Here is a 72089-nt window from a genome sequence, read left to right as displayed (position 1 = left end):
GTTATGTATTGGTTTAAAATGAACCTAGAAAGAAGTATATCTTCAGGTAAAGGTGTGCCTTGGCTTTTTGTTTAAGTATATTTGATTTAACACTAACTTTGAGTTATTTCTCATCCAGTCAGTAACCCTCATACTTGTAATACACCCTGAAGTACATTGTCAGACCTTTAATCATGATTTTATAATTCATGCTTGCTCATCATAATTCAGTCACTTGTCCACACCAACTACTGTCTGTTACAACATTCTGCTTCCCGTGTGATTGTGCAGAAAGGGCAGCCAATGTGTGTTATCAAGAGTTTGACGTACCAGAAGACTTTCCTCTGGAACTGCATCAGTATCTGCCCAACGTGAGCTACAGACATGACACCAAAAGGTCAGTATGTCACATTATCAACATGCGTTCATGACAGGCAACCTGGCTTCTGAAGCTTACAATCCAATACATGGGATTGCAGTAGTTACAGTTTGAAGCCGTTTACAGGGTTGTGGATATTTTTGGTATTTTTTTTTTACATTGGTTTCGGCCTCTTGTTTACACGTAAAATGCACATTTAAAAACTTTTTTTTTTTTAAATCCCATTTAGGGGGCTTAAACGCACCTGTAACAAGAAGAGGTTTTATTTGTATCCACATATTGTGTTTTAACATAAACAGATTTTAAAATATCTGCATTTTTAAATATCTGCATACTTGTTACCAGCACCTCAGTCAATAAATCCTCATCCGTATTAGAACGTCTTTCGCCAGGTACGGCAGTTAATTACACAGGTGTAACCAACTCCTCTGGGCTATGTGGTACTCGAATTTTAATCTTTTCAATATCTTTTCAATCCATCACTCCAGTCATGTTCTCTCATTTCAATTGCCTCTGTGACCTTTTTCTGCATGCATCTTTGGTTTGGCCAAAGACGATTGATGACAGACAGTATAGACCAGGGATGTCAAACTCAGGCCCGGGGGCCAAATTTGTCCCGCGGAGCCATTTTATTGGGCCCGCGAGATCATTTCAAATGTGTTTTACAGTTGGCCCACATACACCATTAATATATAGAAAAATATAGCAAAATTGTGTGCATCACAGGAATTATGAGTCAGTCCAGATTCGTGTGTAGGCCCTTAGTAGCACATAGCAGAATAGTTTGAGTACATATGATGGGAACGTGTTATTTGCCTAGTTTACTGTATTCACAATTTCAGTGTATTTTAAATATTGAATTCGGCCCGCGACTGCATTTCAGATTTTGATTTTGGCCCACTTTGAATTTCAGTTTCACACCCCTGGTATAAACAGTATAAAGAGTTTCACATTGAATGCAGCTCAATGGGCAAAATGTACACAATCGTCACTGGTCACGCCCATTTAGGATACCAATATTGATCCCACTTTGTTGCATTTGCAATGTGTAGTAGCATGCTTTAATTTGGTTTCCATATGTAAAATCTTTGAATTAGCCTCAACTTTTCATGTTTTGTCTCCTCCTAGGCCCCTGAGATGTGTGGTGCTCGTGTCTCTGAGAGACATCCACTGTGGGGAAGAGCTCTTCTCAAACTACTACACCATAGTGCATTAAGTCGCACGCAACTGGACTTTTCTGTCATGTACTGAAGTTAATACATTATTTTGTTGTATTGAAGTGAATATCATTGTTTTCTTTGCCTTTTTCGAGGCCTGGAAACATTTCACGTGTTATTTTGACCATTTGTTAATAAATGCTTTAAATGACTATTTTCTTTTGACGGTAGTTTATGTAATTAAATAAATATGTTTGTTTTACTCAAACACATACCTATCCATAGCAAAATCAAAAAAACTGAAAATGTCTAAGTGGTGTAATTTTTTTCTGTGGATGTATTCATGTGACCTGAAGACAGAAACTGTGAATAGATGAGATGTTATAAGTGTTTGTACTTGAGGTGAAAACACAAAAGAATGAAAAACGGGCCAATGTGAATTTACAATATCCAGAGCTTTTTATTTCTGGAACTGTACACCAGTTATTGAGGTACAACAGAAAATACAAAACAAAAAAATGTGGAAAAAAAGATTTTATGTACAAATATTAAGAATGAACAATGAAGTCTTCTGAATTAATATTTCTTGATATTTCTTGCCATTTGATTGTCTATTCAACACTATGTTTATTTCCCCGTAAAAGATGTCTTCAGAAATGCACTGTCAATCTACTCATGTTCATTACGCTCTACGCCCAAAAGTGGGCAAACAATTGGATCGTATTAGACGTAGGTAATGGTACAATAAGGGTCTAGGGAACGATAAGAATGTACATTATACCCCTGTACAGTCAGTGCGCAACCACCTCACTTTTATTTCTATACAAATTGTATGTTACTTTTGTCGCCTTTGAGCGAAAAAGAAACTTTGGATGAACAAATTACTACACTGACACGTGAGTTGGTGTTCTGGGAAAAAAAGTGTTTGGAGTCGAGTGGACCTCCAAGAAGACAGCTGACAATTTCACAATCCTACGAGGTCAGACTCTGCAATATTTATTATCATCAAAATTAAAATAATAATAATAATAATAATAATAATGGAAAATGGCATCAATATACATCTTTCAAGTACATACATTTGAAAAAAGAAAATAAAAAGGCCATCGATGTCTGAAAGTGACAAAGTTAGCCCCTCGCTACAAGCTGGGGGAAAGGATGGGGAGGAGGAAGAGACTATGCCTTTTGGACAGCGCACGTGTCTTTTCAAAACCACTTGCACACACACACAACTCACACCACCTCAGTCCATCTCAACCACGTCAACTGAACACCAGCAACAGAAGACCTCACCTGGGTCATAGAACCACAGAAGGGGGAAAAAGAGAACATTACGCAAATTCATGATAAATAAATGTGCCAATGCTCACTTTCTCCCTCTCTCCTTAACATATTAACATTCTCTTTACCTCCACAGTACAGTCCACTAGCAGAGTGAACTCTCTCTCTCTCACCCTCTCCAATGTCATAATACTGCCACATTCTACTTATCTCGCTACGCCTGCAATTAAGACACGCCTTCCCAGCATTCTCTCTGTTCGGCAGATCTCACATGCGCTGCCTTGCCACGTCGCCGTTTTAGGTGAGTGACGGCCTAGACTGCCTTTAGAAGAAGCAACAGCTATCGTCCCTGCCCGACACTTAACCCTAACCAGGGCGGTGTACATGGACAAAGTTGGTGAGAGAGAAAAAAGGGAATCAGGGCAAGGACAATTATAATTAATTAATTAATTACGCTCATCGCTCACTCACTCACTGTAAATGTTCCTGCAATTCAACTGAATAAATAAATAAATAAATAACATTCTCCATCATCACTCCAAAAGCAATAAAGAGGAAAATTAAAAAAGATAACCGCGAAAGCGAAACCACACATTTTTGGCCCAAAAAGTTAAAAAAGGGCCAAGTACTACAGATTCAACCCAAAGGAAAACAAAAAACAAAATTAAAATAGAGAATTTGTATTTTTTTACGGACGTCACATTAGACGAAAAGAGTCTATACACATTTATGTACATCTTTTTTACACATTATTGCCATAGAAGAAGTGTACATACAAACTACTGCACCAAATCTAATAGCTTTCCGAACAAAAATCAAGTCTATCCATGTGGATAAGTCCGGGGGAAAAACACGGGTGGAAGTTTGGGGGTTTGTGTGGGGGTAGGGCATTATGTTCAGTTTCCTAGCACACGCACACAGGCTTGTACCATGTCAGTGTATCTGCAGTTGCGGATTTAAACACAGCAACGTTCAACCTAGGGCAAATCTGTTTTGGGTGACCAACACGACGCACATCTGATGGGCCTTCTCATAAGAAAAAGCACAACTGCACCCGGTCAAACACACACGTGGTAATATGTCAGGGGAAAATGCTGATTATTCTGCCATAACCGAAATGCGTAAATTGTATGGTCCTGACAAGTAAAGTAAGGACAAGTGGCTCATCGTGAGGACTCGGGATGGGGGGGGGGGATCAACCCTATGTTCTGGAAAAGTCCAGGGAGTACAGAGAGAAAGAAGGTTCCGGAGTGTGGAGGTGGACTGCGGTGTCTCATCTGCACAGTTCTAGAACATGTGCATTTTAAGGACATGATGTCCCACTCACAGAGAAGTTGATTTTTAAAAAATGTCTTGATTGGAAACACCCGTCATATCCATCACACTATTCCAAGAATTCCCCATTCTGAAGCATTCCCCACTCTGAAGCATTAAATAAATTCACTTCCAGGAAAAATAAGCAAGAAATATTTGAATTGAATAATAAAATAATGCAGTCAGTTACTACGGCATTGATTTAAACTGTGTCAAACGGTGGCCATTGCTCTACAACTCAAACACAATCTCTGGGTTTGCCGGCAGTTAAGTCGACACAAAAAGGCTCAAATAACAGTATAAATATATCTCCTGATTGGAAAAAGATTCCTGAAAATGACTGACCACATAAATAAGAACCCAAAACTAAGTGATCCTTCTCTTTCAGTGCCCAGTGGGACTCCTCATAATTAGTCTGTATAGCGTGAAAGACAAACCACTTTAGTATTATGAAGTCTAGCCCCCTCCACACCCATTTCCTCTCTGGTATGAAAAAAGCTACATCAGGGAAAGAGGGCCTGGACCCAGGTACCTGTAAACATCATCTCATCAGTACCAAGTCAGTCTGGGGGGGGAAGAAGGGGGATTGGTGCCAACAGCAGCTCTGAGGCCTTGTCATTGGTTAGCTATAGAGAGCGGGTGGGGCAATTACCCAAAACAGAAACCCTATTGGTTGAGGGGGAGGAATAAAGTAGGGGGGAATAAAGTAGAGGAGTAGTCACCGTCCAGCCGCCAGCTGAGCTTAGTTCTCCCCCACAGCATACGGGACGTCAGACCATAATAATTTGACACTTCCGAGTCAAGCACTGAAAAATAAATGGCTATGATAAACTCTTGACAAATCAAGATTTTTCTCATTCCTTTCTATACAATAATAAAGACATCACTGATGTCATAGTAAAAAATGGATACTATGTACATATTTACATAATATATATATAAACAACTAGAGGTCTTAATATCTCCCAATGGACAATCAGTCTTATGTACACACACAGGAAGGAACAGGAAGTGGAGGGGGGGGGGGGGGGGGGCAGAGGCACGGTTACCAGAACAGCGCTCGACAAAGGGGGGTTGCCTGGCTAGCAACCCAGGGGTGCAGTCTCAGACACACACGCACGCACGCACGCAAACGACCAGTCAGTCAATCTCCTTCTCAGTCGGACTGTAGTGCTGCGTGTTGGTGTTGGTGCTGGTGCAGGTGGCTGGCGTGTGTTCCCATGTACCCACCCCCTGCGCCCTCACTGAAGTCAGTTACCGACACGGCCATCGTTGTACTAGTGATGTGGTGGTGCGTGGGCCTCGCCTCAAACTCAACCCCCACCCCAACCCCAACGTCGCTCAGATAGGACTCTGTGGCCAGCCCCATCTTCATACGCTTGGCCGGGGGCCTCTCCAGGTCATCCACAACCTCCCCTCCTACTACCCCGCCTCCGACCCCAACGCCCACCCCCACCACCCCCCCGGGACCGGGCCCCGCTGCGCAGACGGCCAGGGAGCCCAGCTCCGTGTGGTAGAAGCCGGCGTCCAGCAGGCTGAGGCAGTCGGCTGCCGTGCTGCTGTCCACCACCCCTGGCACCCCGCCCAGGGAGTCGTCGCCGTGGTGACCCAAGGCCCCGCGGTGGTGGTGGTGCAGGCCGTCCAGGGCTGTGGGGTAGCCGTACGAGTCCAGGCAGCCGCCTGCTCCGGGAACGCCAACGCCGTCCACCGGGTTACACACGGACGCCACGCTGCTGGTCAGGGCTAGGGGATAGAAAAAGTGGAGGTCAGTCAAATCACTATGTAATTCACAGAGAAGTTCGCGTGTATCATTTTAGTAGTTTATTACCAAAATGTAGGCTGCCCAGTTAACTAGACAAACCCAAACTAGCACCAAAAAATACTTTTGCCTAGTCTACCCTTGGTCCTTGTAAGATTACCATAACAGGCACCTGATGTCGGCACAGCCTTTGTCGAGTGTGCATGTCTGTTTTAATGTCTGTGTTAGAGCGGTGTAGCACCTGAGAGGTCGCTGGCGGTGATGGAGTTGAGCAGGTTGATGTGCTGGTCTGTGGGCGGCTCCATGCGGCCGCTGCTGGAGGAGCACACTGAGGCAGAGCCCTCCGCCACCAGCCCCTCCGCCTCATCCACCAGCCTATCCATCAGGTCCCTAGAGAGAGACAGAGAGAGAGAGAGAGCAAGAGAGAGAACGAGAGAGATGGTTGAAGCACTGTTCTTGCACCTTGACTTCAGATGAACACAGATCTTTTTATTTAAACATCAATGGTATTGATTTGATTGTTTACATTTATTGCCATTTCAGCAGCTATGGCTAAATCATGGCCAATACAGGTAGAAGAAAAACATCACATCGCATTTACAAAACCAACAACCATATAAATGAAGAGATTAAATACGATTTTATTTAAACATCAATGGTATTCCCTGTGGAGATTGTTTTTTGGAGATAATTTTCTAATCCTTTTCAACTCCCATATATACGTACATAATTTCCTCGTTTGACACTTACTGTTCTGTGTCATGTTTACACAAGAGAAGAAGTGTAGTAATGAATGAAAGATCACTTGGAAATATTACATTAAGTGCAGTGTTATCTGTTGATTAGGTAGTTCCCAATAACATTACATCAAAGTAACAAGTAACACCAAGCACTTACGTTACTCCTGGGTAGCTGCTGTATTTCTTCTTGCCAAATCTGTTCTGCTGGACAAAGAAGTCAAACCTCTCCGACTTCTTCCACATGTAGTAGAAAGCCACACACTCGGCCACCGTTCGTGTCGGGACCTTCAAAACAAAACACACATTCAGTTGACACCATGAAGACTCATGAAGCAGTCATCCACTGTTATGAATACATTTGTTACACATTACATATTGTTATACATTACACATGTTTCGAAAACGACTTTTTAAGTCACTTACTTTGTGTTTTTGTATGAGGTGAAAGTTCTTCTCGTATAAAAGTAGCGCATGCTCAAAATTCCGACATTCTTCCTCAGACCAGGGGACCATTTCACCTGAAAGGAGAAAAATGACAAGAGTGTCAAGAACTGCAATCCAAACATTTGTCTGCCAGTCTTATGCATCACAAAGTAGCTAGAGACATTTTCAGAAGATGGAGAGCACTGTAACTGGAAGAGTCCACTCACCCTTTGAAGAGCTGCCATTGCGGTGATAGTGTTCAAGTGCCTCGTGGACACTGAAGTTGCTCTTCATGAGTTCATACAGAGCCTGGAAGTTGAAGAAAATACAGCACACTAATTAACCATATGGAAATGAAAGAAAATCAACTGAAAATGGACCAAGTTTGTTGTTTTTTTTAAATCAAAAAACAATAGGTCATTTTCATCCAAAACTGAATTCACAGCCGTTTCCAGGGGTAGTATAGTGACTGCAATAACGGGCCCCTCACCTGCTCACTGTCTCTGACATGTCTGGTGTCCAGGCTGGCAGCCATCTTGCCCGCGTGGGGGTGCAGCAGCGCGGCCTCTCGCAGGAAGTCAGTCACCTTCCCCTCCGGCAGGCAGTCCGGTCGCCACAGACACTGATCTTCACCCTCATACGCTACGCAAACAAGGAGAAATGGTATTCAGTGTCATATGTCAATCATGTACATCCATAGCCACAAGTGACAATAACTACTTGTAAAGTAAAAAGTTTTCATAAATATTTCCAAGATAATGTGCAGTACTACTACAATGAATGTCTTTTATGATAAGACAGGCACATTTTTTAAATCAAAATTTGACTGCCCCAAGTCACAATACAGCCATCTCTATGAATCAAAGCAGTCCTCCTGTATCGCACCGTTACTCAGTAAACGTAAGCCTAACATACACAAAAAGACATTTTTGTCCTATGTTAATGGTAGCAGTCACCGACAGCTCACCTCCTTCATCGCCACAACACAGATCTGGGATTTCAGCTTGATACTCAGCCCCGATCATAATCTCCTGCGGAAGTCAAGTTCAACCATTAGTGCTTTTCCTTTTAGCCATAAAACAAATAAGCATTTACCACTATAGACACCAACCACAAATTAAAATTCTTTATGATCGTACATTGAAATATGGCAATTGTGATGGTCAATGTTGTCAAGAAAAAGTTGTACATCTTAACAAAACAGGAACACACTACTATTTTCCAGTCATGGCATACATCTCCAATGGCATAGGAAAGAGAGGAAACATACTTTTCTGGTGTCTTCAGGGCTCATTCCTTCCTCTTCACCTTCCGATTCCTTATCTCCATCATATATAGCGTTTGCTACAATGGGAAGGAAAAAAAAAGAAACGCTACATGACTCCATTTGCCGGGGACAACTCAACCCCCACCTCAACCCCCAACCCAACATTTACATGAATAGATCATGGAGTATAAACACAAACACAAAAGTGCTTAATAGATAAACAATAATACAACTGTTATCAGAAGACTAGAAGACTCAATTGTAACTACTCGAATGCAAACAGGTTATTGTTATGTTTACCACTACCTCCGAAAAATAGCGGTTACACAGCGGTTTACAAAAATTCACAGGCGCCAAAATCAGAGGGGTATTGCGCTTACATCGGAGGTTTCTGGGAAAGAAGTCGGTGGTTTCGTGCGAGGTGACGGAGGGGGTGAGGTCATCTGCTGACGACTGGGTTTCCTCATCGTCCCCCGACAGCAGGTCTTTAGCAATCTCTTCCTGTAAAGGGGAAGGGGAGAAGGAAGGGAGAGGGGTGGGACGCCCAGGAAGCAGATTAAAACACCTGAACATCAGTGACGGCCCTCATCTATACATTAGCAGGGATTAAAGCAAAAAAAAGTCATCTGACTGAACTTTTCTACCGGTTAGGTACCCGATCGAGTATCACTCCGTAACCCTACAAAAACCAATGTAGCCAGGCTCTGCCCTCGTAACGAAATATACACTGGTTTTACGCAAGGAATGGTGTCAGAGGCTCAGAGCCAGCCATAGGCAGACAGGGCAGTCGCCTAGAGCAGAATAGGCCTATGTCTTGAGGGTGCCAGTAATACCAAAAACTGCCACAAAATCAGAACTTCAACCAACATAAAACTTTACACTTCACATTAACAATGAATATTCATTATACACTAAGTAGGTCTGTATACACTCAATATGAATGTACCTGTAGGTACTAAATCAGATGTGCTCAATCAGATGTAGGCATACAATGCTATGCTTACAGATGCCAATTCCTAAATACAAAAAAAGGGAAAGAGGGAGAGGGGGCAGGCCTAGGCCACCAGATTGCACTGAACTGCAATTTGGGGCAGGTTTTGGTTATTTCCTCTTATTTCTACCCATTATTTATGAATTGTTCACAACATTATGCAGAATGGATTCACAATGAGTTTTGCTTCAAAATGGTAGCTGATCTCACAGAATTATTGACTTGGAATTGCAATGAGTTGATACAGTGATCCCATTATGGTTTTTGTTGTTGTTGTAGTAGTAGCAGGCTATGGTATATTTTGTCTTTCACATCAGAATGGGCAAACACTGTTCTGGTGAAAGCACTGGTGCGCATTGCTTGAGTTGTATTTCTTACATTTAAAAAACAATGCACTGTCTGGTCATAGCAATCAGAGGGAGAAAACTAGTTGTTGGTTATTTGTATGTTTTTCACCCTTTTTCACTATTCATCCTGTTACGAACAACTTGTTGACGTTTACAAACAGGGTGCGGACGGTAGTCTGCCTCTGTGTTCTACCGTTTTGAAAACCTATGGCTACTTTTTTGCCTCTCGATGTGCGGTGCCAGGCACACGCTTACCATTGATATATATAAAAAAAACGTCCCCAATTCCTGCACGCACTCGTGTTCTCTCAAGCTGACACGACGCACGCAGACACGACACAGTCACAGCCAGACGTCTATCGTTTAACAAAAGTAACACACTTTCCCAAGCTTGTCGCGCAACTTTCCACTCGAATCAAGGCAAATCGCCCACCCATCAGCCCTGTGCGCAGTGCGCAAATAACTGAACTCAAAGAAACGCATAGTCCGAGAAGATGGACACAGACGTTGAGCCACTCAAAAACAAGCACGCACACACAACTGTTGCTGCACACTATTCCAGTTAGCAAAAATAGCATCAAACAATAGCCTACAACAAGCCTTGAAAGTGAAACAAACATCGAAACGGCATTTATCGACCATATGAGTCCACCCATCAGGACACTGCTTCCCAGAACAAGACGTGGCATAAAATATTGGCTCTGCCTGGGATAGCAACAGTGACTCCTGTAAAATGCAACCAATGTTTAACTTATTTCTTGAATATATATCGGCAACAACAAATTTAATCTGCTATGATTACAGATGAGACAGTAAAGTATCCGTTGTCAGAAAGACAACTAGAGCTAGTTCTATCATAGCCCTTTTACGCAGCCAGTCAAACGCGCTAAACTTTGAGGATGAAACGCGTGGTATCCTAGCTAGCTGCCAATGATAGCCGTCCAATTGGGGCTATGAATAATGTTAGTAAAAGCCACAATGCTTAAAATGCAAACCCTTCATGAAAAAGACATCATGCGCAGTCGAAGTACACTATTCTTTTTTTCTAACAATCTGCCCCGGCAGGTGCAACGATAATGGAAACGTGTCCTACCTTCTTCCAGCTATGCATTCCATGCATATGCATTATTAGCCCATATTGGAATCTCAGTCCAACTCGTTTAACGATTGTCATTGCACTTTAAAGACATAGTATTACACTTATTTTCTTTTCTGCCATCAGCAACAATGTTGGCTATTTATTTTTTTTTAGTCTCGCGCGCTGCACCGCCACCGAATTGTTCACCGCTCGTGCTGTACTTCTTCTTTTTTTTTTTTTTTGGAAGAACGGGGATTGCTCAAAACTACTGATGAGTGAATCTGTTGTAGGCCTATCACACCAATGGTGGGGTGTAACTAAATCCGTACACCAAACACCTCTTGTCACCTTCTCATAACCAGGAGTGCTCTCGATTTGTGTTCAGTTGGAAAGTAAAAATTGTGAATTAATTGACATAAATTATACGGACGGAAATCCGTCCAAACGAACATCCAGTTGACGGAAATCCGTCGTAGCGACGGAAAACTTTAATCCCTGCATTAGTTGCACCCATTAATAACGGCCCCCAAATCAGAGGAAAAAATATCGTCCTAGGTCTTGGTAAAACTGAGATGGGTTGAAAAGCAAAGACTTGACATCACCATTAGTAACAACTACTTTTTTCTAACTTGACGAAAAACTTTATGAAACGTTATTCTGACTTAATCCACAGTCTGATAAGTGTACATTTTCTTTACTGAATAAATTGGGAAATTTGGAGTACATACAAATTAATTAAAGCTGTATATTCAATCTAATGAGGGGAGATTTAGTTCAATTGCACCCAAGTTGGGACATTTTTAAGTAGTAGAAGAGCATGTACATTTTCAGTAGTTCATTTTCAGAATTTATGCTGCCCATTCATAAATTATTTGTCATGTACATTTTCCACCATTGTACATTTCTATTAATAACGACTTGGAATTTGATATGTTCTTCTCCATGTTCACCATGTTGAATGACCAGTAATTAGTTTACTATTTAGGAAATATTCATGAAAAGATGCAATTTGAAAACGAACAGCGTATATTTTGAAAATAAATACCAATATCATTACATACTTTGTCTTTGTTAATATAAAATAAAAGCAGGAGCTTTTATTTACTTATTATTATTTATTATGAGTTACCCACCTTATCTAGCGTCATGTCGGGCAGCTCGTCAGTAAGCTCCACAGAGGAGCGGTCTATGCTGGAGCCTCCTCCGGTGCTGACTGACGCCTCATATCTGTAGATGGCCAGCAGCTCTTCCAGAGGCATGGAGCTCTCCTGTTGAATAGGCAGGGGAGGGGGTTCCATTACTAATTCTAACCAAGCAATCGAGATTTCACTCACCACAGTTGCGATATGGAAGCAAATAGGAACCAACATTTTTGTTGTTGTTGTAATATGAAAATGAAAACATCCCTTCCTTGCACATAGTCATCATGAATAAAAAGGCATTTTAATAATTCCTCAAAATTCTTCAAGTTCAATGTCAACTGCAACATAGGCCAAGTCTTAACATATTATTTATTTTAATTACAAAACATGGTAGCCAGGCTATGGCCTGCTAATGACGCAACACCTTTGGCGCTGCGAAATTACTTCGGGAAAAGAGCTTGTTCAAGTACTCTCTGGGCTTCGCTTGGCTTGGAAACTCCGCCCACTTTGTTGGGAAGCAATCAAGTTTGAGCAGCTCCAACGGTACTGGGTAGAGGCGTGGTCTAGGCAGGGCCGTGGTTTAAGCAGAGATGTATTGTGACTAAGGAAATAGGCTCGTTCGTGACGAAGCAGTGCTGCTTTTGCTAAGCAGCGAGCATGCGCACTTTGCCAGTTTGATGCATTGTGGTTAGAAAATTGTAACCAGAATGCATCAAACTGGCAAAGTGTGCATGCTCGCTGCTTAGCAAAAGCAGCACTGTTTCGTCACGAACAAGCCTAATGTTTGATTTAAGCTTTGGCACAGCACTTTCTGGGATTGACCAGTTGCAAACCGAGGGAGGGGGGTTAACCATGCCTTTTTGAAACGTTATTCGTTATTATCTTGGTCAGACCAGAATCTCAGTGCGAGATCTGAAAGTCGATGAAAATCAGGCTAAGAACATGGGCCCTACTAGCTGATAAATGAAGATAACTTTTACCAGGAAATTCAAATTGTATTTTTTCCCACTGGAACTAGCAATTTAGTTTTTGATTGTGTTTTACTGACATTTTGCCTTATTAAGTCATATTTATTGAAATAGTAAAATGAAATGATAAATCTGCATTAGTTTGTACTAATTCTGTAATATTTCTAAAAGAAGAAGAGGAGAGAGTCAGTTACCTTTTCCAAGTCTGCAATCTCGGCGCTGACGTTTGGCGCCCCCTCCCTCATCTCCTCCTCCTCCAGCGTTCTCTCGTCATCGTAGTCGTGGACCAGCATCTCTGCCGTGGGGTCAAAGTCGTGGTCTTCTGAAGACAAGGAGCCAACTGCAAAATAAATAATTGAAAAACAATCCACACTGGAACATTAGCATCATGTACAAAACATAACTCGTCATCACAGACAGAATAATTTCACCCAAAGAAACCAGTGAACTGAACATCTCCATTTTACTGTAAGGTTAGGGGGATTTACATTTTTGAAAAATAAATATTCCTAGTATTATGATAAATGAAGAATGCCTCATCTGACATAAAATACACCTACACAAGCTCACTCCACCCTTTATCATCGAAAGACCAGGTCAAATGTATCTAATAAAACTGAAAAAAATGTTTTAAAAGCCAACAAACAGTTGACATGAGCTACATATTAGTAATAATGTAATTAAGATGAAAACATTATGTTCATACCAATTGTCACACATCTTGGAAATTGTGCAAATTACATTTTCCAAAATCTTGGATCTAAAGAGTTCTGAATAAGTTCAACTTTAATGAACAAAAGTATTAAAATAAGTGCATTTAATGGAAAACAAAAGCACTACTTATAATATATTTTTTTAAAATGAAAATGAAACAATCGACATTAATTGGTGAATAGCTGAAGAGGACAGAAAACAGCATTGACGGGCAACCGTTACAAAATGACAACTTTGGTATAGCTGCTAGTACGATAGAAAAACGTCACTCACCTGGGCTCTCACTTCCAAGGGAAGCCTGAAACAACAGCAAATAGATGAAGTAAGTTAATTTTTCTGACATTAATTTTCATACAAGAAATGGCGGTGCCAGGCTGTGGATTTCATAAGTGACAACCATTTATTTCATTAATATTATCCGTGAAAAGGGATCATTGTTCGGAAAACCTTTTGCATTGCCCAATTTAAAACATTGACCATCATGGTCTAGTAATTGATAGTACTTTACCAACGACAGCACATCTGTGTGGCAAACATAACGTTTTAGATTGCGCTGTGAAACATCCATCACCTGGTCTACTCCGTACAGAGCAACATCCCCATTATAGCGTTCGCGTCTCAAAACAAATTAATGTCTACTTACGACGGCGTTATTTTTTAATCTAGATAGCTCGCATCTCAAAGAACAGCGGCGGCTGACATCATAACAAGACATTGAATTAGCGAAATGTTGGCTAGATATCCGTAGGTAGCTAGCCGATTCCCCTGCACAAACATTTTTAAGCACCATGTCACATTACAGATTCCGCAACACACGCTCTGGAATTTATTGCTCGTCGATATTGAAATGGCTTCCGAGCAAAATTACAGTCAATTTTAGACCATTATTAGACTTAACCGTGACGACAATACATCAAACATTAAACATTTCCTTCACTGACGTTTAACTTCGCTAGCGCCGACAGTGGCTAGCCAAGTTAGCTCAAATTTCTCTGGTTGCGTTACACCATTATACTGACGAAACATATCGCTTGCTACTAGCTACGCTCTAGCTGGTTTAGTACGAATACGCCGGGCCTAGCCCCAAAGCCATAGATCACGGTTCGCAATCAAACATTTTTTTCGGTCGAGACTCCATAAATATCCAATATTTTACCATGTATATTTCGATTGACGCCTTATGTACCGAAATATATTTTAAAATATCATCTTCCACAACACCTAATATCTTAAATTTACATTTAAAATATGATGCTTCTTCCCCATTTTCTTACTCACCTCCGCCATATTGGTACCTTTGGGCTAATAAACTAGCCTTAGTTAGAAACCCGGATTGAGTGAGTGGACCAATAGGGGTTTAGTATTTCTTAGTCTCGATTCTCATTGGCTACTGCACTTAAAACTCAGAGCGGCATACTTCTTTTCGCAGAATTAAAGTATAAAACCCAAAGTTAATCTTTACATTAGTTTCTTAAATGCAAATATGCATGATTAAATAACACAGCACATGAATTCTAGCTGTAGCCTATTCACATGGAGTGAAGGTGCCCAGAATGTTGAAATGAGATTTCAAGATAACTAGATTTCAAGATAATTCTGGTTCTGAGGAAGTTTGCATTATGAATTTTGTGTTCAGTGACTAGACCTAGGCCTATGTGATATACCTAATCCTGTTGATGCAGAGAGAGAAGCCATGCATTTTCGCATCAGCTGTTCTTTTAATAATAATAATAATAATAATAATAATAATAATAATAATAATAATAATAATAATAATAATAATAATAACAAATCAACAGACGACATGACTTCAAAAAAGGCGATAGACAAAAAGCGTTTTGATAGGCTCTTTTACCTCTTCCAATGTACATTCATTGAGCGCCTTCAGCACATCTTTTAAGTAAGACATAGCAAGCGCAACCAGAGTAGGCTAGTTATTTTATTAACTCCAAAGGGGAACAAGCAAGGTATCAGGCAGCCTACATCTTGGCTACACAGGCATATGTCCTATACACATTGCAAGACTGCTCAAACACATGCACATTCAATTCATTCTTTATTTCAGACCCAGGGGGATCCATATCACATTAAAAAGACAAAGCATCACAACACAGTACATATCTTAAAAAACAAAAAACAAACAAACAAAAACCCGGAACAACTGACAAAGAAAAAGAAGGGGGAACAAAAACAACAACAAAAAAACACAGATATATCATAATTCTCAAGTCATTGTCATTGTCTCACATACAAGCATGCTCGCCAGTGATTCCACATGTTTGAAAAGAGTCTCACAGAGCTACATTTAGGGCTGACCAGGACAGCAACTAGGGTATTTTGTGACTCAGATGCCCTGCACATGAATTTATACATAAGATTTTGCAGCACAGCTGCACAAGTAGGTAACCTAGCATTGACAAACATTTGGCTTGCACTTGAATTCTGAGCAGCAGCCTCATGCTGTCATTGTACGCCACCATGAGTTTCCTCATGCTGCCCTGTTTGTAGTGGCACCACAGGTGTGCTGTATACAATGGTGTACAGTATGCTTTAAAGAGTGAGATCTTGACCAACTCAGAGCACATACTAAATTTGCAGCACAACATGTTCGCTTGCACAGTTTCTGCCATTGCCTGTAGATATCGCCATCATCTGTCAAGTCATTTGCAATTATGTGGCCCAGATATTTGATCTCACTGCATTCAGAGAGTTCGGTGCCAGCCAGATAAAAAGCAGGGAAGGGTGATTGTTTGTCCTCTCTGCTCCTTATGATCATGATCTTACTCTTAGTAGCATTGTATTTTATGTCACACTCTTCTCCATATTGTGAACATATTTTTAGTAGGCTAACTGTTGCAGACCAGCAGTACATGGACTAAGTATAACCAAGTCATCTGCATACATTATGTGGTTATTAGGTCACCAGCCCTACCGCCAGTTCCACACCTATTTAGTGACATAGACAAATCATTCATGTACACATTAAAAAGAAAAGGAGATCAAATTTCGCCCTGTCGGACACCATTAGTGACAAAGAATGGAGCAGAGGTCACATTTCCCCATCTCATCCTCATTGTCTGATGTGAGTACCAATAGACCAGTATTCTAGTTAAAAACCCAGGTACCCCACTTTCGGTCAGTTTTTGAAATAATTTCGTATGATTGATGCGGTCAAATGCCTTGGACGCATCAATGAAACACATGAACATTGAAGTATTTTGTGCATTATATCCTAACATATCATAACATATATACACAGGTCTGTGCCAAGTTTTCCTTAAACCCAAACTGGTTGTCTAGTCTAGACATACTTTTTTATTCTATCCAAAAGCACTGTCTCAAGTATTTTAGATAGGACACTCGCCAGGGCTATTGGCCTATAGTTATCTGAGCTATTTATTTTCTCAACTTTATCTTTTATTACTGGTACCAGCACAACTGACAGCATGGAGTCAGGTAAGACTCCATGTACTAGTAGATCTGTGTAGCACATAGGACATCGTTTCTGGCTGGCATACTTGATGTGTTCTGCTGTAATATTGTCCAGACCGCATGCCTTATTCTCTTTTAGCTTCACCATTGCTTCCTGGACTTCAGCAGGAGTTACAATAACATCATTATTAATCTCAACATTATCCACTATAAATAAGTCACTTTTTACACAGTTTAGCTGCTCAGAATAACATTGACGCCATAATTGTGAGATCTCTTCAAGCCCACTCACACCATCTATATTGGAAGGGAGAGGGGTTTTGCAATTATTAATAGATTGTATTTCTTTCCAAAAGTCATTAACATTATTCTTTTGTAGCTTCCTTGCTAAAGAATCAACATTAATTATGCACAATTAAAAATGCACACACAATTAAAGCAATAGGTCAAACAGGTTGCACATGTTTTCCTAGAAGCAAGCAATAATTAAGTTCAACCTTGGTGTAGGCCTTCAAATGTATAAAGGGTCCAGATATGGTGCTCATGCTTGGGTTGTCAAAGAAGATGAAAGTGACTAAAAAGGTAGTGCCGTGGGCCTATTAAATGTAGGCTTAGGCTGGAGCATAGAAGTTGGGTGGGGGGGGTGGGGGGGGGTTATGACATTGACAATAACTGGCCAAAGCCCCTCCAGGAGACAGGTATAGCACCATTTTACACTTCTGGTGGAGAATTACTGGGGAGCAGGGGCTCAGGTAGGCCTAGAACATGGGATCTCAAAATGGGGTCCGGGATCACTGGGCGTTCACTTAGGGCTGGGCAATATGACGATATATACCGTTATCGTGATATAAAAGTGTATATCGTGAGCTTTCTCCTATATCGTTTATATCGTGATAGTAATTTTATCAATTTTATACAATTGAATATCATTTAATTACATTTCATGTTGTCACAATACACACTATAAGTTAATGTAACTGTAAAAATGAGAATAAAAAGATCCATTTTAAAGAAAGGTTGTTTTGCGACATGAAAAAATAAGGAGCAAATAAAGAGAATAACTGAAAACATATGTAATTGTGCTATATCGTGATATCGTTATTGTGATATAAAGTAATCCATATCGTGATATTGTTTTTTTTCCATATCGCCCAGCCCTACGTTCACTCCACATTACCATTGGGTCTGTAAAAGTAGTCTGTTAGGCGAAGTAAAATGCAACAGGGAGTGCGTTGCAATATGCGACCTTGCCTCCTCCACTCGCGCTTGTGTCCTCATCCCGCCTCTTGGCCCCTCCTCCGTGGAGAAAACGATAAAGTTTCCCAGCTGTCAGCCTAGCCACAACAACTTTTGAGGGACTGTTTTTCATTCACCATCCCAATTGCAAATGAGAAAAAGACTCTACAATTGAGCTTTTGCAAGATATTGAAATATAATGCTGTTGTCACTTATGTCATCATGACATATTGCTTCCTGGTACGAGGAGAGAAGCAAGTGGAGGAGGCAAGTGGAGGAGGCAAGGTCGCATATTGGAATGCACTCAGTAAAACAGGTTGGGTCTTAGATATGTACAGGCACAGGTTAGGGGGTGCTTCAAGAAAAAAGGTTAAGAACCACTGGTATAGGGTACTGGTACAGTCCCTGGAGCAGTATCATCCTTACTTAAGGGTATTTCAGCCATGGATGGAGGTGTAGGGAGAGGTAAGGGTGGGTTTTGAACCTGCAACCCTCTGATCTTAAAGGTGCATTGTGTAGGATTGTGGCCAGAGTTGTAACTGCTGCTCATTCAAACTGCTCATTCAACTTTTATCTTTTCATTAATATTTATTAATGAACTATTAGTATGACCAAAGTACAGTATGATTTGAAAAAGTCTATTTCTGGATATTCAAAATAGTGGACATGGAAAAATCCACCTGTTCATGAAGGCCCTATAAAAAGTGCCATTTCCCCAGTCATAATGAATAGTTAGAATTTGATGGTGGTGGTAAGAATTCATGAAAAATGTAACATTTGTGAATGGACAGCATGGATTCTGGAAAGAAACTGGTAAAATATTACACATTGCACCTTTAAGACAGCCTCCTCCAATAGGTCACGGTTGCACATGTGGTTTCCTTTGGTTTCTTCATGACCTTACATTAGCTGATCCTTTTATTCAAAACAACTTAGAGTTATTTTACAGGGTATGGGTTTCCCTGTAGCAATATGGGGGTAAGGTGCCTTGCCCAAAGGCACTACAGCCATGGATGGAAGTGTAGGAAGAGGCAAGGGTGGGATTCAAACCTCAACCCTTTGATCTTCAGACCTCCTCTCTCCAACGATTTTAGGCCACGGCTACCCCACAAATAACCCCTAAATGATAGTTTTGCAAATTAGGTCAAACTGTCGAAACTCTAGGTGCAAATAGCATATGGATGAATGAGAATTAATTCATGCCTTACAAACTGTAATTTCGAAAGGGCTTCCGATGTTTCCATTGTTCAATGAAGGTTAACTTAATTTCTTGTAGTGCACTGAAGTTAAACTCTTGAGTGTCTGCATGCATGTTTTAATTCCCATACATGACTACCTACCAAGAGATATTTGTTTGGCCTGCTGTGTAAAGGGCAGATCTAATTTCTCAATTGGGCCAATTTTGGGGTTACCTGATCAAGAACTGCATTTATCTTTTGGTTGGAATTGTTGAAATGCACAATTGTCGCCATTAGGTGATGCTAGATACCCTCCTCGAGACAGCTCCACGTCAACCTGCAAGGTGCGCTGTCTAGGATAGCTGTCAGCAGGTGTACTAGTGTTCAATGTTGTACAAGTTTAGTCACATGGGCTAGTACATTTGCGTTGCGCAAAGTCATAAAAACGATTATTTCCCTCTTTGTTAGAATCTCTATCTGTCGTCACCGCCTCGCGTAGACCGTTCAATCTGGACTGGAATAAAAGAATAATTACGGGGTGTGATGAAACAATTAATTAAGGCTACATACCATTTGTGATTGCTACTGTGGTTTGAAGTTAGGGATGGAAACACGACTATCCAGGTAAACTGGGATGGGCCACGTTTCATTGGCTCAGCACCAACAGTGCATGACAGTGACAACGTTGGGCTTAGCGTGCGAGTCTGTCATTCAAGTGAGTGAGTGAGGCAGAGAAGCAGCAATGCCACAACACACGCCAAGATATGCCCGAATCACTTAGGCCTTTATGCCATGTCGACTTCTTTTTATTTAATTAAGGTCTGCCTCCATCATATGGCACCGCCGAGTTTGCTTGATCGTTTGATACGGTCGAAGAGTTACTGAAGAGGAAGAAGCTTTTTTGCGACAACCTGTGCTGCGCTTTCCAAATGGAGATAGAAAATATGGTAGCAAACAATGCTCTCTTAAAGGCTAGAGAAGGTAAGACTTGTGTCTTTTTGTTAGTTCTTGTAAGTCTTCGTCGGTTTGGACGACTCAAACGCTGATGTTTAGATTAGTCTATATTCCAGGTAATTGGGCTATTTACCTAATTGGTGAGACAGGTGCACTAGAGAATATAGACGCACGCGCCTGGTGCCAGCGTTCATACAAGTACAAGTGTCAGTGTTACTTGCTTTTGTTGTCACTATTAACGTGCCTAATAAGTCAAAGTATTTGGACAATATAGAGGCCATTTTAAGGGACAGATATGAGATCAAGATCTGAGGCTGCCTTTCACAGTCTTCAGTGATACAATGTCATTCAGTGCTAAAAGGCTGTCTGTGGCGGGCTTTGAACTCCAGAGTTGTGTGGTTTCATAAAGCTGTGAACTTGCCTGAACCACCAGTGTCATAACAGGCATCCCATAGGTTTGGACGTTATGATGCTACAGAAGACTGTGCTGACAATGATGAAAGGACAGACCTCCATTTGGCCATTTGGGGTGGGGGTAGAGTCTAGGGGGTATTTTTTACGAGGGAAGAATTGGGATAATTATAAGACATTGATAGTAGGCTACGAATAATATAATCACCACAGAATGATATGGACAGGTATTAGGCTATATCATATTCTATTTTGTATGGCAATTGCATTGCCAACAACCTCACAGTATGATGCATATCAAGATACCGGAGTCATGATGATACACATTGTGATAGCCTACAGATGATAGGCCTACGTATTGAGATTTTTCTTTTGCTGGATAGTAGGCCTAATTGAACGCCAGAATGCATTAGTTACAATGTAATGCTGCATTTGAAGACATTAGCAGTGTAAATGTAGGGTTAGTATCCCCAGTATTCTGTCATAAATGCAACCTCTGAATTGTGCATCCAGACCTTAACGCTCAGAACATTCTCTGGCTGTGTTTTCTCTCAATTTCACGAAACTAAACTCAACTCAAGGTTTTGTCTGCACAATATTTCTGAATGTCTGGCACCAGGATGAACCAAGCCAACAAAATAATGTTGCTGTCTTCATTCTGACAGAACCTGTCTGGATGTGTCCTTTAATGGGAACACAGGCTTATATAGTCTGTGCTCCTCTCACCTGCATGAGGTCAAAAACCAGTTTAACCTCGCTCAGGCACTAATCCAGCCCTCCCTCATCTGCACGAAAAAAAAAATATATATTCATGATGGCATGAGTAAACACGACTGAGAAGGTCTATTTTTAGAAATGCCACATCGTGCAGTTTTTCAGTGTCTTGATTTGGGTACATAGTTGCATAGCTTTTTCATGGTTGGTTTGGCGAACATGCAGGTGAACTGCAGGGCAGTTGACAGGAGTTGGGCAAATGGTTGAGTTAGTAGTCCCGGGCCCAGGGAAACAGGGGACCAGTATTGGGTCCTCGTTACATGGTATATAATGAGAGGGGTGGCCTTTTAGATTACTTTGACCCTGGCCTGGCCAAAGATGAAAACATTGTGTTATTCTTCTAATGATTGTGCCTCCCATAATGATGATGAAGCATGTGTGATAGTAAAAGTGTGAGAAAGTGTTAGACAGACATGGCATACAGAATTATACTTTACGTACCGAGTTGCGGCTGGAAGTGAGAGTGAAGTGGACAGGTTTTTGTGCATGTTACACATCTAATTGCCTACTTCCTCCCCACACTGTAGTCTGAGGGCTCCTCGAAGAACCTTCCATTGGATTGTGCGGGAGCCTAAAGTTCTCTGAAGAACCGAAAAGCTCTACTAGCAAGAGCCCCAAACTTCCTTAGAGAACCTCTGGGGATCCCCTCCAAAGTGGCAATCGAAAGGTTCCTCAATTAACCTTTTTGGTTATTGGCTTTTCTGAGGAACCTTCAAGCGAACAAATTTGTCACTTTCGGTTTCTCAATTTTTGGTGGCTCAAGTTCCTCGGGTTCTTGAGTTGGTTTCTGTACAGTTCAGTTCTTTAAATTTCAAGTAAGCATGTCCTGATTTGTGTGAGTGTGTGATGGGAATAGGCATTGCGCATCTTTTACCTCATGTTTCACAGTTGGAGGTGAGAGTATCATTCGAATGCTTCTAATGCATAGTCATTCCTCCCTAGTAAAGTTGGCTTTCGAATTCTCCATTCAAGCATTTCTTGACTAGCCGAATGTAATACCTGCTTTTCTATTTTTAGACGAGCCATGTTTTCAGGAGTAATGCATGCCAAGGATTTCTCAAAACGTGACAGGCAGCTCAGCTCTTAGATAAGAGATCTTTTGTCCCTCCCTCCTCTTCTAAGATTACTCTCGCTCTGCTCTTTTCTTTTCATCACCTGGCCGACTGTCAAAATGTATTTTTAGTTCACATCAGCTCCTCTTCCTGTAGTGTCTTGTGTTCCATAGTTTGAACCAACCAACTCATTCTGAACTCATGATGCAAGACTGGTGGATGGGTGACTGTCCTCTGAGGCATTTCAGCAGACAAGTTTCTGTTTGCTCACACCTGTCTACTTGGTGTTTCGACTGGAAATGCTGTACATAAATAAACATAAATTAGTAAAATATGGTCTTTTGTACTCTCCTCCAGTTTTAGGCATCTCCATGTCAGCTGCATAAACTTCAAACACTGTCATGTTTGAAAACTGAGAGACCATGAAGACAATTGGTACAAATTATGATCAAACAGTCTGTGTTTAAAAAAAGAAAAGAATTTCATTCTGTGACAGAGTAATGAATGGCTAAGGAATGCCAATCTGTGAACTCTCTTCTGCATTTTTATCGGTGACTGGTTAATCTGGTTCCTTGCACGGCTCAGCTCTTGTGTTGTGTTGCGTTGTGTTTGTCTGTGTGAGTAGTGCATGCTTTTCTCGCTACAAGTTAAAGTGACTGCACAGATGTCAGACTTTTCACCCAAAGACTGTGGCCTACAGTGTGTATGGTCTCACACAATCTAGTTTGCATCTACGGAACACAGTCCCTTTGTTTTCGGCATGCATTTATTTTAATGCCACCTTGCAGGAAATGCAGACAGATTTTGGTCTGTTGTGCATAGGGGTGTAAATAATAATCGAAATGTATCGATATATCGCGATATAATCTGACGATTGAATCGAATCGCATCGTATCGTCGGGCATTCTTAAGTATCGAAATAATCGAATCGCTGGCCCCTGCCCAATGCCCTAGCTCCATAACATAATAGAAGTGGGAAAGTAATTGGAAAAAAGTCGAATCATATCGTATCGTATTGTATCGTATCGTGGGGCATTCTTAAGTATGGAAAATAATCGAATCACATCGCATGGAACAATAAGATATTGATATTGAATCCTATCGCCATGGAGGTTGTGATTTATACCCCTAGTTGTGCAGCAGATGAATAAACCCATGCCTGAAACATTGGAGTTGAAGCATTATGTTGACGCATTATGTGTATTTTTGCATTCAATGCTTTTCTTTCCCTCGTATATATTAACCCGTTAAGATGGGGCATTATACATATGCTGTTACCAGAATGGCAATGACCAAGTCGTAGTACTTTACTAAAGGCCTTGTGTTATGTCATAGTGTTGTAGTACTATGGTAGTTAACTTTTCAATGACTATTACAGCGTGCCACTGGAGGTACGGCATGCATTAAGGGGCTACAAACAACAACGTTGAATTGGATTTGAAGGCATAGGCATTTTTGCACTCCCCTCTCTAAGTTATGGACCCGTCTCTAAGAAAATGCCTTGTATGCCAGATTACTTGTCCTGGCGTGGATTTCTCAAAACCAAAGTGGCTTACTACATTAGCTACTTTGTTGTTTTCAATGCATTTTCCCATTGGCAACTACCGAAGTTGCTGACAGGCTAACAACTTCTCTTTTGAGAAATGCACCCCAGGTGTGGGGATCCAGCATAGTATCCAGCACACTTGACAAACTGTAACCCTAAAAATGTGTGTTAACGCCTTCTAAACATCAGACAGTATTAACTATCCACAGCCCTTGCGTCTGTAATGATGACCTTTGGGTGACCCAGCATGTTTTTCAGTGATTTCCCTTTACTTCACCCACACTTCTATAAATATGATATCCCTTTTTGTGCAGGCAGTGCTGGGAAACGGAAAGGAAGGAGCCGAAGATGGAAAGAGCTTCTGAGATTTCCGCACATCAGCGAGTGTGTAGACCTGGCCAACGGCATTGGTGAGTTGCTCATCATGGGAATGGATCTATCCGTCTCACTCTGAACTTCAATGTAGTTTTATTTGTTTTTAAAAAATCTAATGTTCAAAATAATTTCATACGTAGTGAAAAGCTAGCTTGGTTGCCTGATGAGTACAACCTAGAATAGTGTCTCTTCCCTGGTCTCTCTGAAGAAGAGGCAAACCATAAGTTTTTGTTTTTTGTGCTGTGATTTGTTCTCTCTTTTGTCCATGTTATATGTAAGGTGTTCCTTCTAATAATAAAAAATATATAATTAAATGAAATGTCACCATGAAAACATAGCGATATGCTTGTGTGTGTGTGTGTGTGTGTGTGTGTGTGTGTGTGTGTGTGTGTGTGTGTGTGTGTGTGTGTGTGTGTGTGTGTGTGTGTGTGTGTGTGTGTGTGTGTGTGTGTGTGTGTGTGTTCCAGATCGTGACTACCTGAGTCTATGTGAGCAGCAGCCGATAGGCAAGGCCCTCTTCCGCCTCCACTGCCAGAACAAGCCCAGGCTGCAGCGCTGCATGTGTCTCCTAGATGCCATGGTACTACAGACCCTAACAGTAAACAATGCTGTGTCAATGAGCCCCTTTATATTGCCACAATTATCAGGCTATTGGAATTAACTGTTTATTGAAGTAAACTGTTTATTGTCGTTTACATGTGTAGTCTGTCGATTGAATGTGTTCCACTCAAGTGTGTAACACTAATCAGGAATTCAAAGCTTGTGATTGGCTACTTACTATTGTAAAATGTCAATAAGCCGAGAATGACCTGTTGAAGGTGTTCACATGTCTTGAGAAATCAGTTTATAAGCCAAAACCCTATTCCGTCTACATGAGCACTTCAATAAACCGGTCACTCCAAAAAACAGATTATAAACTGATTATTGATGTGCATATAAACGGGCTCAATATTTCAGAGTAAACTTTTATGAATCCATATAGTGTATTTACAACATTGTGAGTCAAATTCTGCAGGTGGCCAGTGTAATGTCAACTCTACAGCTCTTCATATTTACATACAGTTGAGTAGAATTTGGTAATGTGTTGCACTTACCAAAGAGTAAAATTAACATTATTTTTTTCAGTGGGACCAAATGTTGTCTGAACAGAGTTAACTTAAAATGCACCTGTGTGCTATATGCAATGGTCCAGGCCCTAATACCCAGTACATATATTGTATCTTTATACATTACATTACACTTAGCTGACACTTTTATCCAAAGCCACTTACAGTTATTTTAACTACATGGTATTGGTTTCAGCCGCTGGAGCAGTATGGGGCTACTATGTGCCTTGCTCAAGGGCACTTCAGCCATGGAGTGAGATATGGAGTGTAACGGGTAGGAAAACAAACCTGCAAACCTCCGATCTAACGCCCATCTCCTTAACCACTAGACCAGAGAGAGTAGAGAGAGAGAGGTTCCATTGGCCCATTGTTTCCGGGTTCTATTATTGCAAGGGGGAGGGAGGGGGGGATCCCCCTTTAGGCAGACCTAGGCAGACCTAAGGACTGTTCTATTCAATGCTAGGAGTATTATGACACGCCCCTTTAGGCAGACCGGAACCTGGTCATGTTAGGTGCCCATAGCAACCTATTACATTGGCATATCTCTATATACTTAAAGAATCTCTGACTAGACCATGGCTGCCCTAATCTAATGTATCTAATGCGTCGTAGCATGCTGTTAAACACATGTTATAAAGCATTTAAACATGTATTACATGTTTTTTCCACACACACACATCACCCACTTGTTCTTAATACATTGCTGTCAACACATGTGGATGTGATGACACAGACTCTTGTGAATGTTTATACCTGTACCATGTGTTACAGCATGTTTTCTGTCATACTGCATGTCTGCAACGATTGCTGACATGTAGTATATAACAGTGACAGTGTATTTGTCAGCTCTGAAAATCAGCAGACACCACACAGTTCTCCTTACATGATACATTATTGTCAAATAGATAGATCGGTATAGCTTAAGTAGAACACGCTTTCCTTAATAATTTCACACAAAAAGCATAACAAATGTGATATGATAATAACCCTGGCAAAAATATGCAAATGTGGGATATAAAAAGGACTGCCCATGTACAGGCTACTGTAGATATTTTCCCTAGTAAATAGCATTTGCCTATTTGCGGATATGTAAATTAGTAATAAATGATGACGTAACTATCATTTTCGCATTTGGGTCAATGATGTTTTAGTATTAGCACACGTCAGGGTGATGCAACCACAGCTAATAGCACTATTGTAGGGATTACATATATTTTTTTAGTGGATTACCTAAGATTATAGACATATTCATTATCATACCATTACCAATTACTAATTAATGTATGGACATTAGCTGTGGTTGTACCACCTGATATCTGAGCCACCTAAAAAAGGTCATTGACCCATTTGCACATGGCAACTGTGATCATAGTCTGTCATCGCGGTGTGGGTGAGGGCCTCCAACACCTTCTGTTGTTCACGTAATGCTCACTAGACCTTGACAGCCAATGGTGACGTCAAACCTCAGATTTTATCGAGAGCGCAACCTTGACAAAAATCAGCAAGGAAGTAACTGTAGAAAGACATTTGCCCTGGAGTCTGTGTCAAAACCTGTCCTTTTATGGTTAACAGGTGGCAAATGTGGCGTCGCTTGATCAACACAACTTGAAGCTCTTTTCTTCTATGTATGCATGCACACGTAACTGCTCTATTGATCCAGAGAATGTTCTAATGCCAGGAAGACTTTTTAGAAGATTTCTTGGAAAAGCATAGCTTTAAAAAAAGATGATCCATAGAATCTTTTGTAGTTCCATACCAGAGAGCTTCCTGATAAGATGCCTTGGAGGAACATACATTATTCATGTATAGATGCTGTACTGATCACATGGATGTTTGCCCCATACCAGGAAACCCTTCCCTTAAGAATCCTTAAAAGAGCATATGTATGGAGATGACTGTGGCTCCTGTACTAGTTGTGACTGCTGTACTAGTAATACATTCTGCATCAGGAAAATTCTGTTGAAATATTCCTTCTATTCATAGCAATGTTTCATACACCACAATAAAATGCAAATACACAAAAATGCAAATACACTCCAAAGCAGGTGGCCCCAACTTGGTGCCTGTGCGCATCAGGTAGCCCGGCAGAAGCTTCTGAGGTGCCCACCAAGGATGTTCGTAAATAGTGACAACTGTGAGATTTTAGTCACAGTTAATGTTTTTCTTAATTTAGATATGAGATTATTTCTTTATAATATATAAAGAATATTTCTTTATAACTTGTAAGCAAATTAGCATCCAATCATAGTGGGATTTGAGAAAGTCAAGACAGTCGGTAGACGATTTTGAACAAACAAGTAGCACTCAGGTATCCCTCAGTAGCCCTCAGAAACAGAACAATCGGGGACCCCTGTTCCAGAGGGTGTGAAATTGACCCTGTAAGCCTTGATTTAACACTGCCTTTTTTGCCTGTGTGTCACTTGATGTATGAGGCCTCTAACTATACTGGTTTCATGTAAACCTCTGCAGGACAAATATGAGGAAACGCCTGATGATGATCGTGTGAGCCGTGGCAAGCAGATCATTGAGAAATACTTGAATCATCAGGTATTTAAGATGAAAGCGATGTATATCTTCATGGTTGAATATGATTTGACAGGTGTATTTATCACTTACAGGAAATGCTGTTCTTTCTTGTCTTCTCCCATCTCTCTCTCTCTCTTTCTCTTTCTCTATCCCTCCATCTCTCTCTCTCTCTATCCCTCCATCTCTCTCTCTCTCTCTCTCTCTCTCTCTCTCTCTCTCTCTCTCTCTATCCCTCCATCTCTCTCTCTCTCTCTCTCTCTCTCTCTCTCTCTCTCTCTCTCTCTCTCTCTCTCTCTCTCTCTCTCTCTCTCTCTCTCTCTCCCTCCATGTGTGTTTAGTCTTCTGACTGTGTAAAGCAGGTTGCTGGCAGCCATAGACAGCAATGCATAGATAACCTGGAAAGTAACCCCATCAAAGACGTATTCGGCGACTGCAGAAGGTCAGACACGCACACACGCACACACACACACACACACGAGCGCACACACGCATGCGCAGTTGCGCACACACGTGCACACGCACGCACGCACACACACACACACACACACACACACACACACACACACACACACACACACACACACACACACACACACACACACACACACACACACACACACACACACACACACACACACACACAGCAGCGGCACCAGCAGCAGCAGCAGCAAAGTGACATATCTATTCAATATTGGAATTTGGCTAGTTATATTAACAGTTGACAACAGACGTATTCATGTTATATATTGTATTTGCACTAGGAAATAAATGACCATTTAAAACACCTACACACACCTCGTGATTTACTAATGTTGCACAATGTTTTCCCTGAGATCTGCTTCCTTAATGGCATAACAGACATTACATTAGACGGCTAGACGGTTAACCCAGAACCTGTTTAATATTTTTTATCCGCAAGCGACTTCCACCTAATGACGCAACATGATTGACACATCCGTGCCTTTTGAATTTGATTCCCATGTCCTTCATTTCTCCTTTACAATTGTGTCATTGTTATTTGTTGTTGATGTGGTTGTTTGGACAGCACTTGGGTGAGTTCCTGTTGTGGTATCCCTTTCATGCAGATAGGCTCACCAGCTATCTTATTCACTGTTTGCTGAATAAGTTCAACTACATTGGCTACGTTTACATGAGACATTTAATTCAGAATTAACTCACTTTAATTCTGAATAGATTCATTTTAATTCTGAATAAATTCTGAATTCTACTTTGAAAACGTCATGTAAACACCTCACAATTTGGAATTAAATGAAAGATCAAAGTAAACTCGACGGAACTATTTAATTCTGAATTATTCATTTGGAATTAAAAATGTCATGTAAAAGTAGCCAATGTAACAATATTGCTGTCACGCTGTCAAGAATCAGATTAACAGATTAAGACCAGTGTTTGGAGTAAGGCGTTACAAAAGTATTTAATTACTTTAATTAATTACTTTTTGCTGTAACACAGTAATGTAAGGCATTATAGAGCAATATCTGTAATATGTACAATGCTAAGTCCCTTAAGTTACAATGCATTGTACCTTGACCTGGATTTTAATGGTTTTCGCTGTAGTGGGTCAGAAATAAGCTATTCCTGAACCTGGTAGTTTTTAGTCAGCACGCTGCCAAAACACCTCCTGGACGGGAGGTGAAAAAGTCTTGACTCAAGAGGTTGATTTACAATGTAAATCTCCAGGTCCATATTTAGGCCTACAGTTATTTTGGCGAAAGTAAAAGTAATGCAAAAGTAGTGTAATGTGTTACATTTTAAATGTAGTAATGTTGTAATGTAAGGGATTGTTTTGAAAGGACAGTAGCATGTAATCAGTAATGTATTACAGTTTTTGAGTAACTTGCCGAACCCTGATTAAGACATACATAGTCATTAGCATTTTGGTGACAATAGCCCCTTAATGCACACCTGTGGCTCGCTGTAAGGCCGGCCGCACATTGGCTCAGACAGCACTGCGGCGCACTTTTGCTTTCGACAGAATTCGAACCCCCAAACCCAATTTCACACAAACATAGCATTGATAGTCAATGGGCGGCGCAGTGTCCGCGGACATCGGCGCCAGTGTGCGGGGTTCTATTGAAAATAATGAAATCGAACTGTTGCGGAGCAGTGCGCAGCACTTTGTCGGAGCCTATGTGCGGAAGCCCTAATAGAGTTAACTACTATAGTACTACACTACTATGACAGTGCACGGGGCCTTTAGTAATACATTATGACTTGGTCATTTCCATTCTGGTAATAGCTTATTTATAATGCTCTGCATTAATTAAATTGTCCATAGAAATAAAGTTGACTTGACTTGACTTCTTTCCTCACAGGGCCATCCATGACTACCTGAAAGAGGAACCCTTTGCAGAATACTTAGAGAGCATGCACTTCGATCGCTTCCTACAGTGGAAGATGGTCGAGAGGTCAGTGGCAAGTGCAAACCAGAGAGCAGTTAATCATTGTAAAAGATTTGTTCAAGCAGTAATGGATTATTAAAATGTTTACCCCATTTCTGTGTCATCTCCACAGAAGGCCGATCACCAAAGACCTTTTCAGGGAATACCGAATGCTGGGGAAAGGAGGCTTTGGAGAGGTATTATATTGTTTCTCTCTCAAACAGAGATAAAACATATTGATACACTGAATAAGTTGTTTCAGATATGTAGCCCCTCTTTTTTAAAATCCTCTCTATTTGGTTCTTTGTGCAGGTCTGTGCTGTCCAGTCTCGCGCGTCTGCAAAGATGTACGCCTGCAAGAAGCTGGAAAAGAAGAGGGTGAAGAAGAGGCGAGGGGAACACCTGGCCCTCAACGAGAAGCAGATCCTGGAGCAGATCAACAGCCGCTTTGTGGTGAGGAGGCAAACGCAACTACACTCAGAGGTCCATTGGAGCCTCTTACTGCAGATGGGGTCGCTGGCGGACCTATTCACTATTTGCTGAAAATACTCAACTACATCATAATAACATTGCTATGACATTACTGAGGGCCTTAAGTAGCAGATTAAGACATAGCCATTACAATTTTGGTGAGAGTAAGGTTATAACACAAGCTAAGGGGTTAAACACTGTACAACCTGGATTCATTAGTCATACAATCCAGTCAGTACCACCAGGAAATCGCGGGCATTTCCTCAAAAAAACGCGGTCGGAATTGCCAGATGGTGCACGAGGATTTCCAGAAAATCGCGATAAAAGTTGCGGAGCTTCTTACTGTGTTGTTGCGATTTTGTTGCGGCATGAAGTGAAAGGTGCGATTTTTGTTGCGATTTTTAATGTGTTTCCCCACGCTTGAAAGTAAAGGACACTGCCACATTCCAGTCCTCTGGTGTTTTTATATTATTTCCATTTTTATATTATAATTTTGGTCCTTAAGCAAAGCAGGGAAGCGGCCAGGGCGAGTTTTTAGCCAGAATGTCGTCGTGAAAAGTTCCATCTCTTTCATGCTGCCATTACGACACCCTTCATTACAATGCTGTTTATGGCCGTTTGACTCTGTTTTAAATGTCATCACCGTTTCAAATTGTAAGCATACAAACTTCGTATCATGTCGATATCCATTCCTGATTTAAACAGTGGTAATTAACTATAAGTAGGCGGGCGGAATTGGGCATGTCCACCCAGTTGAAGAGGGTGCGTGACAGGACCTCTTGTGACTGAAATCCTGGTTAATGTGAGTCGTCTGCTACACATAGCCTGCCTGTGTCGGCGTTTAATTTTCAAGCTTGTCAAAAGCAACACAAATAAAAGCAGAGGGAGGAGTCGCTTTCGAAAGAAGGCATAAGCCTAGGTTTTTTTTTGTTCTCCCGCGCCGTCAGCCGGCTTTAAATTAACGGCTGATGATCATCATTCAATGTAACGAGGATGGAGTTCACAGATTTCCTGTTGTGAAGGGTGCTTGCTGAATAATGCTCAGAAATTATATTAATTTTGGTGCTCTTGTGAATATAAAAGACGACGAGATTGTTATCTATAAAACACCACGTCGCCTGCAGAACGGAGGTCTCAGCTGTCAATCAATACCGTCAATCGCGCAAGGAAGAGAGAAGGAGAGGGAGAGACAGAAAGTAGTTTTCCAACTTACTCCCACAGCTTTCCAACGTGTCTGCTCTGGTTTTATTCATTTTCAGTGTTCCTTGCCCGTTTGACCGCGCCAGGTTAAACGAAAGTGATTTGACGACACGGTAGGGGTGGGCGATATGGCAAAAATGTTGTATCACGATTTTTTAACATGAAATCACGATTTCGATATTTTATCACGATCTTCCATCCAAAAAAATAAAAACAAAAAACAACTTTCATATACTTGCAATTTGTAATTTGCAGTCAATAAAATGTTAACACACTGATGATACTCTCATAAACTGTACAATTGGAATACAATAATGTAAAGAATAAAGTGAAGACAACAACACAAGTGAGAAAACGTCACTCTGATACTGATAATAAACATCCTCACTGCAAGACGATCTATACGATTTCTCCACTTTGGCAGATTCGAGACGATATTTTACTCAATATCGCGATTCACGGTATAATATCGTCATATCGCCCACCCCTACACCACGGTCACCAAGTGCTCGTATCCAGCCATAGCCCAATTTGCGCGAAAGATATTAGGCTACTATATCGGCCAGGCACGCACGCAGCATTCACAATGAAGGATGGAAATTACTCCTTTGTTGTGGACAAGGCATTTGCGCATCTCAATTCGGACGGAGGGAAAATGTTGCCTTCTGTATGCGCACAAGTCAAACACCAAAGTGGTCCAGCAGGTGGACCGCTTTAGAAAAAAAAAACACATCTTGTTTTAGGAGCCCTATACTTGGCGTAATGTAGATGACTGTCATGAAGTGTTAATTATATATTTATGTAGGCCTAGCACATTTTAAAAATGTAGGCCTATTGGTTAGGCCTATGCCAGACTAGTCATACATTTTCCCTCCTGTGACCATGCGAGCAGACGCGCAATGAGAACATGGCGTTTCCTACATTCGTATTTATTAGTTTTTTCCCCCTCACCGACAACTTTGTACATGCATAGTAAAGTGCTGGGACTGATTGCTAGGTTACTTTTTTATTGTATTTTTTTTAATTGTATTATCCTTTTTGAAAGGAAGTTTGTTGACGTCAGTGAAGTCAGCGCAACATGGATTGGTTCAAAGTTTTCAAAGTTGCGGGAAATCGCGGTGATTGGTTAAAGTTGCGCTCTCGCGCAGAATTCGCGGGAATTCGTTGAAGTTGCGAAAAACGACGCGATCGCAACATCGCGATTTCCTGGAGGGACTGTNCAGTGTCACGTTTTCTAAATGACCTGGTTTTACCCGTCCAATTCAACCAAGTGATCATTTAACCAGAAAGTCTCTTGATTAAATTGGACAGGTGAAACCAGGTCATTTGGAATATGTTGCACTGTATGACCAATGAATGCAGTTGCCCATCGCTGTTCATTTTATCATATTCTTTTGTCAAATTTACTTTTGACCCAGAACATGTGTGTACATTTTAGCTGATTAAATAAAAAAAAATCTTCTTTAATTCATCTACATATAGTTATCTGTAGTTGATTATCTGTGATTGCTACTACAGTATGTCCAGATGTATAGATTTGTTTCCAGCGATGCAGTGAAGGGGAAAAGCACCCACGTGATGTTTCATGTCTCTTTTAAATTGCGACAGCTTTTCCTCCCAACAACTTTTCCTTGCCATTGTATGATGGTGAATGGCTAAGACGTCAAATGATTTTGTCAGTGTTTCCTGCCTCTTCCTACTTCCTACTACATTACACAGTAATTCCTACTACTACTTCCTACCAGGGATGCAAATGATTAATCGATTAATCGACTTTAATCGATCAATGTGTTCATCGATTAAAAAACATGAATCACAATTAATCGACAATTCAACTGATATGAGACCCAGGTGAAATGGGCATGTGAAGAGTGTGTGTGAAGAGGGGTGTGAATACTGGGAATATTTAAATCACCTTCGGATTAAAGAATTGAAATAGAACAAATTTAAATGTGGTGATTTAGATTTAGTAGTTTTTTTTGAGATTTCGGGGGGAAAACGCGGCTTATCAATTAATTGTTAGTCGATCAATAAGGCTATCAACTAATGATTAATGAATTAATCGATAATTTGCATCCCTACTGTACTTCCTACTACACAGACAGTAATTTACATAATGCCTTATCTTTCAACACAATTGTGCTAAATGTGTGTAAGAACTGGCTTTGAGTTGATTTCCAGTCACTTTTTCAATGCTCTGATTCTAGTGAAAGGATGCCGATATGTGATCCCAGTAGCCTAAGGTATCTTTCCTCTTCCTCCTTTGCACTTGGCACAATGCTGCTGATTTACTGGATTTGAGCATTGCTCTGTGCCATCGTCTTTGTTTACCAAAAAAGTGAGATGGGTTTTATAGAGCTTTCACACCAATGAAATAGGACCTGACAGAAGATATGAATTACTTTCACATTTTGATGCACCGTGTTACCAAAAACATTGGAACACTTTGTCTTTTAAATATTCTCTCAGCTTATTTGGGGACAGATATAAGTCACTAACATGTCAAAAGATGGTCATCATAGTACTTTGGTTTCATCATACCTATAACCCACGACCTGAAAATATGCTCTGAAAGTCCTGAAAGGTTGTGTTGAATAATAAATAACAAACTTCTTAAAACACATCAGAGATCATCATTTGACCATGAGAGAGGCCACACACTCTTGTAGTATTTTTTCCTTTGTCCCTGTTCTGTGCCACAGGTTAGCAGTCAGAAAAGTTTTAAACATGCTTTCAGTGTGTTTGGGAACAAATATAGGTCAATACAGTAGTCACCAACATACTTTGAGTACATTATACACCTGTAGCCAATGACCTGTAAAAATGTTAAGTTCTGTTCAAAATTAAAAACCTACAAAACACATCGATGATGTCCGTTTGACCCTGTACAAAAATGAGGAGAGAATCCGGCCGCACACTCTTTTTTCCCAATGCCCATATTTTATTGTAAAAATTTGACCTTTGAACCCATTCTGTACCACAGGTGAGTTTAGCCTACGCCTACGAGACCAAAGAGGCGCTGTGCCTGGTGCTGACGCTGATGAACGGCGGGGACCTGCGGTTCCACATCTACAACATGGGCCTGCCGGGCCTCTCCAGCGAGAGGGCCAAGTTCTACGCTGCCGAGGTCTGCTGTGGCCTGGAGCACCTCCATCACAAGTCTATACTCTACAGGTACAAACTCCAAAATCTGTCCTGCAATCAGGGATCGAGTTGTAGTGGGATGAGGGGGGATGCCATCCCCCCCAACAATGAGAATGGTCTAAAATCATCCCCCTCAATGAAAACGGTCAAAAATCATCCCCATCTAAAACAGGCGTCCCTTCTTCACATATTGTGTTAAAATTGCACTTTTAACATCTACACTTTCAAATTTTTCTCTCCTCCAAACCCCCAATAATCATAATCAATCACTGACCATCCCCCTTGCTTTGATTTTACAACTCAACCACTGCCTGCAATCACAATGCACCATCTGTTAAGCAAGGTGTTTTTTTCTGATTGAATAATTGTCGAAGCGGAGCGTTTCGCACGGTGAAGACACAGCTGTTATGTACAGTTACACAGGTTGAAGAGTTCGAATCGGTTTGAATGCCAACCGTTGGTTCCATAGTTTCGTAAATGGTGCAGTGGAAGTTGAGTTTGTTTAGCTTTCATAGAAAAAAACCCATATTTGTCTTTGAATATCACCAGTGTGACTGAAGGCACCTTTGCACTCTTCCATTTTTCTCACTTTGATGCAAACAGTGCCAGTTTTTGAGATTCAAGTTTTTAAGATGTAGTATGTTTTCAGGGTAGTTTGTCAATGGTGAGAAATGAACATTATATATGAGAGAATGAATTACTACCTACTGTACATTAAGTAGTAGCTACATTCATTAGTAACTACAGTAAGTAGTATCTACATTAGTGGCTATAGTTACTATCATGCCATAAATACAATCAACAATCAATCAATATGGCTTTCATTCATGCTTCAATTTTTATTTTCCAATGTAGGGATTTAAAGCCTGAAAATATACTTTTGGACGACGATGGTAAGCACACTTTCGTCTTTTAATTTCCTTGTTGGTTTCACCTGCCGTAAGCAGGAAGTTCTTGCTTTTGTATGTTTTTTTTTGTTCTAAAGGCCCTGCCCTAAAAAGACAGAAATGTTCCAGGAAGCAAATAGTGGAAAAATTCTGTTGGCACATTTACATTTGTGTCATGTGGGAGACAAACACTTTCATACACACAAGTCCATGCAGGAATTGTGTGTGTGTGTGTGTGTGTGTGTGTGTGTGTGTGTGTGTGTGTGTGTGTGTGTGTGTGTGTGTGTGTGTGTGTGTGTGTGCGTGCGTGCGTGCGTGCGTGCGTGTGTGCGTGCGTGCGTGCGTGCGTGCGTGCGTGCGTGCGTGCGTGCGTGCGTGCGTGCGTGCTTGTATTTGTGAGTGTGCGTGAGTGCGCGTGTTTGTGTCTGAAAAATATTACATAATGCTGGATTGGAAGCTTAAAATGCTTCAACAGGGGGGTTGTTATTTTTATTGTTTATCTAATAATTTAAGCCAGTTCGATCATTAAATCTTTTTTCCGATCATCAAATTTCAACAAGGACTTTGGTATGAAAATAGCAAGCACAATTCCATCCTCAATCTCTAGTGTATGTGTACAGTATAACATGTATCTTGGTCTCCTACAGGACACATCCGCATATCAGACCTGGGGCTGGCCATCACGTTGCCTAAGAGCGGGCAGGTTCGAGGCAGAGTGGGCACCGTAGGCTACATGGGTAGGTGCTTCTGATGCAGGGCTTGACACTGGCACCTGCAAACCGGCCAAATGCTGGTAAAACTTGGCTGTGGCTGGTAACAATTTCAGTGTCAATAGCAAATTTGGCAGGTAGCTTCTATTGTATGACATATCAGAATGTATATTCTGCAATTTGCCTCTTGTGTATCAATTATTTATATTTCAGTTCAAGAAAAAGCAGTTTTTATTTGTTTGTTTTATTTCCATGCAGTCATCTTCTGATGTTATATGTACAGTGTTATGATAAAAAATAAATAAATGAATCAAATTTGTGGCTAGTAGAATAGCTGGATTGCTAGTGCCTCGGGAAGAACACTAGCCAGAGTGGCAGGCAAGCGGAAAAAGTTAATGTCAAGCCCTGTTCTGATGACGCCAATGCAAATGACCTCAAATACAGTGAGATGTATGCTCCTGTATCATTGACACTTTGCATGCCCCGTGTCATCTTATCCTATTTTGCATCTGATTTTAACATATATTCCCTAAAATCATTGATGGGTAACCTCGTTTTAAAGGTACAGTAGTGTGAAATTTCATTTTTTAAAAATGGTTTATTTTCAGAATCCATGCTGCCCATTCACAAATGTTTTCATGCATATTTACCACCACCATTAATTTCTAAGTATTCATGATGCCATGGAAATGTACACTTTTCATGAATGAATTGGTGGATCTTCACCATGAATCACCAGTCATAGACAACTTCAACAGCAAAACCTGCTGTACTAGTAAACATTACTTTAATACCACTCTTCAGCCAGCGCTGCATGTAGCGCTGCCTTGCCAACTCTAAATGCTTGATATTGTGCATAGAAATAATACAAGTATTAATTCTATGGATGTTGTGCATTTAGCGCCACCTGTAGACGGCCCACACACAAGGCAAGTGTGCAAACACTACAATCAATCAGAGAGACAGGGGTCATTGCAGACATTCTGTTGTTTATCATTGTTGCTGTTGTAGTAGCACATGTAACAATGCAGCTGAGGTTGTCTAGTGCAGAGATAGTTGGGTGAAGATGTGATAAAAAGGTATTGTTGGTATTGTTTTTGTTACAGTATACCACTAGGCTCTACATGTAGATGAGTAGTGGTGTGTACTGTATTTCTAGTTTGTTTTTGTTTTTTTTTTGTGATGTGAGGTTGTGTTGTCATCTCTTGTGCTGTGCTGCTGTAACGCAAATTTCCTCTAAAGTTTGCTCAGTTATAATTGTGGATGGTGTCGTTACAGCACCTGAGGTGGTTCAGAATAAAGAGCACGGCTTCAGCGCCGACTGGTGGGGTTTGGGGTGCCTCATCTACGAGATGACGGAGGGCTCGCCTCCTTTCCGGGCCCACAAGGAGCGCGTCGACCGGAAGGACGTGGAGAAGAGGGTTATGGAGACGCAAGAGAAATACAGCTTCAGGTTCGAACCAGGGGCTAAGTCCATCTGCACAAAGGTGAGCTGTCTTGAACAGTAAGAATCACTCTTTCTGGCCCTGCCGTGGCCAACCGGTAGGGCACTCGCCTGCCATGCGGCTGACCCGGGTTCGATTCCCGGCCCGGGTCCTTTGCCGAGCCCTCCCCGTCTCTCTCCCAATTTCACTTCCTATCCACCTCTCACACGGTCCTATCAAACTAAAGTAAAGTAAAAAAAGACCAAAAAAAAAACGAATTTTCACTTTCTATGCTGCAAGTCAGGGAAGCTGACAGTGGGGGACAAACAGTTTAATTGTCCCGGGCCTAGGGAGACAGAGGGCCCAGAGTTGGGTCCTCATTACAGTACATGCATTAGGTCCTGGGCCCGGTCAACGCCGCAAGCGGCCCTGCTTGAGGATATAAATGTTGACTCTGGCTTCAACGTTTTTTTAACGTATTCTCTAATATGTGTTTTATTTATGCACCCTACACCACATTTGCTATGGCTGTACGTAGGGTTTTAAAATTTGGTTTCCATTGCCCATATTACCCCATGGGAATATCCCAAACACTCATACGGACTTCTCATGTTTGTACACCGGTGGGCCCGGGACATCAGAAGCCATCAGAAAGGGCCCCCCACTTAATACTTTCAATGTAATGAAGACTGTCTGTAATGACCACCTGTCTCCCTGGGCCTGAGACAACTGACGCCTTTGTCCCCCCCCTGCCGGCTTCCCTGTATACATGTAGCCTCTTTGCGCAGATGGGCCTGCCGGCGCGTGCTCAATCACTCCTGCTGAAAATACTCAGTTACATGATAACAACATTACTATGACATTACTTAGAGCAAAGACGTGGTCATTACAATTTCGATGACAGTAAGGTTATAACATAGGCTTTGGGGTTGAACAGTTTGAACTGAATTAAATGCTAAATATTCCCCTAAACTACGTTCGCACACGTTTCTCGCTTCTCGGTCACTCGCCTACCCGCCACTCGCTCATGGAACGTTCTAAACATTCTCATGGATTTAACTGCCATTGCAAAAGCGAGAAGTTAACTGTCAATAATCCGAACTGTGCATTCCGATTGGTTACTCGCTTACTTGTCTCGAAGTTAAAATATTTTTATCTCGGAATCACATCGCATCGCTTGTACAATCCTTGCATGTCCTGGAACACATAGATATTCTTTTGATTTTCTTTTGAACTACTGTACAGTAGTAGCAATGTGTGTGAATGTAGCTCTAGATTCTACAGCTTCGCTAATGGTGCAGTGCTAGACTGTACATACTTTTGTTACAGCCTGGCATGCCAGGGTACTTGTTTCTCACTATCTCCATTGTTTTTCTTACACTTATTCATATTGTTGAGGACTGACTGTATGTGTCTCGCTGACTGAAGGATATATGGGCTATGAGGGTGCACTGTCTGTTTGATGTCAAGTGGATTCTGTTTTACTGTCTGTCAACCCAAGCATGACAAACAAGCATTGCAGACAGATGGTTGCGATCTCTTCAAAGGACATTGTGTTGTAATCTGTCAGGCTTTCTGTCAGGCTTTCCTTGATGTCATGGCCATGATTGTTGCCAAGTCAAGATGCAACCAGTCAAAGAGCAATGAAAAAATGCATAGTTGGAAAGAAACAAGTTATTTTATGGCGTCGCTTTAACCCATTTTGTCCTAAGTCCCTTTTGGGAAAGGGTGCCCTCTGCCTATTAAATGCTAAATATCTCAGCCTCTGAAGCACATACAAACATGAAATAAGTTACATTTAAAATCTAGAACCTTCATTTTGCACTAGTATAGTGTTCATTCAGCTCTGATATGCTCACATTTTTAATAAAACAGCTCAAATCTCAAAAACTTGAATGCAGCGTATATGTCGCTCCAGGACACAATGGGTTAAAGCTCCTTGGACTTTGTATAATGACAATAATATATTTTTTTTATTGTGCCTTCCGCTTATTACAGTTTTTCTCGATTGCTTACACACAATTTTCGGAATCAGTTCTCGAATTCTCAAAACTCTACACACAAATTTCCAAACCTCACACACAATGGTCAAAACTCTTCACTACCTCTGAAAAATGCATGTCTTGTCTCAAAACAATGTACTCTCTTCTAAAAAGGTCATTTTGTTCTCAAATGACACACACAAGCAGTCATTTTAATACACTCTTATGTGAACCATTGAACAGTAATATGCACAAGGTAAAACTCTATACTCAACTTGACACACAGTAGAAACTTATATTCTTCAGTGTTTTACTTACTAAAGAGGGTATTTTTTTGTAGTAAAATACTGAAATATTATTTTTAGACTTGGAGTACACAGATGTGTGTATATTTTACATATTTTTCAGACATTTGAAAAATTCCACTAATTTATTGTAAAATATTGGGTAACCACATGAGAGTGATCTCCTGTATAACATATTTTGGAGTTCAAAAACTAAACAAATGTGTTTTCTCACTGCATCCACTCATGTTTTCATCAATATCACATGCAATGTGTGTCCTTATGGGGTGATGATTTCAGATTGTAAACCGGTATGAAGAGAGTCTGCCCATGTGATGAGGAAGTGAACATAGTATGGCGGTTGATTTTAGTATTTTGAATGACAGTGTGTTCAATGCGACAACCAGGGATTTCCTTCATGAAAATTGTGTGTAATCCAGAGAATTGTGTGTAGTGGTTTGAAAAGAGTGTGTTTTAAAACTGAAATATGAGTGTAAAGAAGGAATTGTGTTTAGTGTTCAGTGACATTGGTTAGGGGAGTTGGGAAATGGGTGAGATGTTCCGAGAATTGTGTGTGAAGTACCAGAAATTGTGTGGAAGCAATCGAGAAAAACTGTAACATCACTACTTTCGTAATGGCTCTGAATGACCTGTAGGGGTCAGTAGGTTCATAGGGCGCGTTCCCCAGAGGTAGGAGCTTCCCAATATGCAACCAGGAGTCAGCTACCTCCCACTTGAAAGCGTTCCAACCAGCAAGTCAAACAAACTACAAACATGGAGGGACAAAAATGCATACACTTATCAAAGATGTCAGTAATGTAAACAATGAGATGTGAACAACACCATGCGTTTTTTCATTTAGGCGCATTTCATCTTTGAAAGAGGCAATGCCAATATAACTACACCTTAGAAAGGTTCACTGGCGGTTTTGCAACCATTAACCTGTCAGAATCAACTCTATTTGTCTATAAAATGATGGTTGCTGAGTAACGTGCAAGATAAACTATTCCTAACACTGTGCAACTAACATTGCTGTGATGACATCATGATTGTCAATGGGAGGAAGTCGGTGTACTTCGATTTGGCCCCAACTCGCGACTTGAATATTCCTCTTCAACAGGCGTTCCAATGCATTTCTGCAAGTATTAGGTCAGAAACATCCTATCTCCCACCGTTGGGGAATGCGCCATATTTAGTAGTCAGTAGGCTCATCACTAGTGCCCATACTCAGCATTTACATTCTAACATTAACTTGATTTCATCTTCGTTTTTCTTTGTGATTTTTTTTCATGTGGTTATGTCCTAGTGGAGATGGTTCTTCCCAACTCAAAAAGTTTGGCTGTAGTTCATGGAAAACTCACAGAAAACATTTAAACTATTTTACTAAACTGATTCTTTAATGTGTATGCCATGTATACTGTTACAAAACATAGTGTTATATTTGAATCTGTTTGATGTTGCTCAGCTGTTGGCCAAAGACCCATCTGAACGTCTGGGCTGTCAGTCAGACGATGCTGCGGAAGTGAAGGCTCACCCCTTCTTCGCCGACATAAACTTCAGGCTGATGGAGGCTGGGATGCTTAAGCCTCCGTTCGAACCCGACGTAAGCACCCCCCCCATGACCTTTCTCACCTATGTTTGTGGAGATTTTTAAGGTGTATTATGTAATTATTTCAGCAGTTTCTTTCCAGAATGCATGCGGCCCATTCACAAATGTTAATTTTTTCATGAGTACTTACCACCTCCACCAAATTCTGAGTATTCATTATGTCAGGGATTTTTTTTTTTTCATACATGAAAAGGCGGTTCTTCTCCATGTCCACCATTTTGAATTTCCAGAAATAAACATTTTAGCTGCAAAATGTATTGTACTTTACTCATACTAGTAAATAATAGTTTATGATTTAGTAAATATTCATGAAAGAAGATGAAATTCGGCAATAGGCAGCATAATATCAGTGGACAGCATAGTTGCAATACCTACTCTGGCCACCATCCTCTACAGAACCCATAAAATGATGTGTGAGTAAAAAAAAAAAACGAAAGAATTTCTTGTGCGCACCTGAAACTTCCATATACCAGAAACTTTTATCAGAAAGTTTGTGGTGCATACCTGAAAGTTTCTTCTGCACACAAGCAACTCCTCGGGATTCTTTTTTGCTTGCATGTCTTTTTAAAGAGTCTATACTATGACAGTGTATTTGGGACAGGTGAATGTATTATTTTCAGGGGCAGGAGTTTCTGACTTTCTCTCCCGTAGATTTCTGACTTTTTAATCTCGCAAATTTGCGACTTTATGAGCTCACTCTGATGAGCTCACTCTGATAGATTTGTGACTTTTTTCCTCTATGAAAATAGGAAAATAATATATTACACCTGTCCCTAATACGCTGTCATACTGTATAAATCAATATGGACATGCAAATTTAAACCATTTTGTAAACAGCAACATACAAAATGGAAAACCTTAAAAGGAAGACTCCTAAATGTTAAATTCCTTTGCACTTTCAAAAGGCTGGTCTACATATTTTAATAAATGCTAATTTCATTTTTACAACTTGTGTTCTAGGCAAGAGCTGTATATTGCCAAGATGTCCTTGATATAGAGCAGTTTTCTACAACGCGAGGAGTGAGCCTGGATGTGAATGATGATGACTTTTACATGAAGTTTAACACCGGGGCATGCGCTGTCCCATGGCAAAATGAGGTAGGCCTACAGTTTGTGGCAGTGCTTGTAGTTTGTAGCATTGATTGATCAGTGACTGCATCTAAAGAGTCATTTGTAATTAGAATTAATGACACATAATCCACACTCTGACACATCAATCATTCTCACACTTGATGGAGTTAAATTAAATTGAGCAGAGGCACTACAGTAGATAGTGACTGCCTACTTATGCAACACAGTCTTTCAGTAAAATATTGTGTATGTTTATTTGGCAATGGAAACTTAAACTTTTTCAAGATGCCCAGAGGTATACATGTCAGTTGAATGAGTAACAAATCCTCCCATGTAGAGTATTTATTTCCATGCAGGAAAAAAACCACTGTTTTGTATGTATGGTCTGATTTGGTGTTCATTGAACTGTGAGTGTTAAATTAACACCCAGAGTCAAATTTAACTCTGTTTCTTAGCATATAGGTTCGTACTGTTAATTTAACACTAAACTCAGATGGGACCATGTGTTGTCAGAGTAGTGCTTAACACTGCATTTCTCAGGTGCTTTGACTTACTAGCTGCAACCTGACTGAAGATTTATGTGCCGATTAGAATCGGCTGGTTTCAAAAATGCTTGGTTGAAATATGTGTACAAATAAATCAATCAATCAATCAAGCACCTGATAGGGTGTTAACCTCCTGAAGCTTTGATGCCTCTGAAAATCTGAAATAAATAAATAAATAAAGAACAAAAAGGAAAGAAAGAAACATTTTGAGTGTGTTGGTGTGGTGTCAAAGTTTGTTTGACTTTATGTGTGGAGGTGACGGTCAGGTGCGATGATGACAACGATGATGAAGTCTGCTTCATGTTTCATTTTCACAGATGATCGAAACAGAGTGTTTTCAGGACCTGAATGTTTTCGACGACAGAGGCCTAAGACCACCTGACCTGGACTGGCACCTGGCACCACCTGAGCCCAAGCCACGCCCCGTACAGAGACAGAGACACAGACTACTACACAAGCTCTTCAAGAGAAACGTAAGAAACACTTAGAAACACAGCAAACTGTAGTGTGAATGGCAGAGGTGTGTTATTGGGATTCTCTGCTTGTGGTGGGGTTGAAAAGGCATTTAATAATGGAACCATATTGGGCAGAGTGAATGTTATGTTACGAGACTGTGATAAAACTGACATTGGGCCTTCTGAGGATCTGATCTATGCTGGCCTGCTGCAATTACTGTAGGCCACAAGTCTGAAGGCATCACTATTCACAAGTATTATTTCTACAATTTGGAAGTATAACAAAGGAGCTGACATTCTTATAAAGGCAGTGAGAATTGAGAAATGTACAAATATTATTTTACAGGTACTACCTTCCCGTTGTTTTTGATTCATTCAATTCATTAGAAAGCTGTGTCAGTATAGTGCTTGTGCCATTCTTTTCCATGTGTGTGGAGTATTCTGCCGTGCAAAACAAGAACGCAGTAACAAAAAAATTATCGGAAATGGGCTTTAAACTACCTAATTTGTCTCATGTCAAAAAATGGTGGTCCAACACCGTCCCGTTTTAGAGAAAAATCATTTTGAAAGTGCAAAAATGACCCAAAAAAAGTTACTGCAGTGTTGTTGAGTTACTGCTGCACTTTCCAATGGGAATTGGTTTGGGACTAGACAGTAATACTAACCAAGAACTCCATTTTGTGGCAGTAACTCTGTTTTTTGTGGCAAAGACACATAAATGTTGTTTTTTCAGGGGTTGTTTTGTGTGCATTTAATTTCTATCCTAAAAAAGCATTACCAGAAAGTGTCACCACCACTTTACCAACAACACAGTTGTCGCGCGATATAGGAAACTTTGAAGCCTTTTTTCTCAGTTTGCACTTTTACTATATTCTTGCTTTGTAGGGCAGTATTGTCTTTGTGCATCTTAATAATAATGTGTTACTGTTTACTTTTCCCTGCAGCATTCCACTAAATCTCTTGGTGGGAAAGAAGGAGCCGAATCTGCAAATACTAGCCAAAGTTCCGACGAGCATATCAGGACACTCGTTTAAAACCGTCCCACACCTCTTAGTCATCCAAGGACCTGTACACACCAGATTTTTTACATTTGAAATGGTTTGTAAAATCAGATTTTGTATTTTTGTAACTCTTTTCTATCCTTGCACCTTCCTTTTTACCCTGAATTGAAACACTCAATAATTGTAATGTTCCCATGAAATTATTTTAATTTGCCTTTATTAAAAACCTTTTTTGTATAAAACAAAAACAAAATACAAAAGAACAGAAATCATTTTTTTACATCTACCACACACACGCACACACAAGCTTTTTAACACTAAAAAGACATACAATAATCACTCAACCGATCTCCTCTCAGAAACAACTGCGACGTGCTCTTTGACACACACAGCTTGTCATCATCAATAGCCCATAGTACTATTCAAAAGTACTACACAAGGGATGAGAAACGCAGTTAACACTGTGACTTATCAGAACCCATTCACTATATGGCACAGTATGCAGCACTACTAATTATGTCCACCCATTCAATCTACCCACTATACCGCTATACCCATCACCATCAAACAAACGATGAACAAGGTCCTTTTCCTTTTGGTAATATATGTTGTTTTTTTTAAAGAAAAGATTTGAAAAGTAAAGGCCAAACTTTTGTTCCAGCTATAATTTTGGGTATATAGTCTATGCAGGTCTAGGGTGTTGGGTCTACGGTATGAAAGAAGTTCACACTGTAACAGCTGTTATACTGGAGTTTAGAGGAGCAGGGTTCGAGGACAGTGCTGCTATGGATACGACTTGGAGAAGGTCAGGAGGGAGGGCGCGGGAGAGAAAGAGAGAGAGTGAGAGCGCAGTTGCATGCCGGGGGTATTCTGATGCTAAATGGAATATCGTCAATATTTTTTTTTTCTAGAATATTCTGGTTACGTGTGTAAACGGAAAATGGAGTTAAAAGTAGAGTTCACATGACTTGTGTTGCAAATCGAATACTCAGTCAAGTGTAGTCAAGCAAAGTCAAGCAAATCGAATACTCCCCATATTTCATTTTCCATCAGAAAATTCCCTGCATACAACTGAGCTGAGAGACAGAGGGAGAGAAAGAGAGAGGGCTGTGAATGGAACGCTGGGGGTCTATGTGTCCAATGTTCAGCCTTCCCAGTGAGGGCTGCGGCCGTCCACCTCGGTCTCCACGTGGTAAAGGATGTCTGCTAGCGTGTGCTCGATCACAGCACCCCAGCCCATGTCACTCATCTGCAAACAAGGACATGCATACATCACTTTCAAATTGAGGCTGGAATATCCACGTTTTATATTTCTTCAAATGTCGATGGGAAGCAGACCACTCCTGGTGAACAATCTATTCAAGAATCTAAAACAAGATCTGTTCATCTAAAGTGCAAATAGTGGCTTGTGGAAAAAAACTGCATCAATATTGAGTGAAATTTAAAAGGTATAAATGGGTAGAGGTCAGAATCTCAGACAGAATGGCAGCAATGGCATATAGTCCAGTCACATTGAGATACTTTGGCATCTTTGTTTATTCACACTAGTACTGCTTGAATTTCCACCACAAGCCATGTCATCAAATCGATCCTTATTTATGATATGATAATCTTGTACTCACGGGCTGGTATTTGTTGTCCTTCGGAGGGTGCTTGAAGTGCGGCCCAAAGTTCACAGACACCTGCAAGACCATGAGAGGTCACAGAGAGTGCGAATGTTGAGTTGAGACATCACCACATTCACTAGTCTACCCACAAGGATGCGGCCAAACAGGACAAACACACACAAAGGAGGAAACCAATTGATGAGCTCGCTTCCTGGTGTAATGTGAGATGAGAGCGACTGGCAGGGCTGAGGTTGCATACCGTGCAGCTCTTGTAGAGAGATATGGCGGGAAAGTAGAGGCCTTCGAACAGGTTCTCATAGGCCACGCCCTGGCTAACGCCGTTCTTGTAGAACACCATCTGGACATGCAGACAGACAGGAACACAGACAGACAGATAGAGACACGGACACCAAGAGAAACAACAGACAAACGTAGAAGAAACAACAGTAGTCAAAAACCCTGAATACTGGAACATTTCTTGACCCCAAGACAAAGTGCACAAAACACGACATTCTTGTAGAACACCATCTGGACAGACAGATAGACGGACGGACGGACAGAGAGTCAGACAGATGGAGGCATTGAATCCCAGCAGCGTTGGGCAATCTGGATTCATTAGTGACAATCCAGTGCCACATTTCTAAATGACCTGATTTTACCAGTCCAATTTAACCAGGGTGATTACCTGGTTGAATGATCACCTGTTTGAATTGGTAAAATCAGGTCATTTGGAATGTGTAGCACTGGATTGTAACAAGTGAATCCAGGTTGCCAGTCAATGAATACCAGAAATATTTTATCCCCGAGTGCGTAGGGGTCAGTATTATGGTTTTGTCTTGACCTCGCCTGAAGATATTTTGTGTTAACGCAATAACGACTTAACAGGTGGATGGATTTTCACCACTGAGATCACCTGAAGTCCTGAATGGTTGCTAGATACAGTGCATGAACTGATGACATTTTGTAGGTCTAAAGTGGTCAAGGTGGCAAGGGAGAATGCATTTTATATAGCACTATTGATGCAGCGATAGCAGGTGGGTTTTATACAAAAAAGCAATCAAAATGACGACCTCTCCCAATCCCCAGATTTTGTTTTATATACTCGATGTACTCAAGACATTCAGGGGTGGAATTTTGAATGCATGCTCAGTGCTGTGCTCTTACTCTGCTGGTGTTGACCGCTTTCAGGCTCTTCTCCGCTTTGTCCACGTAATCCTTCTCCTCAAAGTACAGGTAGCTTTTGAACTTGATCAATGCCTGCAAAAAGAAAGAAAGAAAAAAAACATTTTAACAAGTGCACTGCACTACTACACAACACAGGCGACCAGGGTTCGATTCCCGATCTGAGGTCATTTGCCGATTCTCCCCATCTCTCTCTCCCCACTCATTTCCTGTCTGTCTCACTGTCCTTTCTGAATAATAAAGGTGACCCCCTTCCTTCCTTCCCAAAAAAGGGCCATGTTCAGTTGTAGCAAAACTGGTTAAAAAAAGTATTCTTGAACCGTCATGAACCTTCAACAGAAAGTATACAAAAGTTCCTGAATCAGAACTAATGCTGTAATGCAGTTCACCTAAAATGGCCTCATAACAGTAACCAAAGAAACGTGACACGGCCACACCTAGACTCCTGAGCTTGCTAAAACACATGTGGGTCCCTGTTGACCCATGTACAACAGGGTTGGAAATAAGCATCCATCCACCCGCCAAGGACGGGTAAAATTCAGGGCTGACTGGTAAATCTTTCAACCCACCAGTCACTTTTAGTGGTAAAAATAGCTAATGACTGGTAGATTTTAAAATCTACCTGCCACAGTGACTGGTGGGGAAACATTTTCCCCCCTGTTCCACCCCTGATGTACAATACCTTTTATCTGGTCATCCGTCTGGATGTTGCCATCTTCCTACCTTGTCCTTGTAGGTGTCTGGTAGGGCCTTGGCGGTCTCCGTGTCGTCGGGTAGCTCGATGAAGAAGCCCAATACATCCCCCTGGCCGTAGCCGTCCGAGTAGTGCTTGCCAATGGACTGGTGGAAACGGGTGCCCTTCTTGCTGCGCCACGAGTAGCTGAACTTGTCATAGCCCAGAGGGGCCTGCAGGTTACCTGAGGGCAGAGCAAACAAAGTCTTAACACACACTTAAAACACTTCGTTCATGGAGGAAGAAGGACATGATCCTTCATTTCTCAGCATAGAATCATTTAAAGGGACACCGTGTAGGAAATGGTCAAAAAAGGTACTGCAACTATGCTGCTCATTGAAACTGAGCTGCCTATTGCCAAATTTGGTCTTTACATGAAAGTTTACTAAGTAATAAACAAATATTTTCTAGTATGGTCCAAGTACCGTAATTTTTGCAGCTAAAAATGGCTATTTTTGGAAATTCAAAATGGCGGACCATGGAGAAGATCCCGCTTTTCATGTATGAAAAGTGCATTTTTTCCAGTCATAATGAAAAGCATAATAATGGGCAGCATGAATTCTGTAAATGAACGACTAGAAATCTCACACAGTGTCCGTGCAGGAAATGGTCAAAAAAGGTACTGCAACTATGCTGCTCATTGAAACTGGGCTGCCTATTGCCAAATTTGATCATTACATGAAAGTTTACTAAGTAATAAACAAATATTTTCTAGTATGGTCCAAGTAGAGTCATTTTTGCAGCTAAAAATGGCTATTTTTGGAAATTCAAAATGGCGGACCATGGAGAAGATCCCCATTTTCATGTATGAAAAGTGTAATTTTTCCAGTCATAATGAATACTTAGAATTTGATGGTGGTGGTGGTAAGTATTCATGAAAAAGGTAACATTAGTGAATGGGCAGCATGAATTCTGCAAATAAACAACTAAAAATCTCACACAGTGTCCCTTTAAGTACAAAAATACATCAATTCATCCATCCACCCACATTTCCTGCTCCATACACACGATTAAATGGCCATATCGACTCAAATAGTGCAGATTACTGATACAGAAATTATATGTGTACATGATCAGGAATGTAAAGCAATAATCATTGGCTTTATTCATATCAGTTTGATGCCTGTGTCTTGACGTCCTTCCAGAAATGAAAGACATTCTCAAATTTCTGATGACACCAAACAAAAGCCATTTTCATTCTGCACAGTAATTGAAAGAGCAACGAAGACCTAAACATAATCATTCAAAACATGCAAGTGGGCATTTTTGCATAGCAAGGCCCCTTTTCTTCCCATTTCTCCACAGACTCACCAAGAGGCTGCGACCAGCCGAGGCGGGCGGCCGTGTCGGGCGGCATCTCATCCACCGTCACCTCGAAGTACCAGGCGCCCTTGCGGACCCCGTGAGACGCCCGCACCATGGAGTAGCCCTTCTCCCCGGTCACCGTCAGACGGTCATCAGAGATCTTCAACTGCGGAGCTGATAACATCAACATAGATTAGTTTCAACCATTTCATTCTTCAGTGAGGATGCTGATATTATTAATAGTTTGTTTCTTTGTGAGTGAGACATAATTATTCAGGGAAAATGATTAATGGGGTTAATGGTGAATGGCAAAAACCTGAGTGATATTTTAAGCAAAATGAATGGTCCAACTTATAATGTGAATGTGTTGTGAAGAGTGACTGATTCAATGTCAAGTTTATTGTAGTAGTCAACTGAAGGAAACCTAGACTACCAGTGCAGGGAAGTGCTTGCATAGGTGTTAATGGCCAGTCTTCCAAAGAGCCGCCTTCGAATGGTTATACATTTTGGCTCCAATGAACAGAGATTGCTTCACTTCAGCGCCCCCTTCAGCCAAAAGCTGCGAACAGGCCTATGTATTTCTTGTTCTTACAGTACCTTGGTCTTCACGATACCATCTGGGGTACCCCTCACAACCGACACGTTTTCGAATGAGGCTCCTTATCAAAAATCCTTGCATGTGATTGGATAAACAAATATGTCTGTCATCTTTACTGACCGCCACTTCAGCCACTCACATTGAGCTGAACCTGTGACGCAGCTGAAACAACAGGCAGAAGAACAGACATAACGCCGTCACCGCCCAACTATAGAAAATCCCACCTGCCCATCTCTACTCCTGTACCTCTGTCATGCAGGGCCAGTAGGACCCTCTCATACAGGCAGGCCCAGAACAAAGTGTTTACTTTTTAGTATCTCTAGTTCTCTACTATTGTAGTACCTCTGTCCTGTAGTACCTAATGTAATGTATTGTAGTACCTCTGTCATGCAGGGCCAGTAGGACCCTCTCATACAGGCAGGCCCGGTACAGGTCTCCCGGGATGGGCTTCCCTGCCCAGCAGTCCAGCTCCAGCTTCTCTGGGTCGGGGGCGTGGGGGTCGGGCTCGGCCAGGATGTAGCGGTAGCCGTCCTTGTTGAAAGGGTGCTCCAGCGGGTAGCCGTGCGGGGGCAGGCGCTGGGCCGAAAGCAGGGGGTCACTGCGGGAGGGGGAAAAAAAAGGAAGAGAGAATTTCAGAAGATGCACTTGCATTTCTCTGGGCTTCAAAGAGGGGTACCGCTGTCACTGAAAAGGAAGAACTGGAAAAGGAAGTTGTCAATGTTTCAGATACATTTGTGTACTACATACAGTAATTGTGTATCTCTGATATCGCGGAAAAACTAATAACTACATGTTAGTGTGTAGAAAGGGACAATTCTCCATATGTGATTAAGACTAAAAAACACAAACTCGGCTGTGTTCAGGGAGCAGCAATATATTGCATCAAAACCGCTTAGTTTCTTCTGTCTGTTGCAAAATAGTGTACAGACACTAAACCTAGAGCAGTGGTTCTTTACCTGCGGTGCGGGCACACCTTGGGGGTGTGCCAGAGATTTCAAGGGGTGCAGAATTTTGTTGAGGTTGTGCTTCAAAACATTATAATTCAAATCAAGACCAAATTAATACATGTCATTAAAGTATGAATTAATTTCTGAAGCAAGAATCATTGTAATTATTCACTTAAATCATTTTTAGTGTGTATACACATGTAAATTTTCAGTCCCTCCAGGATTTGCACTGGGATTTTGTGATTTTTGCGGTCAAAATGTCTGATTTTGTGGCGGCATTTTCTCATTTTTTTGCAAAGATTTTGCGGCCCTTTCTGGGTTTTTTGGTAACTGAAAACCACAATCAGTCTAAGCAGGCTTAAGACAAAAGAGAGAGAGATTCAGAAACACACTTCCTTTTAATTTTCTGTAGAAATCCCAACACAAATTACATTTACAAAAGTTACATTTGGCCATGGGGGTAATTCAGGTGGAAATATCCCGGATTTTTCACATTATCAAAAAACACAGTCGGTCCAGCTATTTATAGGCTACCCACGTCCCTGTCCGACGAGCCACACCCCCTCTTGAAGAGAGAGACGAGGGTCTTGCTTATCAAGCTACCTGCCAGAAGACGGTAGGCTATGCCAGATACCACCAAGAATTGAAGTTCCTTGAAAATACGAGCTATCAACCTCGAGCTCCGTAGCGCTTGTGCGCCCACTCTTTTCCTCAGAAACCGTCAGTTCATGCAACGCATAACACAGCCTCGGAACAGCGAATCATGCGATTAACCATCACAACCTGTACCAGCACGAAGTTTTGCACGAACAGACAACTTGTGCGACAAAACAACAAGAAGAAACGCATTGCGCTCATTTCATAGTTTTGTTTTCATTGCATTGTTTCTCCACGCTGTAAAACGTGTGCTGAGGGATTTTAGACAGGATCTGTCTTTGCACGCGCGCTGTTGTGAAAAGCAGAGTGGAACGCACCGTCCGATCTGTCTCTGTCATCCCGTTGACTGTCAAAATTTGGTCTTTAGAAAATTTCCCGGATTTTGGCTTAAAATATGGTAATTTTCCCGGATTTTGGGAGCTCAAAGTTGATGAGTATGCATGCTGGATGCCAGCTGCCTATAAACTCCACAGAACAGAATGTTGAAGGGGACAAAGGGGAAAATTTGCGGAAAAATGCGGCTTTACAGGAATTACGTGGCATCGTGAAATTATGCGGAATATCATTGAATTTGCATGAATCCACGCGATCGCTGAATCGCGAAAAACTGGAGGGACTGGTAAATGTTTGGGTTGGGGGTGCGCGGCTTGTCTTGGGCACAGGTTGGGGGGTGTTTCAAGAAAAAAGGTTAAGAAGCACTGCTCTAGAGAGAGAGAGAGAGAGAGAGAACATGTGTTTAAGTGTTGTGTGTGTGTGTGTGTGTGTGTGTGTGTGTGTGTGTGTGTGTGTGTGTGTGTGTGTGTGTGTGTGTGTGTGTGTGTGTGTGTGTGTGTGTGCGTGCGTGCGTGCGTGCGTGCGTGCGTGCGTGCGTGCGTGCGTGCGTGCGCGCGCGTACCTGCGAGTCCTCTTGGTGGTACCAGCTGTGGCACCGTCCTGCTGCTGCTGCTGCTTGCGCTTGGCCCCTCTGCCTTTACCTGTCCCTCCAGGAGCTATGCCACCTGACACACACACACACACACACACACACACACACACACACACACACACACACACACACACACACACACACACACACACAGTCAGGGGTACACCTCAGTATTCAGCAACACACACACACACACACCTCAGTATTCAGCAACACACACTGACACACACACACACACACACACACACACACACACACACACACACACACACACACACACACACACACAACCTCTGTTACACAGTAACTCACATGCAAATGTGTCCACTTCCTCTCTGCATCCATAATCATAAGCCCTGACACCACAGTAATGGTCTCTCTTTCCCCCTCACACCCACAGACACACGCACGTACGGACACACTTTCTCTCAGTAATAGTCACACCAGAGGACAGAATTCCCACTTATTGGCAGCCAAAACACACACAGGCAGTTTTTAGACTTCAGAAGCAGATTTGACAAACTTAGGAAAGATTTCAGCACAGCCCAGGACAGACAGAGAGACAGACAGACAGACAGACAGACAGAGGTCTGGGTTTGGTTAAGTCCACAAGCATATGCTGTGCAGAGAAGTGGAGGGCCAGGACGCCAGGATTTAGACACAAAATTAGGCCAACCTAAAGTTAATTAAAGCCAGAGGTGATTAACAACCGTCATCCGTGTTCTCATCTCTACTCCTCAACTTCTCCACAGCAGACGTCTGCTATATGTAATTCTTTAATTACCTGAAAATTAAAGTCCTATTTGAGCACCTGACCAGGGAGCCTTGATTCGAGGGACGGCTTACAGGGTTCCCACTCTAATTCAGATATAAAACTCTATGATTTTTCCATGACTTTCCAGATCCCAGAAACAGAATTTCCATGACCACTTCCGCAAAAAAATGAAGTTCAAACATTTTAAAAAGTGTAAAAAAAAACCCAGAAGATTATCTTCACCCCTCGAGACGACGCCGAGCCACCAGAGTTCAGTGGGCTCATTGCATTCTAGAATGTTGCACATTACAGTGCGAAACTACTGTCAATGGCGAAACCAAACCGTCTGTGGCGAAGCGCTGTAGTATAATCAGTAAGAAACAATGTTATACAACAAACAAAAAGGTTTTTGCTTCTAAACAGCTGTTCAGAAAATTCCATGATATTCCATGACTGCGCATTCAAAATTGTCAAATTCCATCACTTTCCATGACTGAAAAACTTTTTTGAAATTCCATGATATTCCAGAAATTCCATGACCCGTGGGAACCCTGGGCTTAGCCGTGTCATAATGTACAATACCACCCACAAGGACGCTTTTTATGCAAGTTGACAACGGCATTCCATCCCACATCCCACCCTTCTACCTGTCACTTTCAGCTTCCCAAAATCACCATTCCATCGAGTCATCACATTACACCAAATCGCACTTCAAACTATGCCAAATTGTACACACAAGTGGCTGAATTACTGAACAGGGGCTACTGCTATTAATACAGATGTCTGAATTCAACACATTTCAGTACAGTATATGTCCAAATTGATACCTGCCAAAACACAGACCACATGCACACTACACACAAACGCTACCAGAATGAAACTATAACCTAATCACATCAAGAACATAACCCACACAAAGGTATTCCAATCTGGGGAGCACAGACAGCTGGATCATTTAGGAGGGGTTGGTGCACTACATCTGACTGCCTTAGCCACCTCCCGTTTTATGGTGGTGAAGTGCTAGTAAGTTATGAAGCCCCTTCAAGGGTGCTAGCGGGTCAAAGATGTGCAAAATGGCATTGTCATTCAGTGTAACGGATGCCTTCTGCTGACTGTAACTGACTCTTTTTATTCATTTATTGTTAGGCAATTCATGAAAGCCTCGGCTGTCATCGATTAACTTGAAACAATTTAAAAATCATGTTTTTTTTTTCATTTACAGTCGGCGGAAGGTGTCCGTAACACTGAATGACAAAGACGTCTTTGACCCTAGCGCAGTGATTGACAGACTGGCTTTGCAGGCCACAATCCAGCACCACATAGTCCACACAACTTTGTTCTGCCACAGTGTGCCAAATGCAAGTCCAGATCATTCCTTTTCATTAAGTTTCAACTTGGCTGAATTAAATATTGTGCCAGATTGTATAATATTGCCTGTCATCGCGTGCCTATAGTGTATGTATATTGTCTCAGTGGCACCCTATGCAACACCATTGTATTTCTAATTGTTCATGGCATTGAATTACACGGATATTACTACAATGTCCATGTGAGGAGACAGTGAGTAAACCTCTATCAGAGTAAACATTTCTACAAATAACTTATATTTAACAAAACTCATTGAATTGAATGGCTAGAGCAAATGTGGTAGTGGACAGTGGTTTCTGAAGCTGCATTATCCATCACTGATCAAGCTTTTTAACTGGGTCTAGGGCTATGGCAGTTAGATAGCGAGCTTGTGAGGGGTGGGTTTTTTTGGCAGGCGCGAGCGAGCTCAGACAGGGAGAGAGCAGAGAGGTCATACACACAGGCAATAGGGGAGAAGTAGGGTTAGCCAGATCTGTGAAGAGAGACAAGTCAAAGAGCCGAGACCCCAATTGGAGCAAGCGGAGACGAGACACGATGCTCTATAGAGCACCACTAGAGCTCCTTCTTCGTCACACAGAGAACCAAATCAACAACAACAGAAAGGCCAAGCTGGAGGGAACGAGACCAGCGAGGTATACTAAGAAGCTGGTCTATGAGTAAACCAAGTTGAGTTAAGAGGTAAATCGTCTAATAGAAGAGCCCCGAGTCCTCATTTTCTAAGAGAATGAGGACTACGGGCTGTTCTACTATATGATTTACCTCTTTACTTAACCTGGTTTACTCCTGAACCAGCTTCTTAGTATACCCCTCAGGAGCAAGAAAGCAAGGGTTTGGGGAAGGTTGGGGGAAGGTTGAGGGGAGGTTACAGTTAAAAAAGGTAGCAGACAGCCACATCTGACAGTGCAGATGGTGACACATATTCACCTGAGAACGTTGGTCCACCTGTAACGCAATATAAAGCCATTACAAGTCTCTCAACAAAGATACCAAGAAGAGTGGGGGGGCATAACAATTAACATTTCCCAAAAGGCATTTCCCAAACGGCCTCCCTTGGTTTGCTAATGATTGTTTGCTTCCCAACAAAGTGGGAGGAGTTCCCGATTTTGCGGGAACTCAGAAAGTACTTGCATTGACTCTTGACCTGACTGGTAGCAACGCTGAAGCTGTTGCGTCACTAGGAGGGCACGGCCTGGCTAGGACATACAGTATGAGATAGATTTCAAGAATGCAACTAATACATCAAAACATTCTGTAGTGGTGACCTAAATGTAGACAATCTTTCATGAATGTTATACAAGACCGAGTAATGGAGAAGTCTGTGAAATCATTATAGAGCTTGAAAGTCCCGCCCCTTAGTTCCGCATTTCACGGGACCTAAGCTGATCATCTAACAACATGGTAGCGAGTAAATATCTTCTGATCTCAGTCATTATATGCGCTGGGCTACAAATATGCTGTTTAAGAGGCTAGATAAGGATTATTCATGCAGAAGTATCAATGATTTGTTCCGAGGCCGTCTCGTGGCGCAACTCGAAGCTCGTGGCGCAACTTGAAGGGGATCGAAATATCATTTTTAATACTGCCATTGGATTACATGCTACGATTTTCGGCTAAAAACGCCGTTGAGGTCCCATGGCATCGGGGGAAGTGACGTCACTTTCAAGCTCTATGGACTATTGGTCCCATGGATCTCTGATTGTGCTCACCATTCTGCCCTCCAGTGGAGGCCACAGATGTGGAGGTTTTCTGGGTGTCATATGATGGTCCGATGTTGGCCAAGTCCTAGAGAAATGAAACGTACAAAAGTTCAGACTCAGGTCACAGAGGACTAACTGTGCACTGAGCATTACTTGAGTCCATCATGGACGCTACAAGGACTGAGGAGAACTTATGAAAGCATATCAACAGAACAAGAGAGGAATACAACATCCAACAAAAAGATGAAGCTACAGTGTCATGTGTAGAGGTGAGGTAGTACCTGGTCCTGCAGTCCAAACTTGGGATACTCCTCCTCAGAGTCTTTGCTGCCAGGATCTGGATGCTCTTTGAACAGGAACACGTCACGCTCCTTGCTCTGAAAACAAACAAGCAAGGCACATTTTTAAATGTTTTTTTTTTGCTGGTGACTCTTTATTAAACAGTAATAGCACCACTGGAACACAACATGAGGCAGCATACAACATAAATCAACAAAAAAATAAATTACTACTACAGTTTACTGATATGCATTAGCCAAATTAAGACTTGGGCGTGCATATGCCATTCATCAAGTATGGTCATTCTGATCAGTCTGAACATATGCATTTGTCTGGGTGCAGCTGACAGTCGGGTCTTACCATGGTCTTGACAATGTTATTAGGCCACGTCAGCTTCCCAGGCCTCTGACGAGTCGTCATGCACTCCCAGTACTTATCAATAAAGGGAATAATATCCTGCAAGAGATACGCTGGTTATTCAAGCGCACGCAAACAGTAATAAAAACAATACTGAATGATGGAATGTTTTCTATGCTTACAATACTGAAGGAAGGCACTAGATAGACAAATACAAGCCACCCTACAACGTGACAAACATCAATAACAATATATGCATTATTTGCACGCTAGGTGGAAATTCTGGCATATTTAGAATAACTAATCTACCTTGTCCTTAGAGAACATGGTTTTGGGGTGCTCCTCTTGCGTGCGAGACCTCCAGGTCAGGTTGGCCAGGGCTGTGAGGCACATCTCCTTCAGATCTGAAATACACAAAAGAACATTAGTCCTGATGCACTGGCCATGGAACGCAGAAAACATTTAGTGATGTTCCATCCAAATTTAGTTTGATTCGATTAGTTCAGTTCAATTCGACAAACAACACAAAACACACGCAACTCTAGTTCATTACAAGCCATTTGGATAAGATGTGAATTCCACTTACTGGCCTGTTTCCTTAGGAAGTAGGTGTTTCCACTGTGATGACACACATTACAGTGAAACACATAGTTGGTCATGAAGGGAAGGCTGGTTCTGTCAAGAAAAAAGAGTCATGTATTATTATGTTACTTTACCATTAAATATCTATTGCACATCAAATAGTGTTATACCACTCCTATTATTGCAATATATAAAATAAGACTCCCTTCGTTAGCATTGAAAGATCATTCACTGTTTTGCCATGACCTGACAATGTGTCCAAATTATGTATGTGGATGTCTATAAGCTATTCACAAAAGGACATAAACAAGAAACAGATACGCCAAAAAAAACCATCACATACCAACACGATTATAACATCCAGGATCTAGGACAGTAATCTTGAGTGAAGATTATGCACCGGTACATTCAGTAAAATGTGATAGCCTTACGCGGTGTCTATTTTGAAGGTTTCTGCGGTGAACCACTTCATGCAGAGGGCACATTGCAGCTCCACCTCCCCCAGCTGTCGGCCTCCACTCTCCTCGTCCCCGGAGCCGGTCTGGGCCTCCCCTGCCTCAGCACCATCTCCCGCCCCCTCCTGATCCACAAGCAACACAGCAGTACGAGGGTCTTGTCAGTATTGACGTGGCCCAATTTTTTGGGCCAAAAAAGTTTATTTGTATTGCAAGATTATTTCATATGTCTGGTAATGTCAAGATTGAAAAGGGAAGTTGTATATTCCTTCACAGTTCCTTCCTACTCCATAAAAACAGAAAAAACCTAGAGAAGTTGCCCAATTAATCATTCACTCACTTAATGGAACATTAAAAACAAACAGTAGGCCATTCCATCCTATAGATAGATGTCTTAGTTCCATTTGACCTAAGGTTAAATCGGCTGTGATTAAGAAAGCCTTTCATTAATTTCTTCTGAAAGATAGGCTATACGAGTTTGTGTCATTTTTCCACTGACTTGTTCACACACCAATTGATGTGATTGATTTTCTGAAATGGATGGACCATCATGTATTGTCATATGTAAACAATACCCACAACGTACCATTGCTTCCTTGCTATTTGAGGACTCGGTTTCCATATTTGCGCTCATATCTCCAAACGAAGTATCCCTGAAAGAATCGAGTTGTGTCGTTGGTTACAATGTATCTTTACGATTTTGCAAAAGCTACAATGACTTCCTCAAGCAATCGACAAACCAGGCAGGCACTTGGCGAGTACATGGAGGGACGTAAGCTATTTTTTCCCCTGCACATGTATTGTTTTAAAGAGGGAAAATGAAATAATACATAACAATATACACATAGTTTGAAAATGAAGATGATCTAACTGGAGAATCCATTTTATTGACATATTGATAGTTAGCAGGCTAGCCAGCTTACTGTTTACACTAGGGACTGCCATAGAAAGCATCCATTGTGCAGAACCTCTATGAAACATTTGGCGGAGCTGTGTAAATGTATTCTTGGCTTACGTTTCACAGCAAACACCAAACTATATCGTTATGAGAAAATAAGCCATTGCAATTATTCTTACCCCTCCCCTGGCTCTGTTTCTGCAACGGCCGCAGCACTCGTTTCGCCTTCGGTCGCCATGTTTCAAATCCCAAATCGCGTTACAAAAAAAGAGTCGCGATATTTTCTTCTTCGTTCCGAATGATGCGAAATGTTCTACAAAGTTTCCTCACTGCCATCTGTTGGCCGTAACAACCATAGATGACATCTATGGTCACAGCCCTTTCAGTGATAATGATGATGCAGGTCAATAAACACTTTCCTCATATCAATGATGGATCGCACTTCAAAACATAATTTAAAAACGGGATGTTAAATTATATCAAATGTTTATTTAAAGGGACACTGTGCAGGAAATGGTCAAAAGGTAGGCCTACTGCAACTATGCTGCTCATTGAAACTGGGCTGCCTATTGCCAAATTTGATCTTTACATGAAACTTTACTGAGTAATAAACACATAGTTTCTAGTATGGTCCAAGTACAGTAATTTTTGCTGCTAAAAATGGCTATTTTTTGGAAATTCAAAATGTCGGCCCATGGAGAAGATCCCCCTTTTCATGTGGGCCTATGAAAAGTGCAATTTTCCCATGATGAATACTTAGAATTTGACGGTGGTGGTAGGCCTAAGTATTCATGAAAAAGGTAACATTAGTGAATGGGCAGCATGGATTCTGGAAATAAACAACTAAAAATCTCTCACAGTGTCCCTTTAAAACACATCAGATAAAAGCCTGTCAGCTGTCAGCTGTCAACGGGCAGCCCTGTAGGCCATAGGCCTAATTGGCCTAGGCTACTCTCTTACAAGAGAACTTCTACATTAAGGCTACATTAACTTAGGCCACAAGGGTGCCTCAGAATCCTGTCCAACACCATGGCATGTTGGCACATGCATGATCACTAACCATTCAATGTAGGCCCTACTAGTTAGACAAGGATGGTGAATGGAGAGAAGGGAAACATTCAAGCAATGGTTTCTTCCAGTGCTCTAAATTAATGCCAAATGCTGGTGAAAATCCAGTTGGGCTGGTAGAGAACTTACTATCCACTTTGACTGGTGTGTAGGTCAATGTGTGGCTAATAAGCAGACAAGTAGAAGTAGCTATGTAATTACTAGGGGTGGTACGGTTCCCAAATTCGCGGTTCGGTCCATATCACGGTATGAGGGTCACGGTTTTCGGTTCTCTTCGGTTCTCTACGGTTCTCGTGTTCGTCTTCTGTGTTGTTTTTTTTACTCATAATAAATGATGCACTGGGAATATTAAACCATATTTATACAATTTCAATTATAAAGTGATGATGCGTAAGTTGAATTTGACCTTTTGCATGTGTCTGAGAACCGCCTCTTGGGCTAACCTGCGCTTGCACTTAAGCTGTCGTCAGCTGATGTGCGCTGTCTGAGCGTTCCAAATGCCCTCTTTCAATTGGCTAATAGAATCCGACTTATCACTAAAATCCTCTCATTGGTATTATATGCTAATGTTTTAATCAGAGAGACTGGATAAGATAGTCCTAGGATCTCTGTTTTACATATTTTTATGTGCAGTACATGAACTGTGGTTTGCCACGGATTGCACGGTTCGGTTCGGTATGTGTGTGAATTGTACGGTTTCGGTTTTCGGTTTTCTAATTAAGTTAGACTTAATGTTTGTGCAAAAAGCTGCAAGTAACATTGCACGTCCTATTTGTGATGTAGTTCTTTGGTGACATGAGATGACCATTGGCAGTCGACAAAACACCATGCACATGTGACAGTGAACATTTAACACAGCACTTTATGCAGTAAAGGAGGTTTTCTGAGTGCAACCCTCCATTGTCAAATGAAACAGTTGTTTCTGTTATCGGCAAATGGCCTAGGACTGAGGAAAGGATAGGGAGAATGAGGAAAGACGAAAAAGGAAATAGGACAGGCCATATTTTTATCGGTGTGTCCCCAAGTTGCACACATTAATAACCAGAAAAACAACTGTTATTAGTCTATACTGATAAATCTTAGGTTATTACTTCAGGTCAATGTCCTTCGGATTATCAATATTCTTGTATTTCCTGTGTTTGTGTGTGTGTGTGTGTGTGTGTGTGTGTGTGTGTGTGTGTGTGTGTGTGTGTGTGTGTGTGTGTGTGTGTGTGTGTGTGTGCGTGCGTGCGCATGCGAGCGTGCGTGCGTGCACTCAACATGGCCAATTGCAAAATGAGCAAAAATATGTGCGTCATGTTCTAAACAAATGAATTGCATGTGGGTTAAGCTACTTTTAATTCCCTTATGTCTGTCTCCCCAATTAAACATCTCAATGTGCCGTCATGATCACATTTAATGTAGGCCTTCAGTCTAGCTAAAGCCAAACACAGACCACCCAATTCAAAATATAAAAAAAAAATGAGTTAGAAGTAGGTTGAACATTGAGTTACTATATCTCCTGTACTGCAGCCTATTAACATTAATAGGTTACCTCAGAGGAGCCGCACTTTAACACAAAGATCCTAACGCATGTGATAAAATGGCTCCTTAAACACCTCTATTATTACCACCAAAAGACATAAACGCCTCACCGGAGAGTTGGGGGTCCAGGCAGGACCGTTTCTTCAAGTGGTCCCCTCAGAGCAGTGGTTCTCAAACTTTTTCCATCATTCCCCCCTTCAGAGGGTCTGAATGCTTTCGAGCTGGTGAGATTAAACAAAAGAGGGATTGCAGTTGAATGCAGATGTGTGTTCATTTCCTATGCTATTCAAATTCATGACAATTAATAATATAATGTTGGTGAGGGCTTTAAACTTATTGAGTTATTGGTGAGTCAGGAATCATTTCCAAAATCCAAAATCAGATGTCACACGCTAAGATGCCTCCACGCCCCCCCAGGGGGTCTTACGCCCCACTTTGAGAAAGACTGCCTCAGAGTCACCGGCCGGGGGACCCTGTCTCAGAGGGACGTCCCTCTCCAGAGGAATGTTAAATGTGCCCAGGAGAGTTGTTAAACGACATGTCGTGCCTCTGTCCCCTCCCCGTGGCTGAATTGGCAGCCATCTGTGAGATGCTGTGTGGTATACTGTGGTTGCTCAGGGGTGATCGTTACGCATATAGAGGGAGGCCCCCAATGTGTATTTTTACAGAATAAAGAATAAAATTCGAAAGGGGCTATTGTCATTACAAAAAGGTATGAGGCATAGAATGTCCAACTGTTCAAACGGTTGAGGCGTTTTTATGGGTAATGACAAATTTATGAGAGCATTTGAAAAAGAAATGCACTCAGTGAACACAATTTGTTGCATTCTTGCTGAGGACCACCAAACGAAAACGCGATGTTCATCTCAAGGGGCTAACCCCTAATAAAGAATTTGAATTTGAAAATAATGTTATCAATTTTGCCAGCACTTTGGCTCCTCTTTTTTCCCCCTTAAATAACAGGCCTTCTACTTTCTATAATAGATCGTTTCTGAAACAGCCTAGTGAGCCTGCTATTTACAATGTTGAGTAATGAACACCTGCTACGTGTTGAACACCTGCTATGTTCAAGACAACATTACTGGCAACTGTTGGACTGTTGTATCGCATGCCAACGCATCCAATGCAGCAACATCTAAAATGCATCCTGGTGCATTCAATACGCTAATATCTTGGCCTATTTTCAGTAAGTGCTTGCTGATCAGCCAATTACTCTCCTCTGTCCCGCTAAGACCCACTCCCCATCTCCAGAGCTGTAAAACCAGTAGGTGGCCAAGGCAAGAAAAGGGTGTCCTGTCCCAGCCAGGGCTGTTCCAAGGTATTTGGAGGCCCTTGGCAAAGAAGGTCTTGGGGGGGGCAAACTATTGGGGGTGAGGTGCCCTCCAGAGAGATTTCGATATCACTGGCATTGTAGTTTTTTTGGGGATGTTGATATGGAGATCCTGCCACGCCAGGGGTGGAACTTAAGTTTTTTCCCCACCTGTGACGGTGGCAGGTAGATTTCAAAATCTACCAGTCAATCACTGTTTTTATCAGTAAAAATGACTGATGGGTTGAAATATTTACCAGTCACCACTGAAATGTACCCGTCATTGGCAGGTGGACGGGTGCTTATTTCCATCCCTGTGCCACGCTGACAAAGTTGTCATTGCTATCATTTGAATACATATGAACCAATCATTCCATGGGGGGCCCCTGATCCGCTGTGGGCCCTAGGCGATTGCCTAGTTTGCCTGCCTGGTTGTGACAGCAGGCCAGAGTGGCAAGAGGAGGATGGGTGTCCTGTCCAGTCAGGCTAGCTAGCACACAACCAGCATCCGTCCACCTCCTCCTCCTCCTCACCCCCACCTCGTGCCCGGGACAATGGGCCGGGTCAGCCAGGGTCAGCCTCACTGGGGACATCTGCTAATTGTCCCGGTGGGCCGGCCCAGTCTTCCTGCCTCAATACCGGTGGCCTTAGGTGGTGCCATAGTCTGTGTGAGGACTGGCATCTGCCACCGATGACCACCTCCGGGGAACTCAAGGATTATTTACAAGCTGCCCCCTCTGACACCCTCAAGTGGGGGGGATAGCTGCTCGTCACTTATTTACCTGTCACTGATGGCAATGTGGATGTTGCTTATGGCTTAGTGAGGAGGGAGAATGGATCGAAACAGCACTAGCTCATCAGTAGGAATGCAAAATGCAGTAAAGTGTCAAATAGATGTTCCAATGTCGAGGCTCAAGAGCATGTTTAATGTTTACTTTAAACAAACAAAAAAGTCAAGCATCAGGTTGCATGTGACAAAAAGAACAAACATCAATACAATCAAGAAAGCTTGATCACATTAATAATTTTTTTATAGAATTGTTGAGTACTTGTGTAAAAATGGCTTGGGCCTATTATCTGGAGTAGCAAGGCACGCATAAGCTTATAGTGACACAGAATCATGCAATGCACTGTAATGTGTGTGGATCTAAATTCAAAGGTGGACCATGGCATACATCAAGGAATCAAATAAGTTTAGGCCTACACTGCGCTAACGGATGCATTTGTCTAGGGGAGAGGGTGGTTGAATTTAGCTGAACGTTTTGAGAAACCCAAAATACTTTTCAGTGTAATTATTTTTACATTCACATCAAATGATGTAGGCCTAGGGCTAATTGTTCACTGCCTGAATGAATATAACCTAATACCAATCGTTTCCTGTTGCCATGCACCATGGAAACTGACCTTGGTGCCCTGCGGCTCTTCAAATCGTTTCATGGTGAAAGTCATTTACCAGTCATATTGGCCTAATGTTCTTTTCTTTCAAGCAAAACGTTTCTCTAAGCGTGTCGCTATGAACGCTGCGCTTAAGTTATGCATTTTATTCCATTTTCTAAAAAGCACAACCAGGGGGAGAGCCACACTTTGCTTTCTCCTGTCGGGTGAGTCGATTAATTTGCATCACAAGTGCAGTTCACGTGCTCTACGAGCGTAAAAATCACACAATTGCAAATAACGACATGAGCTGAAACAAAAAAATACACGACTCTAAAGAAAAGGGCACATTTTAACCAGATGCATTGCAATAAATAACTGGGTCCCCGACACACCCGCTGGGCCATGCATTTGCATGTGCAAGTGTCCATGCGGGGTACCATGGTCAAGACGTGTGTACTTTGTGTGAGGTTACGCTTTTATTAGGAAGCGGTATAGTGCCTTGCATTGTTCTCACAGACCTCTATTGCCTTTGAGTGCCTTTTAAAAATGTTAATTTTACAAGCGTGAGTGTCGTGTGCTGGTGCGTATAAAAGGAGAACAAGTGCGCAAGGCCCCCAGACAAGACCGGTGATTCTGACACAGACACAGACACAGCTTTCAACATGTACCAGGAGACCAGGAAAATGCAATTGAGCGCTGTCACCTCTTTCTCCATTGCTGATATTCTCGATCCAGTGAAATTCACTGGAAATTCAACTTCTGGTGCCACATCTATCAAAAACATCTATGCGCAACCAAAATACGGTGAGTGGGCCTAGGCCTGAACTACAGTCGTGTGTCTATACGTTATTGCCACGAGAGGGCAATATGTTATCATTGGACTAAATGTAGAGGTTGCATTTTGGATGTATTCACACATTTCGTTCAGCTAGATATAGTGTGCTAACTGTGCGTAACATGTTTCATTTCAGTTGATGAATCAAGTCAAGGAGAATCAACGGAAGAAGCCTTCAATTCAACCGATGATGATGATGAAGACCCTCACCAGACACAGGTGTCAGCAGTGGACGCTGACGCATCGGCTCTCCCAGAACAGTCGAAGCCAAAGGCCAAGGCAAGGCGCATCCGCACCGCCTTTACGCTGGAACAATTACGCATTCTGGAACACAGTTTCCGAAACAGTCACTACCTGTCCGTGTTTGAGCGCTTCGCCATCGCCAAGGCCTTGCATCTGTCTGAGACGCAGGTAAAAGTGTGGTTCCAGAACAGACGCACGAAATGGAAGAAGGAACGCGAAGGCCACACGTTTGAAGAGCACGAGCAGTATGGACTACAGTATCCAACTCATCATCCAGTCTGTCTACCCAATATGCCCAAACGGTTATTCTACCATGACTCCAACCCACATGCGTTTCCACAGCAAGCTTTTTTAAACCAAGCTTACCACCACCACCACCACCACGCGTTTCCAACTTTATTGTAATGACTGTAACAGAAAGCCATTTGGAGGCTTTGTGGGTCTGACTTGACAGTATTGTGGATAAGATAAATTATTACACCTAATAATGTTAATATTGTGTATTTAAGGAACATTTTGTTTAATCTAAATGAATATTTATAAAACGCAAGTTTTAATTGTAAATGTGTGCTGTGCACTAAGCAATGTGTTCAGTTATTTTATTCTGTGGAAGAATATTGAAATTATTTTCATATCAATATGTTTTTGATAAATAAACAACAGATGCAATGGCAAAGCACTGGCTGAACTTTTCCTTGATATAAAAGAGCCCCCTTTTTTATTTGTGTCAATGGCAAATACATGGTAACTTTCTGAACAGTCACGACATGCGTTGCCATGAATATGCTCGTCAGATTCAGGTCTGGTAGCAATATGTCATTCAAAGACAATACAATGGGACATCAAAGACGTAGTCCAGCAGAAAAGATGCACAACAGACCATCAGACAGGATATCGTTGGAGAATATAATATAGTGCCTGAGGGCAGGGCAGCCGACGGGCAGTGTGTCTGGTGGTGGTGAGCAAATGGGCCAGTTGTCCTGGGCCCATGCAGGGACAAGGAGTGCAGAATTGGGTCCTCAAAGTATAACCTGGGGGGGGGGCCTTTCAAATGACTTTGTCGCAGGTCCATCCAAAGCTGGCAGCAGCCCTGCCCGTACACACAGAACAAATAAAACATGTCTGACTGAGGTCCAGCTATTCCCAGGAGGTGCCACAGCTGGGTGCAATCAAACACATGGTTTGGGTTATCTTTCAGATGTCAGCAGCAGAGTATAAACTTTTGAACAGAGTAAAACTCTCTTCTGATGTTGGTCTTCTGCCTATATTACGAGATGCTGAAACAGCCCAAATGGCTATCAGATTAGTTCAATTTCTTGAAACCGCAAGAGACATTGAGGCAAAGATGGGGCAAAAAAAGAATGTGTGTCTGTGTCTGTGTCTGTGTGTCTGTGTGTGTGTGTGTGTGTGTGTGTGTGTGTGTGTGTGTGTGTGTGTGTGTGTGTGTGTCTGTCTGTCTGTCTGTCTGTCTGTCTGTCTGTCTGTCTGTGTCTGTGTGTGTAAGAGAGGGAGAGAGAGAGAAAGAGAGAGAGAGAGTGAGCTGTACAGTGATTGATTCTCAAATGAACATTCACAGTATGTGAATGATTAAAATCAATAGGCCTAGTTGTATGACAGACTGATGTTTTTTTCTTCTATGAACATGCACAACGTGTGTATGTGTCTGCTACAAAATCAATAGCTGTAGTAGGAAAGACAGTCAATGTCCCCCCCCCCCCCTTGCCACAGATTTTTCTCCCCAACACATATGGAATGACACCATATTAAAAATCTCCACAAGCAGCTCACATCTGAATCTGCTTCTAATAGTGGAAAAAAACACAAAATCTGTCTTCCAGCATCAACACAAGAGCCTGAAGCATGAAATACTTCAGCCATTTGTCACTGCCTCTGTTTGTCTGTATCTCCAAGGTTGTTTGAGGCAGTTCTTTTAACTGGGGCTCTTTTGTGGATGTATTGTGTCTTCATTGGTCCTTAAAACTTTGCAATGTTAAGGGTTTTGTTGTCTTTGCATATAAAGACAAGTAGTAAAGTCTGCTTGTTTGAGATGGAAAGAGAGCTCCCCCTCTCTCTCTCTCTCTCTCTCTCTCTCTCTCTCTCTCTCTCTCTCTCTCTCTCTCTCTCTCTCTCTCTCTCTCTCTCTCTCTACTCCTCCTCCTCATTCAGTCTCCTCTCTCTTCACTTTTATCTTCCTGTCCCTTCTCTCTCTCCCTCCCTCCCTTCCTTCAGTCCCCTCTCTCTTCACTTTCATCTTTCTTCTCTCTCTCTCTCTCTCTCTCTCTCTCTCTCTCTCTCTCTCTCTCTCTCTCTCTCTCTCTCTCTCTCTCTCTCTCTCTCTCTCTCTTTTCTCCCCTCCCCTGGAATGTGACGTTTTGGGTGATTTCTTTTCCCTCCCACCCTAAAAGGGGGATGCCAGAGGAATTCTACTGTGAAGGAGCCTCTTAAAAGCAACACACACAAGATTGAGGTTGACTGTAGGGGCTGTCAACCAAGCCTCGCAGTTGCTCTGTCCATCCCTGCTGTACAACTTTTAGGGGCATTTTGATTTTTTTGAAGCTGGATATACTCGCATACAATCAAGGAACAGGAACATACAGACATTTTCGATGGTCATTTAAACCTCTTTTACCTCAGAAGATCTCAAGATAGATTTTGTACGTGTTTGGGAAGATCTTACACCAACTTTCTACTAGGCAGAGAAGGCTATCTGCACATTTATTCTTGTGTATGTTTTTTTCGTTTCTGCTTTGAAATCTGCAGAAGGTCCATTTCGAAGACATTTGAGGAACATCTCCTTGAACCACTGGAACCTATCTTCAGAACCCCCTGTGCGGTTGGTGGGAGACGCACCTCAGCTCCATCTTCAGTTGTAGCCTGTGGAGAGCATCAGAGATGAGAGGGAGACTGCCTCTCCTGCCGCTGCTGGCTTCTCTTCTGGCTCTCTGCTGGCTGGCCGCCGGCACGGACGGGGAGACGGAGACAGAGACAGAGACGGCCAGACAGGCGCTGATTCAGCATGACGACAACAACGGCGAGCGGTCTGCTGCTGCGGATGAAATGACAGGGGTGAAGGACTGGAGACAGGATGGGGCTGGTCTGATGGAGGACGTGGGCCTTGGGGTGATGGATGCCATGGAGTACAACAATAACAACAACAACCACAGTCCACGCACCAGGAGAGCACCGGAGGAGGACCCAGCAGGTGGGTTTCATTATGCACAATCATCCCTCAAGTTCACATCCATGCAGATAAATAAACTTGAAATTATTCTGCAAAACACTGTACCTGCCAAGTGTGATCTTGGTCAAGTTCACATGCAGATGAATAAACTTGAAATGATTCTGCAAAACACTGTGCCTGTGAAGTGTGATCGTGGATGGTGATCTTAGCACAATGTGGTCTTACGATGCAGCATAAAATGCACATATACAACAATTTGTATATCATATGAAATGGACATTATACATGAAGGACATTATACATGATAATTGTTCAAGTTCACATGAAATTAAGCTGAATATTCTGCAGAAAACAGAAAACAAACGCTCAGTGCAATGCCGAACCGTAACCATAGAGGCATGCTTTAAAAATACACATTTGCAAGTTTTAGATTATGCTGTAAAAGACACAATACAACGTTACACCATTCTGGACCATATTTTACACACTTTGCTTGATTAGAAAGGGCAGTAGAAACATGCTCTCCAGCACTGAGCCATTGGCATTGAGCGCTGCTCATGCAGCTGGACTGTATCAGGGCAGTAAGTCAGGATCCAAGCCAACTCCCAAAGCCTTTTTATCAGTCAAGTCTTAAATTGCAGGGGCCCAGCCAAACTACACCACTCTCAGTGAGAATCTCTTTCCACTCCCCCCCTGTGTGTATATCTGTGAAACATGTTCCCGCAAGACAAGCAAGGGGCTCAGACACATTGACCGCATTTGGAAAAGAAATCACTTCTGGGTACTAAAGAAGAGAGATGGAAAATGCAGCTGTGCGCTGGTGGGGAGGAGTGCGGGAAAACTACACACAGACACACGTACAAAGAAAACGAGTAGGTTCCTCCTGCTCCCACATACATATACATCCCCCTCCTCTCTCTTCATCCCTCACTCTGTCTCCATCTCTCTGTCCTCCCCTCTTTTCTTGCAGTTTAATGAAAGAGTAGATTGTGGCTTGAAGCTGCACACACTCCACTCCTTAGACTCAAACATTTGGTTTGCATTGAAAAGCAAACGCAAGTCCATCTCCGGTCAGAGGATTTCAAAATTCTTTGAGGATTTTTGGATCACGCCAGGGACAATCAATTTTAATTGTGGCCTTTGTATTGTTATGGATGGCTTGTTAGGGTTTTGCGGGGAAAAGAGACTTAGTGGTAGATGTGTGTGAGTTATTATGTGGTATTTAGGTTATGGCAGGAGAGCAGTGAGGGGATTCAGCGGTGAATCAGTTTTCTGGAAGAGTCATACTCCATGTGTGTACACTTCCAGTGAGCTGTCAGGAAGCATTATTTGTACAGGTCCTTTGGAGAAGTCCAAGTAGTTATATGGTAACTGGAATCTAGCAAAAGAAATTCCTGACAGTAAATTAAATACCTGTTTTCACAATGTTCTGTAGTAGTAGTGGTGGTGGCAGAGCAACCTACTATATTAACATTTGATGTCTGTTCATCATTGCACCAATTAGTTTGATAAAAAAAAACATGTGTAATGTGGTATGACATGGAATGTATATTACCACCAATTCATAATTTTACTGAAAATAGTGCAGCCTCAGTGCAGCTAAACGTCTTATTTGTGCACTTGTAAAATTAATTTGGCCTGTATTGCTGAAACATGCACTATCCTCAGTTCTCTGGAGTTGGATTTCATGAAGTTGTTGGAGCCATGCTTTTGCTCTCTCTATAAATCAAACTCCCATAGCTGCCTGGTGTACTATACAGTGGGTTTAGTGGGTGTGGAATTCTCTAGACTCTGTGTGTTTGGTGCAGTATGTTATGTGCCCCTCATAATTCTGCACCTCAATCGTTTGGCTCTCCATGTGAACCCACCGCACTGTTAATAGATTGCAGATGTTCCCTCAACCACTGCTTGGGAAAACACCAGACGATTACCAAACCAGTCGCAATGGGTCTGGGGGTATGACTGCGCTCTTCTGTTTTTAATGAATAGACACCTCATGGCTGTTAGTGATTATGGCACATATAGGTCACACAAGACATTTTGGAACACGTATGACGAACCATGTGGCTGGATTTTGGGAAAGAGTATGTTGTAACACTGGTGTTTGGGTTGTTTTCAATTGCTCGGCAGCACAGACCCATTAAATTTTCCACACTCTGAAGCAAGTTTAAATCTCCATGACTGTCTGTAGGCTACGTATAGAGCAGGAAATAAAAGACAATGTTTTCCCCAGAATATTAGGAAAGCGGTTAAGATTAAGGAGGACAGCTTGAGATCCCCCTGGGAGGCGAAGGTGAAAGTGGATTCCTGCTTTATCAGTTGACCCAATTCCTAGCCTGTGCTGTAAATATTAAGGAATTTGGAACAAAGTTGGAAAATAAATGACCAAGTATTAGTTGTTGTTTTTTTTTTTTAGCAATTTTTCTTCTTCTTCTTCTTCTTCTTCTTCTTCTTCTTCTTCTTCTTCTTCTTCTTCTTCTTCTTCTTCTTCTTCTTCTTCTCCTCCTCCTCCTCCTCCTCGTCATCCTCCTCCTCTTCCTCCTCCTTATAAGCAAATTCCACAAGAAACAGGTCATTTATAATGCCTAATTTGATTATGAGACAAATGTAAGACTATTTCAGGTAACTTTTCGCATTTGAATGCAAAACAAGGTGTATGTGTATACAGGTTAATGGCACCAAGCTGACGATGCTGTGGCAGATCTTCGTTCTCCATTCCTGAGTTGTTGCTCATTGCACACATGGCCTCTTGCTTGGCCTGAGCACTCCTGAGTTGACTGGTGAGAGAGCAGCTCTGTCTGAACACGAATGTAAAGGAACGTCGGAACGTGGCCTGTCACAGTTTCCACATAGCGTGGCAGAGCCGTAACAAAGAAATCAGTGTGTTCTACACT

At 41.8% G+C, this 72089-nt stretch overlaps 5 protein-coding genes across 6 annotated transcripts in view; 3 read left to right on the top strand and 2 right to left on the bottom strand.

The window, feature by feature from the left end:
- The window catches only part of setd9 (SET domain containing 9), a 5559-nt gene extending 3829 nt beyond the window's left edge, over positions 1-1730 (top strand). Inside the window, exons 5-6 of the mRNA XM_063211650.1 lie at positions 271-376; positions 1487-1730. Coding sequence (XP_063067720.1) covers positions 271-376; positions 1487-1574 — 194 coding nt within the window. The 3' untranslated portion in view covers positions 1575-1730. The remainder of the gene's footprint in view (positions 1-270; positions 377-1486) is intronic.
- A 221-nt stretch (positions 1731-1951) lies between these two features.
- mier3a (mesoderm induction early response 1, family member 3 a) lies at positions 1952-14850 on the bottom strand. The gene is made up of 14 exons (XM_063211651.1): positions 14818-14850; positions 13813-13837; positions 13020-13165; positions 11849-11983; positions 8680-8800; positions 8303-8376; positions 8000-8063; positions 7523-7674; positions 7260-7341; positions 7033-7127; positions 6767-6894; positions 6111-6259; positions 5596-5853; positions 1952-5541 (listed from the first exon to the last, which is right to left on the bottom strand). Exons 1-14 carry the CDS (start codon positions 14824-14826, stop codon positions 5267-5269), a joined length of 1713 nt encoding a protein of 570 aa, XP_063067721.1. The 5' UTR covers positions 14827-14850; the 3' UTR covers positions 1952-5266.
- A 5256-nt stretch (positions 14851-20106) lies between these two features.
- grk5 (G protein-coupled receptor kinase 5) lies at positions 20107-45415 on the top strand. The gene is made up of 16 exons (XM_063211646.1): positions 20107-20366; positions 24437-24532; positions 24965-25077; positions 28073-28150; positions 28468-28568; positions 30466-30558; positions 30665-30728; positions 30844-30984; positions 35186-35376; positions 36202-36239; positions 36881-36970; positions 38222-38430; positions 42099-42236; positions 43203-43340; positions 44176-44331; positions 45258-45415. Exons 1-16 carry the CDS (start codon positions 20315-20317, stop codon positions 45345-45347), a joined length of 1788 nt encoding a protein of 595 aa, XP_063067716.1. The 5' UTR covers positions 20107-20314; the 3' UTR covers positions 45348-45415.
- A 99-nt stretch (positions 45416-45514) lies between these two features.
- ash2l (ash2 like, histone lysine methyltransferase complex subunit) lies at positions 45515-59908 on the bottom strand. 2 transcript variants are annotated; one of them, XM_063211647.1, is made up of 17 exons: positions 59838-59908; positions 59347-59413; positions 58737-58885; positions 58310-58398; positions 58033-58127; positions 57727-57822; positions 57369-57464; positions 57097-57172; positions 56315-56332; positions 53239-53341; positions 51120-51337; positions 50148-50315; positions 48827-49020; positions 48086-48178; positions 47181-47279; positions 46937-46996; positions 45515-46563 (listed from the first exon to the last, which is right to left on the bottom strand). In XM_063211647.1, the coding sequence occupies exons 1-17, from the start codon at positions 59894-59896 to the stop codon at positions 46459-46461; spliced, it is 1785 nt and encodes a 594-aa protein (XP_063067717.1). In that variant the 5' UTR covers positions 59897-59908; the 3' UTR covers positions 45515-46458. The 2 variants fall into 2 exon arrangements, with proteins under 2 accessions (XP_063067717.1, XP_063067718.1); XM_063211648.1 differs by lacking the exon at positions 56315-56332.
- Positions 59909-68413: 8505 nt separating this feature from the next.
- aebp1a (AE binding protein 1a) overlaps positions 68414-72089 on the top strand; it is a 25417-nt gene continuing 21741 nt past the window's right edge. Inside the window, exons 1-2 of the mRNA XM_063211642.1 lie at positions 68414-68668; positions 68775-69216. Of these exons, the coding sequence (XP_063067712.1) occupies positions 68907-69216 (310 nt within the window). The 5' untranslated portion in view covers positions 68414-68668; positions 68775-68906. The remainder of the gene's footprint in view (positions 68669-68774; positions 69217-72089) is intronic.

This window comes from Engraulis encrasicolus, chromosome 12 (genome assembly GCF_034702125.1).
Source record: "Engraulis encrasicolus isolate BLACKSEA-1 chromosome 12, IST_EnEncr_1.0, whole genome shotgun sequence".
NCBI lineage: Eukaryota > Metazoa > Chordata > Actinopteri > Clupeiformes > Engraulidae > Engraulis > Engraulis encrasicolus.
The sequence above is the reverse complement of the archived record's forward strand: the minus strand, read 5'-3'. Positions and strand labels throughout refer to the sequence as shown.

Excerpts from the sequence above, each read along its gene's own strand:
- mier3a (XM_063211651.1), bottom strand. Across the intron at positions 6,895-7,032 it reads ACCTCATACAAAAACACAAA|GTCCCGACACGAACGGTGGC; the intron begins GTAAGTGACTTA and ends TTTGTTTTGAAG. Across the intron at positions 5,854-6,110 it reads CACCGCCAGCGACCTCTCAG|CCCTGACCAGCAGCGTGGCG; the intron begins GTGCTACACCGC and ends TCTATCCCCTAG.
- grk5 (XM_063211646.1), top strand. The coding sequence starts at position 20,315 with ATGGAGATAGAAAATATGGTAGCAAACAATGCTCTCTTAAAGGCTAGA. Across the intron at positions 36,240-36,880 it reads TATACTTTTGGACGACGATG|GACACATCCGCATATCAGAC; the intron begins GTAAGCACACTT and ends GGTCTCCTACAG. Across the intron at positions 43,341-44,175 it reads CTGTCCCATGGCAAAATGAG|ATGATCGAAACAGAGTGTTT; the intron begins GTAGGCCTACAG and ends TCATTTTCACAG.
- ash2l (XM_063211647.1), bottom strand. The coding sequence starts at position 59,896 with ATGGCGACCGAAGGCGAAACGAGTGCTGCGGCCGTTGCAGAAACAGAG. Across the intron at positions 58,128-58,309 it reads CTTCCTAAGGAAACAGGCCA|ATCTGAAGGAGATGTGCCTC; the intron begins GTAAGTGGAATT and ends TGTGTATTTCAG. Across the intron at positions 57,173-57,368 it reads AGTTTGGACTGCAGGACCAG|GACTTGGCCAACATCGGACC; the intron begins GTACTACCTCAC and ends TCATTTCTCTAG.